The sequence below is a fragment of the Taudactylus pleione genome, unplaced genomic scaffold (genome assembly GCF_031769625.1).
Source record: "Taudactylus pleione unplaced genomic scaffold, aTauple2 ptg000483l, whole genome shotgun sequence".
In the NCBI taxonomy this organism is placed as follows: domain Eukaryota; kingdom Metazoa; phylum Chordata; class Amphibia; order Anura; family Myobatrachidae; genus Taudactylus; species Taudactylus pleione.
Genome location: NW_028284885.1, coordinates 2,184,383 through 2,256,471, shown reverse-complemented (window position 1 = coordinate 2,256,471; position 72,089 = coordinate 2,184,383). Strand labels below are relative to the sequence as shown.

General features: G+C 49.1%; 1 protein-coding gene across 1 annotated transcript; it reads left to right on the top strand.

The window, feature by feature from the left end:
• Positions 1–25,552: 25,552 nt before the first annotated feature.
• On the top strand, positions 25,553–33,679 carry SRP9 (signal recognition particle 9). Its single transcript, XM_088449360.1, has 3 exons — positions 25,553–25,737; positions 30,521–30,589; positions 33,113–33,679. The coding sequence occupies exons 1-3, from the start codon at positions 25,666–25,668 to the stop codon at positions 33,230–33,232; spliced, it is 261 nt and encodes an 86-aa protein (XP_088305486.1). The 5' UTR covers positions 25,553–25,665; the 3' UTR covers positions 33,233–33,679.
• Positions 33,680–72,089: the final 38,410 nt, after the last annotated feature.

The following is a 72,089-nucleotide window of genomic DNA, read 5'->3' as shown; positions in this document are numbered from 1 at the left end:
GGTTTAACACAGGCTTAGCCCGTGAAACCCTGCTGTGAGAACAGCACACTCCGGGTCACGATGACCTGTAGTGCGCTGCTAGCCGGCCGATTGGTCCGGCTTCAGTGGCGCTTGCAGATGACGTAATCTCCAAGCCACCACTTTCACTCCGCAAAAGCCGGGTCTATGCAGACCCGACTGCGGTGTGAGCGGCGCTGACTCGGGAATATCCCGAGTCGGCGCCGGCAAAATTCCGGGTCTGATCCGCATAGGAACTTTGTTCCAACTCCGGGTCAGACCCGGAATTTAGGTGGAAAAGGGGTATATCAGTGAAGCAAGCCATCATTAGGCTGAAAAATCAAAACACACCCATCAGAGAGATAGCAAAAACATTAGGTGTGGCCAAATCAACTGTTTGGAACATTCTTAAAAAGAAAGAACGCACCGGAGAGCTCAGCAACACCAAAAGACCCGGAAGACCACAGAAAACAACTGTGGTGGATGACAAAAGAATTATTTCCCTGGTGAAGAAAAATCCCTTCACAACAGTTGGCCAAATCAAGAATACTCTCCAGGAGGTAGGTGTATATGTGTCAAAGTCAACAATCAAGAGAAGATTTCACAAGAGTGAATATAGAGGGTTCACCACAAGATGTAAACCATTGGTGAGCCTCAAAAACAGGAAGACCAGATTAGAGTTTGCCAAACAACATCTAAAAAAGCCATTACAGTTCTGGAACAACATCCTATGGACAGATGAGACAAAGATCAACTTGTACCAGAGTGATGGGAAGAGAAGAATATGGAGAAGGAAAGGAACTGCTCATGATCCAAAACATACCACCTCACCAGTGAAGCATGGTGGTGGTAGTGTCATGGCGTGGGCATGTATGGTTGCCTATGGAACTGGTTGTATTTATTGATGATGTGACTGCTGACAAAAGCAGCAGAATGAATTCTGAAATGTTTCCGGCAATATTATATGCTCACATTCAGTCAAATGCTTCAGAACTAATTCGACGGCTCTTCACAGTGCAGATGGACAATGACCCGAAGCATACTGCAAAAGCAACCAAAGAGTTTTTTAAGGCTAAAAAGTGGAATGTTATGCAATGGCCAAGTCAATCCCCTGACCTGAATCCGATTGAACATGCATTTCACTTGATGAAGACAAAACTGAAGGGAAAATGCCCCAAGAACAAGCAGGAACTGAAGACATTTGCAGTAGAGACCTGGCAGAGCATCACCAGGGATGAAACCCAGCGTCTGGTGATTTCTATGCGTTCCAGACTTCAAGCTGTAAATGCCTGCAAAGGATTTGCAACAAAGTATTAAAAAGTGAAAGTTAGATTTAGGATTGTTTAGTTTGTCCCATTACTTTTGGCCCCTTAAAAAGTGGGAGGCACATATAGAAACCGTTGTAATTCCTACACCGTTCACCTGATTTGGATGTAATTACCCTCAAATTAAATCTGAAAGTCTGCAGTTAAAGCACATCTTGTTTGTTTCATTTTAAAGCCATTGTGGTGGTGAAAAGAGGCCAAAATATGAAAATTCTGACAATGTCCCAATATTGATGCACCTGACTGTATATACGTATACACTTATAGGGGTATATTTACTAAAGTGAGAGTTTTTAGAAGTGGAGATGTTGCCCATAGCAACCAATCAGAGTCTAGTTATTATCTTCTAGAACAGGGATGGGGAACCTTCAGCCCGCGGGCCGGATACGGCCCACAAGATCATTTAATCAGGCCCGGTTGGCTGTGGCTCTCTCCTCTTCAGTGGCAGCAGTGACAGCGCAGCAGGTGTCCCCCTCAGCTGCAGGCATAAGAACTTGTGGGGTGGTCCGAGTGCAGAACCCACCCCCCCTCCCTCTGCACCCAATGGCTTGTTTAGCGGCTGGTCCAATGAGCGCAGGAGCGGCAGAAGTGGCACCCCGCCAAGCCTATCGCGTGGTGGCGAGTGGGTGTGGCGGCTCATGTTTAGCCATGTTACGGACCGCTCAGTCCCGGCGGATTTCTGAAGATGGTGGCAGCTGCAGTGGTGGGAGGAAGGTCAGCTTATTACGGGACTAAGGGAGGCCGTGCCCCAAAGAAGATGAAGACGGACGGTAGCAATGACAACGCCCCAGCGGTAAGAGTGCAGCCCTGTGCCTGGGGGGTGGCGGCGATGTGTGGGCTGTATAGCAGCGTAGAGGAGCCTCCATTGTGTGTGACCGGCTGGGGCCTACCAGTCACTAACACTGCTCACTGGTATGCACAATCCGCAAAATAGGGATGCAGTGGGACGCTAGTATGGGTTTCTTTGCCCTATATACAGACATTTCCCAGAAGATACTGCGAGGAGAGCTGCTAAATGTAGCGCTTTTAGTGTAAGGGTCAGTATGGGGGGTAACAGCAGGGCTGCTGGGTGATACATCTCTTACATTGCTTGTCTGCAACACCAGAGATCCTATCCCGACTTTATTGGTGTATATTCCACACACTGTACATTTATAACTTTTAATAATATGGGATATATATCTCCAATTCTTATCTGCTCTGTATTAGCCTAAAGCTGCCCCCTTACATTATGAATGCACAGTTTTGTGTGTGGGTTGTCTCACCGAGAAGCAGTCGGGAAGCTGACGGATGGAATCCCGACCGTCAGCTTCCCGACTGTCATCCCGGCAAGGGGATAAATGACATATCATTTTACTTGCGTCGGGAGCCCGATCGAAGGTAAGCCGGGTGCGGACCGCCGCGCGTGCGGGGGGTTGTTAAGTTTAGGGTTCCCGGGGGGGTACTTAGGGTTAGGCACCCCCCTGGGAGTTTAGGGTTAGGCTAGGGGAAGGGAGGGTTAGGGTTAGGCACCCCCAGGGGGGAGGTTAGGGTTAGGCACCCCCCCGGGGGACTTAGGATGAGGCGGCGGGGAAGGGGGGGGTTAGGTTTAGGCACTTAGAGGGGGGATTAGGGTTAGGCACTTTGGGGGGAGGTTAGGGTTAGGCACCCCTAAGGTAGGGTTAGGGAGTAGAATAGGGTAGGAAATATTTACCTTGCAACGATCGGGATTTTCACTGCTGCCGGGATGCCGATGTCGGGATTTATATAATCAGTATGATTAACCGCCGGCCGCATGGCGATCTCACCTAAGTGGTCCCATTGTATGGCTGCTCTTAGCTTGTTCCCATTCACTATCGACCCCCCCACCCCCATCCTTCCATTGTAGTAAGGTAAATTTGGGGGATGGGGATTTAGGGGGGAGCACTTGTCATGCTGTATGTGGATGTCCCTTAAGCTGGGTACACCCTGTGTCAACACAGTCGATTCGCCGGCACAGCGGCTGGTATGGCCCCTGAATGATTTTATAAATATCCAAATGGCCCTTGGCAGAAAAATGGTTCCCCACCCCTGTTCCAGATGGTGCTAGTTAAATGTTAAGTAGAATCTGATTTGGATCTGGTTGCTATAGGCAACATCTCCACTTCTAAATACTCTAGCAACTATACCACATAATGTATCCAAAAAAATTAAGAAGAATTCATAGGGGTGGGAGGTTCCTTGTATGTGTGTATAGCACACACATACATTACATGGAACACATACATACATACACACTTACATTTAGTTTGGTAGCCTGAGATGCTGTAGGAAGTCATTGACGAGTTTGGGCATCTTGCATCATTAGACCACGCGCCCCCCCCCCCCCCCCCCCACGGCATAATGCTGCAACTCTCGTATCCATGAGGAAGGGGGGGGGGTGAATGAAACACAAATTATGCGTTTCTCATTTTAATCGTGTAAAACTGTCTCCATCCCCTCCCCACAGATCTACAAATCGCAACATGATGCTGCGAGGGGTCATGGCTACATTTGCGCGGGGAGGAGGGTTCTGAGTACTCGGTAACCCACACCTGTGTGCGCCACTGTTAGGGGCTGATTCTGAGGCAGGTGCCAAGTGCAGGGTGGGGGTTTCCAATCAGGATGATTACCCAAGACCCCCCCCTTCCCCCCAGTAAAACACACCCACCCTCTCTTTCGGGCTGCAGTGACCTCTCTCGCCTCCCCAGGGCCGAGCTCTCAGCACCTCCTTGGGTGCACCTCTGAAGGCCAATGATTGCTCCAGGGTTTATTCAGATGTACCCTAACAAAGATGGAGAAGGTTGTTTTTATGCTGTATTACTGAATATTTTTACTAGTTGTAATAATTAAGAAAAAGCGTTTGAGTTGTCTCTTACTTGACATTATAGAGTATTTTGTGTTGCAGAGGTACAAAAGCCTAGAACAAATCTATGATGTAAGACAATAAAATGTGAAATATGCCGAATGGGGGTGAAACCGCTGCACGGCCAGCAAGACGGATACACGGCCACCAAGACGGATAAACGGCCAACAAGACGGATAAACGGCCAACAAGACGGATACACGGCCAACAAGACGGATAAACGGCCAACAAGACGGATACACGGCCAACAAGACGGATACACGGCCAACAAGACGGATAATCGGCCAACAAGACGGATAAACGGCCAACAAGACGGATACACGGCCAACAAGACGGATACACGGCCAACAAGACGGATACACGGCCACCAAGACGGATACACGGCCACCAAGACGGATAAACGGCCAACAAGACGGATACACGGCCACCAAGACGGTTACACGGCCACCAAGACGCATACACGGCCACCAAGACGGATACACGGCCACCAAGACGGATAGACGGCCACCAAGACGGATACATGGCCACCAAGACGGATACAAATAGCAGCCAACATTTTAGATACAGGAGAAGCGCAATCTGTCAGACACCAGGGTGGTGCTGGGAAGATTAAGGGGCCCATTTATCAAAGATCATTTGAAGTAAATTCCCCAAAAACACCTGTTTTTGGGGGTTTACCTCAAATACTTAGTATCCCCCGAATGTATGAAGGAGGGACCGCAGCAGATATCTCCGATACCTGCTGCGATCCCTCCATTGCAGCTGGCAGCTGCCTCCCCCATAGGTTTCTATGGGGGATGCGATGCTGCCAAATGTATCAATATCGGGAATGCTTCGCATTCCCGATATTGACCCCAGCAGCTAACGCCATCTGCAGATAGCGTTAGCCGCTGTGTCCTATGGGCACTTACCGCATTTCAGCCGGCGGAGGGATCTCCCAGATCCCTCCGCCGGCAATGGGCGCCGCTCATGTGCAGTCCGCCGGACTGCGCATGCGGGGCAGCCCGGAATGCGCTCCGGCCACATCGCAGGGACGGGCTCTTTTCGGAGCCCGTCTCCGTGCATGTGCCGGGTCATACATTCGGCCGGTATAATTGCATTTTGCAATGCGATCATGGGCGGTACTGCATGCCCTGATCGCATTGCAAAATGCGATCCTTAATAAATGGGCCCCTAATACTTTCACAATGCATTAACAGAGAAAGGGTTCCTGCTGCATCTACCAGAGCAGGTCTCAGATGATCTCAGTGGGTGCCAACTGATGCTGAACTCTGTGATCCCCACTGCTGGATGACTCTGTGACATTTATCAGGAAAGACTGGTTTGTGGCATGGTGACTGTCTGTCCATGAGACATGGAGCAATGAGAATGTTTTTGTTTAGTACAACAAAGAACTTTTAGAACCTCAGCACCTCCTATAATGTTCCTTATTGGAGGAACGGAGGCAGAGTGGGCTGATTATAGTGGGAAACGGTCAGTAGATGTTATAAAAATGTGTAATGGGTCATAATTGAAATTATTTTGTGGATGGCCACCACACTCCACGCGGCGCCAAAAATCCATTCACAGAGCTAAGCTTGTCCCTTAGGCTTTCTCAGTGTTGCCTATCCTCTTTTGTGGCACGTTAACCACCACTTTAATACATGAGGCAATAGGATTATCTAATATGTAGCCAGAAGCCCTTAGAAATGATGAATGGCTAAACTAAGATCTAAGAGCCAGCAGTAATATCAGAATAAAATTGGGACAAGATTAGACTGATTAACTGTGAGTTCAGATTGAACATTAGTGTCCACCTTAAAAATAAATACAATTATATTGTGTACAGTGCATCCCGACATTTTATATTGCTCCATTTTTTATGACTGTGTTTGCATCATTGCCACCTGTATTACATCCAGCAGTGCCCAACTGTATTACGTCCAGCTGTGCACCCTATAATATGTTCTGGAGTGCCTTCCCCCTGTATTGTGTCCAGCAGTGTCTCCCGTATTATGTCCAGCAGCGCCTCCTGTATTATATCCAGCAGTGCCCCCTATACTATGCCCGCAGTGCCCCTGTATCATGTCCAGCAGTGCCCCCTGTATTATGTCCAGCAGTGCCCCCTGTATTATGTCCAGCAGTGCCTCCCTGTATTATGTCCAGCAGTGCCCCCTATATTATGTCCAGCAGTGGCCCCTGTATTATGTCCAGCAGTGCCTCCCTGTATTATGTCCAGCAGTGCCCCCTGTATTATGTTAAGTAGTGCCCCCTGTATTATGTCCAGCAGTGCCCCCAGTATTATGTCCAGCAGTGCCCCTTGTATTATGTCCAGCAGTGCCCCTAGTATTATGTCCAGCAGTTCCCCTTGTATTATGTCTAGCAGTGCCCCCTGTATTATGTCCAGCAGTGCCCCTTGTATTATGTCCAGCAGTGCCCCCTGTATTATGTCCAGCAGTGCCCCTTGTATTATGTCCAGCAGTGCCCTCTATGTCCTGCTATAGAAATAGATATGGTTAGACTGGGATAAATTTTAAATGCGAAACAATTGGTCATAGAATGTTTGGTCAAAACAAACAGGAACCTTATAATACAAGTGAAAGGGTTGTGAATTGATGGAAACAATCATTTTAGTAGACTCAGGGTAGGACTGGCCAACAGGGGTACAGGGAAAATCCCCGGTGGACCACACTGCCTGTGGGCCCCATCTCCTCTGCTAATGTCAGGTTACCTGGCAGAGCAGAAATATGAATGAATAGACCACTGTAGCACTGTAGTACCCATGTTGTCTGCATGTGATGTCCTATATAATAATAATATAATGGTTGGGCACGCCTCTGTGGTGGCTGGCCACACCCCTAAAGCATGGGCCTCTGCCACTACCTTCTTCCGGTGGGCCCGTCATACCCCAGTCTGACACTGAGTGGACTTATCTTATCCTGAATCAAGACTACAGGTTGCTTTATACGATTGAGCTGCTGAGAGGCTTACAGACAGGAAGTCTGCTGAACACAGGGAAAATCTTCTTCACCTTCAGAGTTGTATTTACTGTATCTTCCATGCTGACAAAGTTTTACAGACATATATTTGTAAATATTACTAGTAGGTATATATATATATATATATATATATAATGCAATTATTTGACTTCTATGGGGCATAATCAATTAGCCGCGGGGTTTACCCCGCGACCATTTGCCGGCCAAAATCCCCACGGCGCGGGAAAAGCTATTCAATAAAATAGCCTTTTTCCTGCGCCGAAAAAGCAGGACTCATGCGCGTAAACTGCAGAATCAATGTTTTTTTCCCAGCGCGCGAGCCCGATTTGGTGGCTTTTACGCAGATTTTACCTTGCACCTCCATGAGCTGCGAGGTAAAGTCTGACTGCGGGGACTCGCGCGCGGGGGTCTCAGGGACTCGCACGCGGGGTATCCTCCCCGCTAATTGAATAGGTCCGGCGTGGCAATTAGCCATGGGAAGGGTTCCCTACGTGGCCCTCTCCCGGTCATTTCTGAGTTCCGTAGCTCATAGGCTACAGCGGCGGTTTGTACATTAAGGTGCTTCAAATACACATGAGCCCAATGCAGGGGTGTGACAGTCGCCCTTCTGTGTATCAGTGACACAGGCTGGTGATAATGAGACAGGATGGGGCTGGCAGACGGAGAGAAGTAGTTAGCACAGACAAGACTACCTCCAAGGCACAACATGTTACCCTGCTGCACACCACACACTATCTCCTAATCTTCCTCCCCAAGGATCAGTACTGACAGCACAGGGAGAGGAGAGGGAAACTGATTTTCCATGCTAATTTGCACGGTAGGAGAGACAGATTATTACTAATACATGATATACAAGGAATGGAATTAAAACCAGCAGCCGGGCTAAAGAAGGAAACAGAAATGGATGACATTATCTGGGTTCCCTATAGGGTTTCCACCTGCCCTTCGCCTCACCCAGGCAGTGCGAGATTTGGGACATCTCATACGGATTCCTGATCACTGCTTGGACTTCAGAGCTGTTAATAATGTATAGTTTTGGGGTTCATGTATTTATCAGCGCTGAAAGGCCCTGTACCTGTGGTTTATAATCAGCTACCCTGATATCTGCTTTTTTCCCTCAGGGTCCTGCCAGCGACGGGACTCCTGTGAATTTGCAATGCATGGACAGCAGACTTCAGCATCATCCAGGGAGGGATCGTTCACACAGAGCTGCTGCGGTAAAAACGTGCCCTATACCTGCTATTCAGCCATTATTTTCTTTTAACATCTCTTGAATCCACTTTTGGCGTGTCGCGTTTTTCCGTGACACAACCTACTGTACGGGTAGCATGCATTACCGCAAGGGAAGTAGATCGTGCTGCACTTTAAATGCAAAGGTGGGTGTGAGCTCATAAGAAACCATTCATCCTCATTTAATCTGGCTTCCAGGTAATATTTAGACGTCAAAAAGCACATTGAGCATACCTCCCAGAGCGGTACAGTTGGAGGTTGGACAGATCTTACTTAACGAACGCAAAGAGTGAGTTTTAGCACACAGTGGACGTGCCAATAGTACTGATGACGGTTGTGGCTGAGGACGGAGAAAAACGGGTGGCGCAGTTTCCCGCTTGAAGCTACACAGATCTCCGCATTAGCCCCATGGAAACTGCCATTAGCATAAGGGAGCAATCTGGCTTCCACAGCATCACTCACAGCCACTCTGCGTCCGACTAAGGACAGTAATTAGCGGCGAAAAAGGTCTTTTCGGCAAAACTTTTTCGCTGATGACGTCATTTTCGCCGATTGCACTTATCCCCGTATACAATTTGTCTGACTTATTGCAAAAAAAGCTGGAAAATGCTATTCTTCACCACTTGCTCAGAGAAGCTAAATAGCTCCTATTGAGACCATTTAAAAACCCCAAATACCGATTGCTGAGCTATTTGGGGGCACCCATAGTGAACCCCCATGTCAGAGCAGCTTTAAGGGGGTCCGTAAGAGAGAGGGGGAGGGGAACATCCAGCGCATGTAACACCTAAGGTGATTATTGATATGATCGTAAAGGATTAAATTACTACAGTGTGTGGGCTCATATAGGGAAACCGCTATACAAATTATACGGATACTCAACTGCTTAAAATGCAATATAATAAGTAAATTAAATCAATGCAATGGTAACTCAAATAGAGGTAATTGTAAATAAAATACTGAGAAGGAATATTCCTATAAAAATCAGTGTTTATTGATAGGTACAATATACCATACTATATATCTGTATTAGTGTTAAAAGACAATACCGGTATACAACACAAATTAACCAACAATTGGACAGACACACAATACATACAGACCATTGAACATATATAATTGTGCGTGTACTCGGCAGAGTAATACACTATAGGCGTATTACTTACTCTGCACTCGTATTGGGTCCAGGGTGGACTGGACGCAATGAATTGTTATATTCAAAGGGAATAATAAATTCCCAGTAGCAGGAATAAGCCTGTAGGGCGCAGTGTGATATAGTACTGGTTTCCAGAGGGAATATTGAATTCCAAGTGGCAGGGTTAACCTGACATACATCAGATGCAAAAGGTGGTAAAGTCTTGAACACCTTATTAAGTTGATTATTAGGTTGATGATTACCTTCCTTCTGCAGTCTGAATGTGTAGAGGTGTAATCTTCCTCCAGATCAAGTCCTTATGGATCCCGTGGGGTCGATGTGTCTGCCGGCAGACTTCCTTGCTCCGCCGCGGTGAGTGCGTATCTGCTCGTGCGGCTTGCAGGGAGAATCAATTTTTCTGTGATCGACGTGTTTCGCCTGAAAGGCTTCCTCAGGACTTTTCGACAATTTCGTTTTCGACATGTCCCGTCGCCAATTTGGAATTGAATACGGGGATACGCGGGGACGTGCGCGTTAAGTTTTCGGCGGCAAAACCTCAGACGACGGCGAAAAGTCCAGCAACGGACTTTTCACTCCAAATTGAATATGGCCCTAAGTATCAGGTCTTAACAGCGGATAGGTGTAAACAAGCCAGCAGCCCTGATGTTTTGGGGGTAAAGCACTCAGAGCATGGCCAGAATCGTTTTGACTTGCCAGGAATCCTATGTTTGCATTGGCAGATTTGATTGGCACAACTTCTGTGAGGCCAGTTGCTGTAGAAGAACGGAGGATGATTTATAGCAACTGAATACTTGGATCGATTGTGTTAAATGTGATGGAGGTCACCCTTATTTGTCGTTCTCGGAGAACATATTTAGTTAAAATCTCCTCTAAAGGTGAATGTAGCAAGAAGAACAGACCTCAGTTTAGAAGTGCTATGAAGAGCAATTTGTCCAGATCCAGAGGCATAGCAAGACCTACAGTATGGATTCCCCATAGCAAAATTACATAATCTCAAAGCACCGGTGAGCCAGCTCTCCACACGATTGACCCAGGGCACCCGTTCGCATTACATGGTTACAGGGGTCATTCCCGTGTTAAACCCTGCTCATTACCCGGGTTGGATTTGCTGGGCCACTCCACCCAGAAATCCAGCTCTGGCCCCATTTACACTGAGCCGTGACCAGGGTTGACACAGCAATAATCCGGGTTATTTGGCCAACTGTAAAAGGGGTATCAGTGAGGGGAGGTGGAGCCAGCTGGGCTGGTGACAGCAGACTCCCGCAGCAGCACTCAGAGGCGTCCTGGGCCCCATAGCAACCCCATTCTCTGCACCTACTGTCTGAGATCTCCTGCAAAATTGGACAGGCGTGGAGACATATATTTGGTATTGAATCTCAGTCCAGATCTCCAGTAGGATTGTGTCAACTGTCTGGTCTGGAGTTGGATCCCCGGAAGCAGGGGCGTATTAAGAGAGGAGGGGGCCCGTGTTTATTGCCCATCCGGGGCCCCCTCCTCTCTCCCCGACGGCCGGCAGCAGACTGACACATCTGACCGCCGACCGCAGCATCAGTAGACTCTGTGCCCAGAGTCTACTGCGCATGCGAAGGTCGCTGGGGAAATGGTGTGGCCGCCATTTTCAGGGCGATTTCCTCACTGCGAATGCGCAAAACGCTGGAAAAATGACTGCGGCGGCCATTTCCCGGATTTTGTGCAGGGCTGAGACACCAGACACCATTACTAGATAATATGGGTGCAGGGTGTGCGGTGTGGGGGCCCCCTTAGACCCAGGGGCCCGTGTGCACCGTTCACCCTGCACCCATTAAAGATACACCCCTGAAAGAAAGACTGGACAAAAGTGTACCCATCTTAAGTCATGCAGCGTCATATCAGATGAATAATTTGCTTTAGCCATTGTTTCCAAATTAAAAACTGCAGATATAACGTAAGGAAGTGCCTGGTAATGGTGACAGGTCAAAACTTGTTATATAGTCCTTACATGAAGTTGGTTTTCAGATTATTTTTCTGAAGATGTTGCAGGGCAGGACCATATTAGAAGATCTAATCAAAAGTCCATATCAGTAGTCATTATCCAAAGTGCTTAAATAAAGCAGGAACTACTCAGAGTATCAATGTAGGACAAAATGTCACCACAAAATGGCTGCCAGTAGCTGGGCTTCCCTTATATAGGGCTGTGACCTGAAGTGTGACATCACTATACATACAGGCAGCAGCTAGTGATGGCTGTAGCCACAAAATGGCTGCCAGTATCTGGGCATCCTTTATATAGGGCTGTGACCTGCACTGTGACATCACAATACATACAGGCAGCAGCTAGTGATGGCTGTAGCCACAAAATGGCTGCCAGTAGCTGGGCTTCCCTTATATAGTGCTGTGACCTGCACTGTGACATCACAATACATACAGGCAGCAGCTAGAGATGGCTGTAGCCACAAAATGGCTGCCAGTAGCTGGGCATCCCTTATATAGTGCTGTGACCTGCACTGTGATATCACATTACATACAGGCAGCAGCTAGAGATGGCTGTAGCCACAAAATGGCTGCCAGTAGCTTGGCTTCCCTCATATAGGACTGTGACATCACAATACATGCAGGCGGCAGCTAGAGATGGCTGTCGCCACAAAATGGCTGCCAGTAGCTGGGCTTCCCTTATTTATTTATTATCAGTTATTTATAGCGCACACATATTCCGCAGCGCTTTACAGAGAATATTTGGCCATTTACATCAGTCCCTGCCCCAGTGGAGCTTACAATCTATGTTCCCTATCACATGTACACACACATACACACTAGGGTTAATTTGTGTTGGGAGCCAATTAACCTAGCAGTATATTTTTGGAGTGTGGGAGGAAACCGGAGCACCCGGAGGAAACCCACGCAAGCACAGGGCCGTGGCGGGAATTGAACCCATGACCTCAGTGCTGTGAGGCAGTAACGCTAACCATTACACCGTCTGTGCTGCCCGCATATAGGGCTGTGCCTTGCACTGTGACATCACAATGCATGCAGGCAGCAGCTAGAGACGGCTGTAGCCACAAAATGGCTGCCAGTAGCTGGGCTTCCCTTATATAGAACTGTGACCTGCACTGTGACATCACATTACATGCAGGCAGCAGCTAGAGATGGCTGTAGCTTAGATCAGCCCTGGGAACAGATGCCCTGCAGCAGCACTGTGGTGAGAATCGGAAAGCCGGGGCTCAGGAGATGTGCAGGGAGAGGGGCGGGCCCCAGAGGCAGCCGCACTCCCTGCACCTACTATCATTACACCCTTGTCCAGATTCCACTGTTTCTCTAAAATGTCCTTAACATCCTTCCTTCATATCTCATGTATCCAACATCCCAATAAGAAGGTCCCTGGATCTAACAATCGCCATGCATTACCGATAGTGCAAAGCCTGAGCACAGTTATTAGTTAATGCTGCATCTTCCTGTGGGGTACATTTAATGCAAACACAGAAAAGCACACAATGTTTTGGGGGAAGTTCCCTTTCAGATCTTTTAGGGAAAATCTGTTTTTGACAAGGACCAAACACAAGGACAGTTATGATTGCACTCTGATTGTGATTGCATATTTGAGATATTAAATGACTATAACTGTCAGGCCATATTATTCTAATTATTATTATTATTGTCATTCATTTGTAAGACGCCCTAGTGCTCCACAGCGCCTACAGGTGGGGAAAACAGGGCACACATGCTGCAGGGACACAACGTACACAAAATAAATGTAGATGTGAACACAGGAGGGGACCCCGTTCATGAAGAACTTACCACCTATCAGATAAAAGCAGAGCTGGGACAAAAGGAGGGAGCGTGACAGTAGGGAGGGTGGACCAGGGACATATAAGTGGGGATACATTAAGCTACAATAGAGAAGTTGGGTTCCAGATAGTATTTGTAGCAGTGGAGGATGGGGGAGAGTCTGATTGGGCTGATAGGAAATCCCACGGGGAAAGGTACTAGTCTGGTACAGATCAGTAATAGCATGGGGCAGAATATTTTGAGAAAAAGTTTGAGATGTTTAACAAAATGCGCACAGCATCCATTCAGACTCCGGGGACCTCCCGATTTGACCACCCGCGGGCCACTCCGGCTCATGGGTGGAACAGCGGGACAGTACTGTTGGGGAGGGGTGCACCCCTGTGCAACCGCACTGGTCGAAAAACCCCTCGAGCCGGCCCTGCAGCTGGGTCACAGGGGACACCAAGACATTGGGTCTGTTTTGGTTATGTTGAGCTTTAGAAAATGTTGGAACGTCCATGCTGAAATAATGGAGAGATAGTTGGTTGTCTGAGATAATAGAGAAAGGGATATATCAGGGAAGAATAGGTAGATTTGGAAGCCACCTGCAAGGAGGTGGTGCTTGAGGCCACATTAGTTCACCTAGAGGTGGTGAGAAGAGAGAAGAGAAGAGCAGAGGCTTGTGGGACCCTAACAGATGGGCATGCGCCAGTGGAGTAAGAAGAAGGGAGCTAGAGAAAGCTTGCTGTGGGGAGAGGGAGTGGAGAAATTGGGTTGGAATTAGATGAAGGTGGCATGTTGTCCCCATCCACTTTCATGGGGTTCTTGTTAGAGAAAATATGGAAATTCAGGCAATCCTCAGTGAAAAAAAAAAGTCTCCAGTATGAAGATAACGACAAAACCAGTTTCATAAGACCTTGAATACTTCTTTGTGTTTGTGCTTTTAATGTTTTTTAGAGGAGAGGAGCAATGTTGAAAATAAACTGTATATGTTGCCTGGCCCAAGGACGAAAAGACTTGTAGGCAAATTCTGGTCCAAATGCTGGATTATTCCAAATTGGGATTAAGGTTTTGTGCTCTGAGAAGGGTCCATATGATCTGGAGCTACAGGCCCTGATTCAGAGCCGGACGCTCTGACAGAGCGCTCGCTCTGAATCAGGGCCGTCCTTCCTGATTTTAGAGCGGCCTCCTGGTCGCTCGCATAGCTGTAGGTAACCACCCACAGCTATAGCGAGCGGCCAGGAAGATGGTTGCGATGGTCAAGACCATCGCGACCATCAGGCTTGCGACGAGACCCTTGTGGTAGGGTCTCGTTGCCGCAAGCCCCGAAGTGGTCTGAATTAGGCCCACAGTCCCAGGTTGTTTGGTTAAAGTTAAGCGGGGGGGGGGGAGGGGGTAATAAAAGTTGAAGGGTTTACGTTGAAATCATATCTATAAGGTTGGCATTTATTCTTGCCCAGAGTTTAGAATTATAATTTGCAAAAAAAAAAAACCGATTGTGTTAAAGGCAATGGAAAATAATAATTTTGTATAGCGGAGAGTCCAAGGGCCTGATTCAGTAAATATCGCTATTGCGTATGCAGCTGCGAATTCGTACGTATCACAGCTGCTAAAGTATGCGAATGCCCGCAACAGCTCAGCCGGCATAGAGACGCCCACTGCTGCTTTCTCACATTCGTACAACCTGGCACTCCTGCGTATACATCGGTACCATCGACGCACATCGGCCCGTCACGCACATTTACACCAGCTCTGACCAGCCGCAGAAACTGCAAGTCTCGTCGCACGCAGTGAGTACACAAGCTACGTATGCCATCGCAGTGGCTAATTTAAGCACGCCTAGGAAACGGCGTTGAAACAGACACGCCTGAGATTTTCCAGCCACTCCCCCGTCACCGCCCCCAAACGCTCAGAGCCTGTCACTCACTCTGCGATGGATTCCTCAGTGCGTCCGTAATCGCAGTGCGAACGCAGTGCACATGCAGTGTGGTGCATGCGCAATGGCAAACAATCGATCGCTCTGCGTATGTAATTGTAGTTGCGAACGCTGCTGAATCAGGCCCCAAGTCCGCCGTCTCGGCTGCATTTTTGCACTATGCGGCGACGGAATCTGGTTTCTTTCTAGACCATATCAATTTTGAATATTTTTTTAAAATATGCTTTAACTTTAGGTTTCTTAGAACACTTATTTTAGTTTTGATTCCCGCCACCCATGACACTATTTCTTCAAAGTGTAAGTCATATTTTGTTATATAGTCTTCAACAGAAGTTCCAAACTTGCAATTAGCCGATTTCAGGAGATGCCGTCTCTAAGCAAAACGATCAGCTAATTCGTGCTAACAATGGGCCTGATTCAGAGCCACTCGTAAGCGGCCGCTCGTTCGCTCCGAGCGATGTTTGCCCAACTGCGCATGCGTAAACCAGTCAGTGTGGCCGAAAATCGTTTGTTCGCTAAATTGCGAATGCCTGCTATTTTGAGTGACAGAATGAGGCGTATGTGGGTGGTAACAGGGGAAGGTGCTTGAAAACGGGGAGTGGAGATCAGAACGCAGGCGTGCTTAAAGGTCAAAACGGGCGTTTTATGGGTGTGCATAATTAATACAGCAGCGTCACTGACCACGTCACTGGGTTATTTTATAGTCAGAACTGCTCGCAAGATTGTGGTAGGAAAAACCAACCACAAGAATAGCGAGCAGTTCATACGCTGGTCGATGTACTCGATTAATCTAATAAATAGCGGACATGACGTAGGATGCAAGCGGCCAGGGGGCGTATTTTTTAAAAAAACGACCGCAAGTTTTGTTCGCTGGTTCAGACATAGAGGCGTGAACAGACCGCAAGGAGCGAACGGTTCATTTGAATAGCCACCCCTTTTTTCTGAACGAGCGAGCGCTAATAGCGTCCGGCTCTGAATCAGGCCCAATATCCTTTGTTTCGCAGCAAAGTTACAATGATAAAACAGTAAAACTTCGGCTTATGCCCCTCCAACTGTGCAACATTGTGGTGGCCCAAACTTCCCAGCATGACCAAGTCCCCACGTCCTCTTGTGTCAAGGTCTGAGTTTTCTCGTGGTGGGTCAGTAACTAAGAGCCATATTCAATTAGAGGCGAAAAGTCAGAGGCCGGACTTTTCGCCGTCATCGCAGGTTTTCTTGGGGATAAAGTATCGGGCGCGTGCCCGCGTATCCCCGTAGGCGAAGACTGGACCCGGCGGAAAGGTAAGTAGCGAAAAGTCCTGTCACTTTTTGGTGAAATCAGCCTGTCACCCCCCAAAAGGTGTGCTAACATGGGGGATCACTATGGGTACCCCCGAAAAGCCCTGCTAAAGGTATTTAGGGTTTATAAACGGTCTCTGCAGGTGCTTTAATGCGTCTTTAACAAAGTGGTGAAGAATAGCATTTGGCAACATTTTTTTTAAAAAATAACTAGTCCCATCAAATTTGGGGTATATGAAAATGGGGGAACTTTTAAAAATCATTAAAAATCCACCTGCCGCAACCAACCGCATTCTAAAAAAAACCAGCCGCATACTTGGGGACCCCATAAGTCCATTTCGCTAGTTTATAAGTTTGTCCCCCCACTTTTTTTTCGCCCCCCCCAAAACGAAAGTAACATTTTTGGGGTATCCTGTTGAACTTTTTAATATTTTTTCTGAAACAGCATTCCTTTAGGGGACAATGCAAGGGGTGCAGGGTACTTTTTTTTACTTTGTACCCCAAAACACCAATTCTGCACTTTTTATCGCTATCTAATCATAGGTGAAAAGTTATCCAGAGTTTTTGACACAGACTTTTCACTCCTTGAGTCGATTTTGCTAGTTTATAAGTTTGTCCTCCAACTTTTTTTCACCCCCAAAACGAAAGTAACATTTTTGGGGTATCCTGTTGAACTTTTTATTATTTTTTTTGACACAGAATACCTTTAGCGGAAATTGCAAGGGGTGCATAGTACTTTTTTTATACTTTGTACCCCAAAACATCAATTCTGCATTTTTTATCGCCACCTAATCATAGGTGAAAAGTTATCCCCAGTTTTTGCCAAAAACTTTTCGCACCTGCAAAAAGTCTTTGCAATTGAATATGGGGAAAAGTAAAAACGGCAAAAGATGATAACAGCTTTTCGCAGCATAATTGAATAAGGCCCTAACCCTAAGAGGTGACACTATTACACAGATACCATTCTTTTAAATGGCAACCAGAGAGCAACAGGGGGGTAATTTGGGGGGGGGGGGGGGTAGTTGTTCAAATATTATAAACAATGTAAATAGCAAAAAGAATATTTCCCCATGTGACAGACGTGTCGTTTATGTGCAGATCGCGCAGGACAGATGCATTAACCCTTTGTCAGATCTATTACGATGCTTTCCGTTTGGAGTAGAGAAGAAGCCCGATTCGCCGGGTACTGCGCCCCTGGCTTTGGACTCCTGAAGTTGGCTCGTTTCCCAGAATTCTTACTTTCCAACATGAGGGGACTCAGGAATTCTCAGCTTGCAGAAACTAATCTGAAACAACAGCTCCCTTTGTGAATCGGCTCCGAGGCTCCTGAGCGGTTTAGGAGCGTCCCCTTAGGTAGCTATTTCCAAACTGGTGATTGCTTGGCCTTTGTTCCTGTGCAATCCCCCAACAAAGCCGCAGTGAATGAGCGCTGGAGAAGTAGCATTTGGCATCTTCTTGATGTGGTACATGAGGGTTAGTGAAGAAAAGACTGTGGAGGCTGGCGACGAAAATAACTACACCATTTGTTTCCTAGAGGGGGACCCGATTTAGGAGCAAAGCTCACTTATTAGAACTATGCGTTACAACAAAATAAAGCTCGGCCTGTGTCGGACAACTCTTAAAGGGAATTTCCGCTCCTTGTACATTTCTGCATAAGCATTTGCCACCCCAGCCAAACTACATTTCTAGCGCCATGCTATGTTCAGAGGATCACTGTGTTGTGCTGTCTGTGGTTTCTGTCCTGTCTACGGCCTATTACATCTCCCAACTCAAATGCCTCTGGCTGCTTCCACTATGCTGCGCTGCCCCCTGTCTTACAGTGTTGCAATTACCTCATAGTGTCAAACAGGTGGGACAGGTAATAGTAATTAAACAGGGAGGTGAGTGGGAATGTCTCTTTGGCTACCTACGGCGCTCCAGCAGACAGTTGTGGTACTACAAGTTCCATCATGCCGCGACCTGAATCTACATGCCACACCCATTAGTGTCTACCGTGTTGCTGATCTACAAAAACAATTCAATATATATATATATATCAGTAGATATAGGGGTTTGATAATGACACAAATGTGTTGTTTTACCTCCAGGTAGAATAAAACAGGTGTTTGTATTTAATTCAAATTGATCAGCACTTGCATCTGCTTTAATATACTACTGTTCTCTCCTGGTGTAACCCAGGCACATACACTGCTGTTCTCTCCCGGTGTAACCCAGGCACATATACTACTGTTCTCTCCCGGTGTAACCCAGGCACATACACTGCTGTTCTCTCCCGGTGTAACCCAGGCACATACACTGCTGTTCTCTCCCGGTGTAACCCAGGCACATACACTGCTGTTCTCTCCCGGTGTAACCCAGGCACATACACTGCTGTTCTCTCCCGGTGTAACCCAGGCACATATACTACTGTTCTCTCCCGATGTAACCCAGGCACATATACTACTGTTCTCTCCTGGTGTAACCCAGGCACATATACTACTGTTCTCTCCTGGTGTAACCCAGGCACATACACTGCTGTTCTCTCCCGGTGTAGCCCAGGCACATATACTACCGTTCTCTCCCGGCGTAACCCAGGCACATATACTACCGTTCTCTCCCGGCGTAACCCAGGCACATACACTACCGTTCTCTCCCGGCGTAACCCAGGCACATACACTACCGTTCTCTCCCGGCGTAACCCAGGCGCATATACTACCGTTCTCTCCCGGCGTAACCCAGGCGCATATACTACCGTTCTCTCCCGGCGTAACCCAGGCGCATATACTACCGTTCTCTCCCGGCGTAACCCAGGCGCATATACTACCGTTCTCTCCCGGCGTAACCCAGGCGCATATACTACCGTTCTCTCCCGGCGTAACCCAGGCGCATATACTACCGTTCTCTCCCGGCGTAACCCAGGCGCATATACTACCGTTCTCTCCCGGCGTAACCCAGGCGCATATACTACCGTTCTCTCCCGGCGTAACCCAGGCGCATATACTACCGTTCTCTCCCGGCGTAACCCAGGCCCATATACTACCGTTCTCTCCCGGCGTAACCCAGGCGCATATACTACCGTTCTCTCCCGGCGTAACCCAGGCCCATATACTACCGTTCTCTCCCGGCGTAACCCAGGCCCATATACTACCGTTCTCTCCCGGCGTAACCCAGGCCCATATACTACCGTACTCTCCCGGCGTAACCCAGGCGCATATACTACCGTTCTCTCCCGGCGTAACCCAGGCGCATATACTACCGTACTCTCCCGGCGTAACCCAGGCGCATATACTACCGTTCTCTCCCGGCGTAACCCAGGCGCATAAACTACTGTTCTCTCCCGGCGTAACCCAGGCGCATATACTACTGTTCTCTCCCGGCGTAACCCAGGCGCATATACTACTGCTCTCTCCCGGCGTAACCCAGGCGCATATACTACTGCTCTCTCCCGGCGTAACCCAGGCGCATATACTACTGCTCTCTCCCGGCGTAACCCAGGCGCATAGACTACTGTTCTCTCCCGGCGTAACCCAGGCGCATATACTACTGTTCTCTCCCGGCGTAACCCAGGCGCATAGACTACTGTTCTCTCCCGGCGTAACCCAGGCCCATATACTACTGTTCTCTCCCGGCGTAACCCAGGCACATATACTACTGTTCTCTCCCGGTGTAACCCAGGCGCATATACTACTGTTCTCTCCCGGTGTAACCCAGGCCCATATACTACTGTTCTCTCCTGGTGTAACCCAGGCGCATATACTACTGTTCTCTCCGGGTGTAACCCAGGCGCATATACTACTGTTCTCTCCCGATGTAACCCAGGCGCATATACTACTGTTCTCTCCCGGTGTAACCCAGGCGCATATACTACTGTTCTCTCCCGGTGTAACCCAGGCGCATATACTACTGTTCTCTCCCGCTGTAACCCAGGCGCATATACTACTGTTCTCTCCTGGTGTAACCCAGGAGCATATGCTACTGTTCTCTCCCAGGCACATATACTACTGTTCTCTCCTGGTGTAACCCAGGCGCATATACTACTGTTCTCTTCCAGGCACATATACTACTGTTCTCTCCTGGTGTAACCCAGGAGCATATGCTACTGTTCTCTCCCAGGCACATATACTACTGTTCTCTCCTGGTGTAACCCAGGCGCATATACTACTGTTCTCTCCCGGTGTAACCCAGGCGCATATACTACTGTTCTCTCCCGATGTAACCCAGGCGCATATACTACTGTTCTCTCCCGGTGTAACCCAGGCGCATATACTACTGTTCTCTCCCGGTGTAACCCAGGCGCATATACTACTGTTCTCTCCCGGTGTAACCCAGGCGCATACACTACTGTTCTCTCCCGGTGTAACCCAGGCGCATATACTACTGTTCTCTCCCGGTGTATCCCAGGCGCATACACTACTGTTCTCTCCCGGTAGAACCCAGGCGCATACACTACTGTTCTCTCCTGGTGTAACCCAGGCACATATACTACTGTTCTCTCCTGGTGTATCCCAGGCACATACACTACTGTTCTCTCCCGGTGGAACCCAGGCGCATATACTACTGTTCTCTCCTGGTGTAACCCAGGCGCATATACTACTGTTCTCTCCTGGTGTAACCCAGGCACATATACTACTGTTCTCTCCTGGTGTATCCCAGGCACATATACTACTGTACTCTCCTGGTGTAACCAGCCACATATACTACTGTTTTCTCCTGGTGTAACCCGCCACATATACTACTGTTCTCTCCCGGTGTAACCCAGCCCCATATACTGCTGTTCTCTCCCGGTGTAACCCAGGCACATATACTACTGTTCTCTCCTGGTGTAACCCAGGCACATATACTACTGTTCTCTCCTGGTGTAACCCAGGTACATATACTACTGTTCTCTCCTGGTGTAACCCAGGCACATATACTACTGTTCTCTCCTGGTGTAACCCAGGCGCATATACTACTGTTATCTCCTGGTGTAACCCAGGCGCATATACTACTGTTCTCTCCTGGTGTAACCCAGGCGCATACACTACTGTTCTCTCCTGGTGTAACCCAGGCGCATATACTACTGTTCTCTCCTGGTGTAACCAAGGCGTATATACTACTTTTAAATTTTTTTAAAAAGATCACGTTGCAGTGCTGTTCTCTCAGGACAGAACCATTTGGCTTGGAAGCTATGAGAAACACACCACATCCTGAGAGACCAGGTCGTATGAAGCTGAAGTTGATGGGTTGGAGAAGGTGGTATCATAGAGGTGAAGATTATAGGTTGGAGAGTGTGGAATCATGTGGGATAGAGCTGAAGGTGATGAGCAACAAACTAAACTTTTTAATGGACCAATAAGGAAAACACAAGTCCAAACTTTGCTCATGAAATGCTTGAAAGGAGTGAGGGCTTTATAGAGACTGCAGATAGGCGAGTCTCAGTGCTGAGTTTGTACTAAGACTCAGGCATCCACTTGATGGAAGGCACCAGGGTAAAGTTGCGTGTGGTGAGCCTTACTTTGCGAGGGGAAGATGACATGATGTGGCTAGTAGTAGACAGGAGATGGCAATGACACTAGGGGGGGTATTCAATTTGGAGCGAAAAATCCATGCTGGACTTTTCGCTCCACATCGGAGGTTTGACGGGGATAAAGTATCGGGCACGTGCCCGCATTATCCCCGCATTCATTTAGGAATCAGCGAAAACGGGAGCTGGCGGAAAGGTAAGTATCGCAAAAAAACGGGAATTTTCGGGAATTGTTCCTGGGACCCCCCTAAAAGATGTCTAGACATGGGGGATCACTATGGGTACCCCCATTTTTGCCTGATTTAGGTAGTCTGGGTTTGTAATAGCCGCGGCAGGTGCATAAATGCGCCTGTGAAGAAGGGGTGAAGAATAGCACTTAGATTTGTTTGTTTTTTTAAACTATTTCCATAAAATTTGGGGTACATGAAAATGGGTGCAAGCATATTTTTAAGTCCCTAGAGTTATTTTTAAAAATTCTTCAAAAATGCACCTGCCGCTACTACCTGCATTCTGTGAAACACCTGCCGCATACTTGGGACCCCCTCTGGAATTAAGGGCCTGATTCAGAGCCGGACGCTCTTTGAGAGCACTTGCTCTGAATCAGGACGTCCCTGCTTTTTTTTAAAGACGGCCTCCGGGCCACTCGCTAAGCTGTGGGTGACCACCCACAGCTTTAGCGAGCGGCCAGATGATGGTCGTGATGGTCACGGCCATCGGGGCTTGTGACGAGATCCTAGTGGTATGGTCTCGTTTCCGCAAGACCCAGTGAGCTTTCGGCTCTAATAGAGCGAGTGATGTCAGTGGGGCCGCCCCCAAACGGCTGGCGTTCCTTTGGGAATGCCTCCGTTTGGCCAGCCACCCCCCTGCCCGCCTCCAAAACGGGGCAAGCTGTCAATCACAAGCGACAGCTGCCTCGCTTTGGTGCGAGACCCGTAGCGATGGAGCGCCCATCGCTGGCCGGGTCTCACGCATGCGGAGTGGGGGACCATCGACCCGCTTGCAAGTGCTGTGCACTCGCGAGCTGGTCTAAATCAGGCCCTAATTTCGGTAGTTTAGAAGTTTGTCCCCCATTTTTTTTTTACCCCAAAATGAAACTTAATTGCTGGGGGTGTACCGATTTTTTTTTAACCTTTTGTTTTAACACCAATCTTTTTTAGGGGACATTCCCAGGGGTGCAGGCTAATTTTTTTGAAGCCTGCACCCCTTAACCCCAATTCTGCACTTCTTTTTCCATGGGTAAGACATGGTGAAAAGTTATCCCTGTTTTTTTACAAAGACTTTTCGCACCGGCGGAAAGTCTTTGAAATTGAATACGGGGATAATTAAAATAGGCGAAAATGACGTAATCGGCGATAAATTAACGGCTTTTCGCAGCCAAATTGAATACTGCCCTATAAGACAAGTGGAAAATGGTCTGGGGTAATGACATGATGTAGCTGGCGGAAAATGATAACATGATGTAGCGAGCTACTTACTCAGAATTCCTGACAGCATCACGAGATTGCTCACTGATGAAGTCACAGAGAGTGAGGAAAGTAATGCGATTGGGATCTTAATATTATTTGTGAAAACCACGGAGGCTTGGAGAGACCGTCAGCTGAAGAAGCGTTTCCAAAATCAATCATCGCCTGAATACGCAGGTAGCGACAGATTGGCCATGTTCGGGGATGAGGGAGGGTACCTGCACTGAAGGACATATCATTCAGTGTCTAGGCACTATAGGGGATGAGGAACAACTGTACGATTACGATGTTGTAATCGTACTGTCGTTTACCCCATCGCCTAGTGGATACGCACCTTTACAGGGGTGCCGCAGTTGGGAGGTCCAGCCCAGCTCCAAATCAAATTATTAGGGCCGGCAAGTTATTAGGCCTTGCCAGGGGCGTATCTTCCTATTGGCCTAGATGGCCCTCGCCAGGGGCGCCGGCAGAGGGGGGGGCGCCGTTGCCGACATTAGCAAATGTGTACGCACTCGATACCTGTGGTATCCAATTTAAAAAAATTGGTTTCAGGGTTTTTGTACGGCCGAAACCCGCGGAGGAGAAAAATATCTCACCTGTCCCAGACCCTCCTCTGTCTGCTGTGCCCGGCTGCTGCACTCCCATTGAAGAAGCTGGAGCCGCCCGAACTGAGGTAAGTGACTGCACACTACCAAAGGGTTACACAAGGGGTAACACACACTGACAGGTGGGGGGGGTCACACGCAGTGATGGGGGGGGTCGCACACACTAATGGGGTGACAGTGGTCTCACACGCACTGATCTCCCGCACAGAAATCTCGCCGTGCGCTGTGGAAGACGTCTGTGCAAGACTGAGCCACTTCCGAATGTCGGGGATGCTCCCACGGATGACAGCGCTGCCAGAAGTTAAGTCATTATTGGACTATTTAAGCTAATTGGAAACTTCCAATTGCTTAATTAATCATTAGGGGCGTGTCCAAGGGCTTCAGAAGCAAGTCCATACAATTTTTTTCTAAAAACAACGATTTTAGGAAAAATTAGCTCTGAAGCTGCGAGAAAACAAGCGCTCTAAAAATAAATAAATAAATCTCTCACCCAATTGAATATAAAAATATCGTGCCTGCTGGAAAACCCAGCAGGTGCAAGATTTTTGGTAAATTCGCATATAATTGAATACGCCCCTTCAACTTACCCTCCAACATGACCCCTTCCATCAGGTACTAAATGCTTTGGAAAAACGGGAGGGGGGATTTTGGAAGGGTAGAGCTTATTTCCCCTTCTTGCTAGGGACCTGGAAGTGACGTGAGTGAGGGCGGAAGGCCAGCTAAACAAGTAAGGTGTACCCACTTAAACAAGAAAGGTGTCCCCTCGCGGGCTCGCTGGGCTCTCCACGCTTCAGGCTCGGTGGCTCGCTATATGGTTATATTCCATATGACCACTTGGATGGTATGGAATGACGCTGGACACTGGCTGGGTCCTCTCCGTGAAGGGGATTTAGACACTACCAGTATAGTGTCTAAATCCCCTTCACGGAGAGGACCCTGACGTCATCAGCCAGTGTTCAGCGTCATTCCTTACCATCCAAGTGGGCATAGAGGGGGAATATAACCATGTGACTAGCGTAGCGAGCCACCGATCCCGCGAGGGGACAAGTATTTTTTTAAAGTGGGGACAATGTACTTGTTTAGCTGGTCTTCATGGTCCCTAGCAAGAAGGGGAAATACAGCCAACCCTTCCAAAATAGTACCACAGACGGCCATTTTCCCGGTGTTTTGCACATGTCTCCAATAAAGTGGCATGGGCGCCATGTTCCCGTAGACCTGCGCATTCGCAGACTGCGCTGCCAGAGAGAAGGGTGCCCGCACGGAGTCTGCACTGCCCACCCCTGCAGAAATGTGTGAGTTATATTAATAAGAATAGGCGGTGATTTTTTTTCTGATACCTTCAAGTTTTATCAGTCACTAAGCGAAGATGCACCGTTCTACCACTAGAGGGCGTGCGACATCCTCATCATAGAGACGCGAGGGAAAGAAAGAGCGCCCCGACCGCCTGGTACCAGAGAGTTTCCACGCCCCGGAAGTGTTCTCTTCCTGGGACCTGGGTTATTTGATGATTGGCTGGAGGTCAGCGCGGCAGCCAATAGGAGAGCGGGACGGAACGCTGATGTGTGATCCCGGCTGATCCCAGTCACACACGTACAGCAGCGGCGCCGCGGCCTGACCATGCCCTATCACCGCACCTGGGAGGAGTTCGCCCGGGCCGCCGAAAAACTCTACCAGGGTGACCCTATGAAGGTAAGGCCCGGGCCGCCGTCTGGGACATAAAAAGATGGAGGAGGGATTCGCTTTCTAGTTAAAGGAGGAAGGGGGGTATACTTTCTGGGGAGAGGTGGAGTAGGGGGGTATACTTTCTGGGGAGAGGTGGAGTAGGGGGGTATATGCTTTCTGGGGGGAGGGGGGGTATACGCTTTCCGGGGGGAGGAGGGGGGTATACGCTTTCTGGGGGGAGGAGGGGGGGTATACGCTCTCGGTGGAGGAGGGGGGGTATACGCTCTCGGAGGAGGAGGGGGGGGGTATATGCTCTCGGATATACGCTCTCGGTGGAGGAGGGGGGGGGTATACGCTCTCGGAGGAGCAGCTGGGGGGTATACGCTCTCGGAGGAGCAGCTGGGGGGTATACGCTCTCGGAGGAGCAGCTGGGGGGTATACGCTCTCGGAGGAGCAGCTGGGGGGTATACGCCCTCGGAGGAGCAGCTGGGGGGTATACGCCCTCGGAGGAGCAGCTGGGGGGTATACGCCCTCGGAGGAGCAGCTGGGGGGTATACGCCCTCGGAGGAGCAGCTGGGGGGTATACGCCCTCGGAGGAGCAGCTGGGGGGTATACGCCCTCGGAGGAGCAGCTGGGGGGTATACGCCCTCGGAGGAGCAGCTGGGGGGTATACGCTCTCGGCTTTCTGGCCCAGAGGCTGTGGCACCTGTGGTTCCTAGTTGGTGGTAGTTCTTATTTCTGGGGAGGACTTTGCACTTCCTTGGGAAGGGGGGGCTGCAGCAGTGACGGGGGTAGGCTTATTGTGCCGGGTGAATCTTCTGGGAGCATTTTTTCTTTGAGCGGAGATAATTAATGGGCGCTTGTCTGTGTAATATGATTGTTTTTAATTATCGAGCTTTTCTCGCACCGTAGTATCGGGCTTGGCTGCATAAAGTGGCTAAACCCATCTAAAGTCCAAAACACGGACTCATTTCTTCTTGCCACCTTAGGTTGCTGCAAGCAGAAATGTCAGCACTTGCGTCCGATCGGAGCAACAATTGAATTGCTCCATCAGATCGGCCATTACCAAGCAGCGAGCAAAAGACAATTGAATCCCCACCTCTAAGATGGTCTGTGTGGCATCTACACTGTGGCTGCCATTAAACTTCCTGATACTTTTGCATATTACTACATTAGCGCCCACAAGAAGGGTTGTAATGTGTCCGAAACCTGACCCACTGGTTTTAAATGTTATCTTTTATTTATTAATGATATAAGCCAGAGTACACTGTGTAAATACAGCTCACAATAGTGACCGCACAAATACAAGCAAGGCACAAGATAACGAATGGTAGGGGATAAAAGACAAGGAGCTCCGATAGTGAGGAGGTGGAGGGAAGAACAAGAGATAAGAGGACCTTGCCCCAGAGCTTACGTTCTTCTTTTTTTTTTTTGGAGGGGGGGGGGGGGGGATAGAACGAAGATCTATTTAAAACTTGTCTACCACAATTTTATTATTAAAATTATTTAGAATAAAAAAGGGGGCTAGATGGCATAGGAGGCTAGAAAGGAGAGAGTTGCAGTAGTCAAGGTGGGAGATGATGAGAGAATGGATAATGGTTTTAGTAGAGTCTTGGGTGATGGAAAGCCAAATCCTAGAGATATTACAGAGAAGAAAGCAGCAGGGCTGAGAGATGACTGGGGGGAGAGAGCGGGGTGAAGGAATCCTGGAAATGTCATTTGACATGTTCCTAAAACCGTGATATGGGCCTCCACGTATTACACTATATTATATTCTGACCGCTCCTCTGCTGCCACCCCGATGCTACACAGCATGCCCCAACAGCAAAACAGGGCATGCTGGGAAGTATAGTGCCGCAGCAGCTGGAGTGCCACGCTTTGCCTACCTATAGATTACAGCACAGGTTCTCAAACTCTGTCCTCAGGACCCCAAACAGTGCATGTTTTCCAGGTCTCCTCACAGAATCACAAGTGAAATAATTAGCCCTACCTGTGGAACTTTTAAAATGTGTCGGTGAGTAATGAAAACAGCTTTGCACCTATGTGGGGTCCTGAGGACCAAGTTTGAGAACCACTGGAGTAGAGTATGGAGATGCTCCAGCTTTTTTGCACTTGTCTCCTGCCCTGGCGCATAGCCTGTTGCACTAACATGCAGTGTATGGCCTTAGAAATGGCCCTTAATGAGACCTAGCAATACATTATTCTGACGTAAAAGCTGATCTATCCTGGCAGCAAATCATAGCATTACTTCTCTTACAGATCCCCCTGACTATCTCCCAGGGGATGAGCTGGCCATCTAGGCAATAGAGGGCCTGATTCAGAGAAGAACTCTATTTGCGTTGTGCTGCAGCGACGCGAAAATACGTGGACAGAAGATACCCACTGCCGGCATCGCAGATCCGAGTGCTGAGTCCGAAAACACAGCAATGGATCACCAGAGCGACCAATGGTCGTGGCTTCGCCCATCTGAATGAGCCTAAGGCTACTCTGAATGGGTTTCTGAGCTCCGTAGCAGAGACCACTAAATATGCATCGGAAGATGCTGGCCTGGCCACTCCCAGAAAACTGTACTCGAGCCCTCATTTTTGGGAAAGCTGGCCAGCGATGGCCGTTCCCCCTCCCCCAAAGGGCCGCAGCATGTAAATCATGCAGTCGCAGAAAGAGACCTTTGAGCAGATCTACCATCGGAGGTGTACGTACACCATCGGGTACTTCTCTGAATCTGGCCCAGACTTGTTGTTGTACCTAGCTTTGTAACCTGGCTAATATTATCATGAAGTAGGATTGGTCTCCAGCCAGCGGGACTGGTGGGGTGAAGCCATGAGATCACCTGGGCAGTAAGGCCTCAGCGGGCTGTATGTGAAGTCGGATGTTCTCTCTTAGTGCTGGTGAGGTTCTGCCCGTTTCTCCATATTGCAGCTCAGTGCTAGGGTTTGTGCACCAGAAAAGGCGGAATAATGGTACATTTACATATAGACGTTCCGCTATAAGTAGAACCATATGGGATGTACGTATGTAGCTATTTAGCGGGTGAGCCGGCTGAATGAACCTCTGTGTCCCTGTGTGGTGATCATTACTACCTGGCCCAATCGCCTAAGCTAATTGTCCTTTTGTAATCGCAGCGTTCGGTGGCGCTATAAAGTGATAGATAAACTACGTCTCCGATTATCATAGGATATTTGGGTCTTAAGCCTAATTTTTGGTTAAGGGAGGTAAAAAAGCCAGACACGTCTCCTTTTTAAATTTAGTTCTACATTCAAACATCTCTTCTATTATCTTCGGTAATTAATTTGTATTTCACGCTGTACCCTACAATAACAATTTTGACTTGTTCTTTTAATCCCTGTAGAACTAAATTTTGTTGTGCTGATTTGTTATGACTGTGTGACTTTGAGATATAACTTTTAATTATCTTTGTTTTTGCTGCATTTATTCCCCACATTTATGTTGATCTGCTGCGGACCTTAAATCTTCCAGAGGGTCAATGGAAACTGTCCCCTAACCTCAGACAAGGGCTGTAGGGAGGCTTTCTGGCCTCCTGCCGCTGGTAACCAGCTCCCGGCCTGGCGTCTGCTGTGCAGGGATGGGATTTAAAAGGCCGATGTAGGGTAGGCAGCGGAACGCAGGGCTAATCTCTCACTGTATATTATTTTTAGACTGATTAAAATGATCTAGTTACCATGGAGACCAATCATGCCTGAACAGTGGATTACTGTAAAACCTTAGCTCTCTGCAACTACTGAGTTAAAACGTCTCGTTTTTAGTTCAGAACCTGAGATTATTTATAGGACTGTATGAAAATGTAATCATACCTGCTTGCCCAGTGACATACCTGTTCTATGGTCAGCTCAGATCATTGTAGTCCACAGCGCTGTCTGTCCTAGATCGTCACTTCCCGCTTTGTGCGTGGGATAGCTGCTGTTCTGGCGCCGATATACTTAGTTTGTTACATGAATACGGTAGTTAAATAGTTTATTCTTAACTTAAACCCACTTTTGAAACTGCACCGCACCTCTTCGCTGTCCTGGTTCCTAACGTGCTCACGTTCTGTTATACAAAGTGCTTGCTCGAGTGATATGGTAACACGGGGAGTGCGGTTCTGCGGCACACCCGCCTTATCCGGCCAAAGCCGTTACCGTGTCCATACATTACAAGTCACTGGCGATGGGTCTGACTGGTCATCTTAGGTTGCTGTCATGTGCGCGCATATTTCAAGTTGAGTACTTCATAACGTGTTTGGGTTTTTTTTTTATAAGCAATTTTATAAAACTGCACTTTGCCACTTCACGCCATTGTAGCTTTCTCTATAGTTACATCACCCTGACCCTTTGTTTTCTCCCCTCTACTCCGTTTGTAAGTTATTTGTTAAATGGCATAAATGTAAATTCATAGAAGTCAGTTACTCCACTATATCGACATAATACCTCTTTATAAATGCAGATTGTCCTGTTACCAGCCATCCTAAACTTTAAAAGGGTTTCATCCTAATGCACAGGTTCTCAAACTTGGTCCTCAGGACCCCAAACGGTGCATTTTCCAGGTCTCCTCACAGAATCACAAGTGAAATAATTAGCTCCACCTGTGGGTCTTTTAAAATGTGTCAGTGAGTGATCGACACACCTTGTCACCTTCTGGGTGACCTGGAAAACATGACCTGTGTGGGGGGTCCTGCGGTCTGGGTTTGAGAACCACTGTCCTAATGGTCTGAGCATACCATAGCATGCAGGTAAAACTCAGCTCCTCGTGTCTTGCATAGATCCACATTCAGCATAAGAATGTTCTAACGCGTCTTCCTAAATTCCTTCCATAGGTTCGGGTGATGCTGAAATACAGACACTGCGACGGGAGCTTGCGCATTAAAGTCACAGACGATGTAGTGGTAAGCGGTGCTGTTACTGTGTACTCTGCTGGTCGTGTACTGACGGCAACAGCTGACATGAATGATAGAGATTACACACCATCTCACCTGCTGCTAGAAATTATATGGATATTACAGGTCCAAGGCCACAGTGGTCTCCGGAGAACAAGTTGTAACTTATACATCATACCCCATCTCGTGCGTTGTCGCAGATCTACTTTTTAAAACACAAGCCCCATGCTCATTTCTACATCCTAAATGGTTACACTCCAGTTAGGCTTAAGGGGCCTATCCTTTACACCACTTTGTGAACGATCCGACCAAAACCAGGAGGTGTAATGGATAGTCGGCAAAGACCAGCGATGCGCGTGCACGCTGGGTCCTTGCCGAACATGCCCGTCCGCCTGATGACGCTCGTCAGGTTCCACATGTTAGCAGATAGGAGGTCGGGATCCTGCACCTGAATGACGTTCAGTGCGGGCACCGCTCCCGGCGACCTGAAGGCGTAAAACGTTCAGGTTTTCAGGACGTGTAACGGATAGGCCCCTTTAGAATAGATGTGAGACATTTGATCGATCTACACATTCAGAAAGGTCAGGTATATTGTGATCACTTTCATTTCTACAGATGTACATGAGATTTAAAGGATTTCTCACCTCCAGCTGACTTATTTTCGATTACGTGGTTTGCTGCAAATGTTTCTAAGTGTGCTGCTTTATCTTACTGGCTTTCTTCTAAGTGTTGACATCATTGGGCAGAGTTGCTGTCTGTATCTCCCCTGCACGGGGCTAGAGCAGCTCATTCTCATGTCTCCGTGTAGTGGAAATAATGACTGTAAATACTTGTCAGTAGGAAGGCAAAAAGAAAAGGGGCGAGTAATGGAAAAGGAGCAGTAGCAAACAAATGGGTCATATGGAGGCTGGAGACCTTTTATATTTTAAGTTGCGCATCTCAGGATGCGTATACAGTGCCGGTAACATGATGTCGTAACGAGCAGGTAAACGCCAGGTTCTACAGCAGATCGTTGCGAGTAATGCTGGGTACACCCTTAAATGATGATCGGGCTGCAGAGCGATGCGCCGATAAGATAATATAACCGCGCTGTTAATGCTTATTAATGCAAAGGCGCTGCATTAAGCTTAACTTATAAATACAGAGCGCTGTAAGTGTAAAAATAGTAAGTGCAATACCAATTATTACAAACAAAAACTGTTTGTTTATAGTCTCTTGCGATTTTGCAGTTCCGGTGTTTTCTTAGACAAGGATCCCTATTTATGCCAAATGCAGAGGTGCGTCCATAGTGGACTGAACAAACTGTCCCTGTACTCCTACCTCTGTGTGTCTTGTCGCTTTGCGGCTAGTCTCCCTCGTGGCTAGTCTGCTTCCCAACTTCCGATTCCCGCTGACGCAAACAAACACGTTTCATGCATGCGCACTTTGTCAAGGATCCAACCAATTCGCCGTCCAAGAGGCAGATTTGTAAGCTATACACAAACACTTACAAATCCGCTGCTTGCTATGTCTGGCCTGACATCACAACTAGGTGGGCATTTACATTTGCCCGTCCAGTTTTGATATGTGTCGGCGGGTCTTGCGGCCAGTGTTCGGGTGATCAGTGGGTCGCCCGTACACACACAGATCTTTCAGATCTATTGGCTGTGCTGCAGGGCTGACCTGATATGTCTGTGAACTAAGGCCCTGATTCAGAGCCGGATGCTCTGACCAGAGCGCTCGCTCTGAATCAGGGCCCACCTCCATTAATATGGAGCGTCCTCCTGGACGCTCGTATAGCTGTGGGTCACCACCCACAGCATATACGAGCGTGCAGAATGATGGTCGCGATGGTCTCGACCATCGGAACTGCGAGTAAAAGCCTGCGGTTGGGTTTTTCAACCGCAAGGCCAGGAGTGATTTTGGCTCTCAGAGCCAAAATCCCTCCCACTGACATCACTAGTGATGTCAGTGGGGCCGGCTTCAGACGGTAGGCGTTCCCTTGGGAACGCCTCCGTCTGGCAGGCACGCCCACCAAAGGGGGCGTGCTGTCAGTCACCATCGACAGCACGCCCCCTTTGATGAGACACTCCGAGCGAAGGAAAGTCCTTCGCTCGTCGGGTCTCGCGCATGCGCACGACGGAGCTCCCTCCGTCGTGCGCATGCGCAGTGGGGACCATCGACCCACTTGCGAGCGGACAGCCGCTCGCGAGTGGGTCTGAATGACCCCCTAAGTCTTTCACAGACATATCTAGTATACACACCCGTCCATTCACTTGCAATATATTGTACATCGATTGTGCGATCCCAACGACAAGCGTGTACCCAGCTGTAAGCATCGGTTTGCTAATACGGTAATTTAGAGAGATTGATTAGTCAGGGTTGGGTTGTGCATTTCAGAAGATAAATATCTCTGCACCATTTTCAAACTCTCACAGTGAGATTGTAGCAACCTGGCCCCTGTCTTAGTCAGCCGCGCAGTTCCGCAGACGCATCTCGCAGTGACCGGGAGTATAAATGGGCGGTGGTGTGACCTTGTTCCGTCTCTTCCAGTGTTTGCTGTACAGCACGGACCAGGCTCAGGATGTCAAGAAGATCGAGAAATTCCACAGTCAGCTGATGCGACTAATGGTGGCCAAGGAATCGCGCAGCGTTGCCATGGAAACAGACTGAGTACCGGACTCCCAGGAAAGTGAAGCCCGCGGTCCAATCTACATCTTCTTCTTTTTTTTTTTTTTTTATGTCCATCAGAAAACCGAAAGTGACTTTGCTAGAATGTGAAACAAGATGGAAGCTCGACGCAAAGAAATACGAGTTCTTTCACGTGTATCCACAGTGTTGGAGAGTTCGGAAAGTCCTATGCTTTCATTTGAAAGCCTCTATTTATTTTTGGAAAAGGCGCAAAATGTTTGAATTCTCCTGTGGACCCCCCTTCCCCCCCCAAAAAAAAATAAATCTGTGGTTAGGTCAGCAATGTAAATATAATTAGGAGGAGGATTTATTTTTTTTTCCTTTTTGTTTTTTAAACTATATACAGATAAAAGAAGCGCAAGAAATACTGTTGCAGAAGACCTGCCTTATGGATTTGTTTTTCCAATACATTAAACGGTATATAAAATATAGAGGACTATTGCACACTTCATTACAATTCTACATTGTATATTCAGTCTGTCATCTCGGTGAGCTGTGTTTTATATGCATGAACTCTCGGGCATTCCTTTGTGCCCAAAGGGTCTCATTCAGACCCGCTCGCGAGCGCAGGACGCTCGCAAGCGGGTCGATGGTACCCAAATGTGCATGCGCACGACTGAGGGAGCTCTGTCGTGCGCCTGCGCGAGACCCGGGTAGCGACAACTAAGCCGTCGTTAAGGGTCTCGCACGAAAGGGGGCGTGCTGTCGATGGTGAGTGACAGCACGCCCCCTTTGGTGGGCGTGGCTGCCAGACAGAGGCGTTCCCATGGGAACGCCTACCATCTGGGGCCGGCCCGGCTGACATCACTAGTGATGTCAGTGGGAGTGATTTTGGCTCTGATAGAGCCCAAATCACTCCAAGGCTTGCGGCAGCGAGACCCTACCGCAGGGTCTCGTCGCAAGCCCGATGGTCGCGATGGTCTTGACCATCGTGACCATCATCATGGACTTTCGCATAAGCTGTGGGTGGTAACCCACAGCTATGCGAGCGTCCAGGAGGACACTCAAAAAAAAAAAAAAACCTGCCCTGATTCAGAGCGGGCGCTCGTTCAGAGCGTCCGGCTCTGAATCAGGCCCAAAGTGTGTAACTACATGTCATACAATCAGGGGGATGTCTTGTAAACATCGTGTAAGTGTAGATGTAGTAGAAGCAATGAGATGAAATGATAAGGCCTGGCCCCTTTCTGAGCAAGTAGCTGCAGGACTCTTAAGTCATCCTGAACAGCTGGCAACACTAATATCGTTGCCCTTCCTGCCGACTACGCCATCGTAGAATTTATCCAGGGCATCGACATGTCCACTACCACCTGGAGCTTTATAGCTCCTATGCTGGCGGGCAGGGGGGGTGGGGTTGTGCAGGGCAGGGTGTTTGCTTCCTGGATGCTCAGAAATATGGGTAGTGAAATTAACCCATGGTTATCTGTTGTCCACCGGCTTAGTCCATTCCAGTGTCTTCGGGTCCGGCAGAGGAAAGGAAGTGTTGCCCTGACGATGCTCTAGTTAGTGTCACATGAGTGGGACCTGTGCCTCGTAATGTTTAGTGTGAGTGGCCGTATGCAGCAAAGCCTTCCCCCTGGATATCGGCCGGGTGAGGACAGTGGGAAAAAAACGTCCAATGGACGACGTCCATATTCTCTTGGTAGACCTGTCCATTCAGGTAGTACAGCCAGTGACAACAGCATTTCCGCCATCAGCAGACATCTATTTGTCACCTTTCTGGGGCACGTAGTGACATTTTGTGGCTATGGCAGACTCCACGGCTGCACACCAGGGAAGGGCTTCTATCGGCATTTGCATTAAGTCGCAGACGTGTGACCGGTCAAATACACAAACACTTCAATTCCCCTTTAGTGTGCTCCAAATATGAGGCCAATCGTCTTCCAATGACAATTTCTAGTTATTATATGGAGTTTAATAAGATCATTATCTGGTACCAGCCATTCGGGTCTGCACGGTATGTCAGCGGTGTTATGGGCTGTTTCAGACAACAGTTTTGTCCGGACTGGAAAATAAAAAAAAGCAGTTTCTACTTCAGGGTCCATAGGGGGTCCACAGGGTTGACCTTGGGGTATAGCTGGATCTGGATCCACGGGCACCACGCAGTTAAAGCTTTGCTGCTCCCAGGATGCACTTGGGTCCATCCTCTACCCCGGCCACAGGCACCTCAGTTTTAGTTGGTGCCCGGCCGGAGTCGGGTCACCCTGCGCTTTATTTATTATTTTTAAAAAAGATGATTTTATTATTTTATTTTTACTATCTTCAGAGCGGCAGCATCAGACTGTCCATCTGGACGTTTACGCTGCCGCTCCAACAGCCCCGCTGGCGCTGCGACGCCGGTACTGATCCGGGGATCGCAGCGGGACCCCGGAGTCAGTACTAGCGTGGCTCCGGGACCTCCCAAGGACTGCTGCCGGACTGAAGGGGCCAGGTAAGCCGCGCGCAGCGCTGCACGCGGGGATAATGCAGTCTTCATGCCGCCAGTCTCTGGGGACAGACCGGCGGCACTAGTAGCGGCGGCGGGCTCCCCCATGATGTGGAATACCCCGCGTGTCTGCTGACCTCCAGGGTGTAAGACCGGCGGGGAACCGGCTTCCCTGGGGGTTTTCATACTAGCAGGGGAGGCAGCCTTCCCTGCTTCAGTGCTCCTCCCCTCAGCCCAGCGCGCCTTCTCTCATGTGTGCTGGCGTCGCTGGGCTGTAATCTCCTGGCCACTCCTCCTCAGTGCTCTCCGGCGGCCATCTTCAGGCAGCATCGCAGAGCTCCCAGGCAGGCTTACAGTGGACCAGTCCCCCTGCGTACCTCTCCCCTGATCAGGACGGTGTTCGCAGCGCTATAGCCCTCCCAGATACTGAATCTGTGAGGTTGATTGTAGCGGAAGGTGCAGTGAGTAATACTTCTCTGCATGGTATGTGACTTTTGCTAGTGCTGCTGTCTGTGCTTATTTTCTACTTACTGTCAGCTTTTTACCTATCCCTTTCCTTCTCCTACGGCCCGCAGGTGTTCTTTCTGTGTACCTCACTTATATAAATCTACGTATTGGTGAGGTCCGTCACATACTGCGGTGTGCTCCTCAGTACCATATTGTGGGCTGTTTGGGTTGCATACTTGGGAGTGCGTGGGTGTTATACGCCTTGCCTCATTTCGGTGAGACACTTTTATTGCAAAAAAGTTTGTGTCATGTCTGATGAGGGGAATGAGCGCTCCGAGGCTCCTGTGTTGTTTTCCTGCCGACGCTGTTCGGCAGGGGTTGACGGGGCAGATTTGTCTCAGGACGGTCTGTGCGGGCGGTGCCAGTTGGTACCTGGACCCTCTAAACCCCCGGTGGCGCAGGATCCTCCGTGGGCAATGTTTACGCAAGTGCTGGAGTCAATCGCGGACCGACTTGCGGTCCCGACTGCGGCCCCTTCTAGGGCGTTGCCCCAGCCTACCATCCCCCGTTCCCCGGGTGTGACTCGTCTGGTGCAGTCTCCTCCCGGGTCTCAGACTGTGGGTCCTTATGCGGGTTTGCTAGTATACGTGCAATCCCCCACGGTGCCGCAGCAGTCGATGGTACCTTTTCAGGGGTATCCTCAGGCAGTACCCCCACCTTGGGTGGACGTCCTCTCCAGCTCTGTTCAGAGTCTGGTGGCTTCGTCATCGGCTTTTCAAAATATGTTGCACAGTGATTTGCCCCCACGGGCGTCCAAGCGTTCCGTTCCGGCTTCACTGGCGGCTCAGTTCACGGCCACGGACGTGTCTTCGGATGACGGGGAGATCCATGAAGACTCTGACTCGGATGCCGGGAGATGGAGGCTAAGTCTTCCATTAATGTGCCGGCATTGGTTAGGGCGGTGCGGGCCATCCTTCACATTGAGGAGGATGTGCCCGCCCCCAGGTCAAAATACCCAAATTTTAAAAAGGCCAAGGTAGCTTCGACGGTTTTTCACCTGTCCGATCAATTGACGGATCATATGGCAGGGGCCTGGCAGTTGCCCAGCAAGAGGTTCCAACCGCAGAAGCGGTTGGCTTCGAACTATCCGTTTCCGGAGGCTCATTGCTACAAGTGGGAAACTCCTCCAGCGGTGGATTCCCACGTTACCCGCTTAATTAAAAGAGCTACGCTGCCTTTGCCGTCGATCTCCTCCCTGAAAGATCCCACGGACAGGAAGGTGGAGACTTGTTTGAAGTCTATCTACTCTCTCTCGGGGGCGGTGGCCCGTCCGTCCATGGCCATCTCTTGGGTGGCTAAGGCCATCGAGAGCTGGGCCAATGCTTTGGAGGATACCTTTCCGGAAGATGCTCCGGAGATCCAGAGAGCGTTGATAGGTCAAATGAGGGATGCGGCTTCCTACATTGGGGAAGCATCGTTAGATGCAAGCCTGCTAACCTCTCGGGTGTCGGCTGCAGCTGTGTCGGCGCGTCGGTCCTTGTGGCTGAGGTCCTGGAGAGCTGACGCTGACTCCAAAAAGGGGCTGGAGGTCTTACCTTTTAATGGGGAGTTGCTTTTTGGTCCAGACTTGGACAAAATTGTGGACACTCTGGCTAAGTCTAAATCAGCCTTCCTCCCTTCGGCTTCTGCTCCTACCAAGGTACGGAGCTCTGCTTTTCGGTCCTTTCGGGTTCAGGGCAAGGCCAAAGGTCAGTCCTTCCCGAGGCAGTCGATGACCAAGGCCACTTCTAAGCCCAAGAAGCAGGCCTGGAGTGCCAGGCGCCCTTCTTCCAAGCAGGAAGATAAACCTTCTGCCTGATGGGATGGGCCTCCCTCTGGGGGACCCCAAAGTGGGAGGCCGACTTCTATTTGCCCAGTGCTGGCACAATACCACCACGGATGCCTGGGTTCGAGAAGTGGTCTCCCAGGGGTACACCCTGTCTTTTCGGCACAGACCGCCCCACCAGTTTTTCTGCACGAGTCCTTCTCAGGATACGACCAAGTCTTTACAGATTCAGGAAGCTATAGAGTCCTTGCTGACAGCAGGGGTCATTGTTCCCGTTCCTCAATTACAACGAGGGACGGGGTACTATTCTTCTCTGTTTCTGGTGCGGAAACCCAATGATTCTCATCGCCCTATCCTCAACTTGAAGTCTCTGAACAAATTCCTCAGAGTTCCCAAGTTCAGGATGGAAACGTTACATTCCATCATTCTGGCGATGGAACCGGGGGATTACATGGTGTCCCTGGATATCCAGGACGCCTACCTCCCATGTTCCGATAGCACCTTCGCACCAGCGGTATCTGAGGTTCGCTATCCTTCAACACCATTACCAGTTCCGGGCGCTACCCTTTGGTCTCTCCACGGCACCGAGGGTGTTCACGAAGATTATGGCGGTCATGGCCGCACATCTTCGGAACCAGAATGTACGGCTACTACCGTATCTGGACGACCTCCTGTTGCTGGCGAGTTCCCCGGAGGTACTGCTTCAACATCTCCACTTGACGGTCGCTTGCCTGCAAGCGCACGGGTGGCTGATAAATTGGAAAAAGTCCTCCCTGATTCCATCTCAGCGGATGGTTCATTTGGGAGCCCTGCTGGATTCTCGTCAGCAAAGGATCTTCCTGACCCCGGTCTCCTCCCTGCAGCTGAGGATACACAGTTGCCTGAGCAGTTGCCGCTTGTCGGTCCATTCGGCTATGAGGGTTTTGGGCTCCATGGTGTGAACATTCGACATGGTGGAATTTGCCCAGTTCCATTATCGGCCCCTGCAGGGGCTGATTCTATCGGAATGGAACGGGTTACCTCACCGGATCCGCTCTCAGTTGCTGGTGTTGTCCCCGGAGGTTCGGCAGTCTTTGGCTTGGTGGCTTCAGACAGCTCATCTGGTCGAGAGGCACCCCTTTTGGATCCCGGACTGGGTCCTGCTCACGACGGATGCCAGTCTTCGGGGTTGGGGGGCAGTGACCGGCTCATTGTCACTTCAGGGTCGTTGGTCTGCGGAAGAAGCTCTTCTTCCCATCAACATTCTGGAACTGCGGGCAGTTTATCGGGCCCTGCAGTCGTCCGGTCCCGCTCTTCACGGAAGGGCGGTTCAGGTGCAGTCCGACAACGCCACCACGGTGGCGTATATCAACCACCAAGGCGGAACTCGCAGTCGGGCAGCGATGTCGGAGGTGTCTCGCATCCTTGCTTGGGCGGAGTGTCACATTCCAGCGATCTCTGCAGTCTTCATTCCCGGAGTCCTCAATTGGGAGGCGGACTTCCTCAGCCGTCACAACGTGCATCCCGGGGAATGGTCGCTTCACCCAGAGGTGTTTCAGCTACTCGTGGACAGGTGGGGGCTGCCGGAGCTGGACTTGATGGCCTCCCGTCACAATCACAAGTTGCCCGTTTACGGGTCAAGGACAAGAGACGCAGGCGCCAGTCTGGCAGACGCGCTGTCGGTGAAATTGGACGTTTCACCTGGCGTATCTGTTTCCTCCGATATCCTTACTTCCTCGGGTTCTGCGGAAATTCAAGCAGGACGGCGGCACGCTCGTGCTGGTTGCTCCGGCGTGGCCCAGACGTCCTTGGTACTCCGATCTGAGGTGTCTCTCCATCGACGCTCCGTACCTTCTTCCTCAGCGTCGGGACCTGTTGTCTCAAGGGCCCTGCCTTTACCCGGATCTGGGTCGGCTGTCTTTGACGGCGTGGGTCTTGACAGCCGTCTTGAGGTCTAGGGGTTTCTCCAGTTCGGTCATTGGTACCATGCTTAGGGCACGCAAGCCTGCCTCCGCACGGATTTACCACAGGGTGTGGTGCACTTACTTTCAGTGGTGTGAATCCAGCAACTATGATCCTCAGGTGTTCCGGGTTTCCAGGATCTTGGAGTTCCTTCAATCAGGTTTGGACCTCTGCTTACGCCTGGCCTCTCTGAAGGTTCATGTGTCTGCTTTGTCCGTGTGGTTTCAGCGACGGATTGCTACACTACCGGATGTTCACACCTTTTTCCAGGGTGTTCTCAGGATACAGCCTCCCTTCGTGCCTCCTGTGGCTCCTTGGGACTTGGCGGTGGTGCTACGGGTCTTGCAGGGTCCTCCTTTTGAGCCTCTTGAAGTGGTGGACCTCAAGTGGCTGACGTTCAAGACCGTTTTTCTCCTAGCAATTGCTTCTGCCAGGAGGGTGTCAGAGTTGGGGGCGCTTTCCTGTCGCCCCCCTTTTCTGATTTTTCATCAGGACAGAGCGGTGCTCCGCACTCGTCCTGAGTTTTTGCCCAAAGTGGTCTCAAAGTTCCACATTAATCAGGAACTTGTTGTGCCAGCTTTTCAGTCACCTGATCTTTCAGCTAGTGAGGCTTCCTTAGATGTAGTCCGGGCACTTAGAATCTATGTGGATCGAACTGCTTCGGTTAGGAAGTCGGATTCTTTGTTTGTCCTCTTCGGTTTTCACAAGAGGGGTTGGCCTGCCAACAAGCAAACGTTAGCCCGTTGGCTTTGTTCCGTTATTTGTGAGGCTTATGCTTAGGAGGGTTTACCTGTGCCAGCCTCTGTTAAGGCTCATTCCACTCGTTCTGTGGGTCCCTCTTGGGCTGCTAGACGTGGCGCCTCCGCTGTTCAGCTGTGTAAGGCGGCCACTTGGTCTTCAATTCAAACATTTTTGAGGTTCTATGCGTTTGACACCTTCGCCTCTCAGGATGCATCCTTTGGGCGCCGGGTACTCCTTTCAGCACAGGAGCGTCCCCGCCCTTAGTTGAACTGCTTTGGGACATCCCCAAGGTCAACCCTGTGGACCCCCTATGGACCCTGAAGTAGAAAACAAGAGATATGGTAAGAACTTACCTTTGTTATCTCTGTTTCTACGAAGTCCATAGGGTCCACAGGGCGCCCGCCCTGACGCACCTGGCTTCAAACGGGCTGTGTGGCTGGTTACCGGTTTTCCGTCTCCCATTTCTGTGAGTATGGTTTCTTGTGTGTTCCAGTCTTCCTTCTCTCTGTTTAGTCTCCTCCTCCGGCCTTGGCTGCTTACCAACTGAGGTGCTGTGGCCGGGGGCGGGGTATAGAGGAGGATGGACCCAAGTGCATCCTGGGAGCAGCAAAGCTTTAACTGCGTGGTGCCCGTGGATCCAGATCCAGCTATACCCCAAGGTCAACCCTGTGGACCCTATGGACTTCGTAGAAACAGAGATAACAAAGGTAAGTTCTTACCATATCTCTTGTTTTTTATCCGTATTGTGTTTTTAGTCAAACGAAAAAAAATGCATGCTTTCGGACTACGCCAATACGGGACGGTCGCCATGTTACAGCCGTGAATAACCACTTACAAGGACTGCTGCCGTGCCGTCACTTTAGGAGAGTGAAGTACATGATTGTATGCGTGCTTTCACACCCCACGGTATGAGATATGGTAAATAGATATTGCGCACTGGATTCAGAGTGAACGCTAAAGGTGAGCTGCACTTTTAGGACGGGTGTCTGGCCTCCTGAGTTAAATACAAATACCTAATCTATAATAATAGATAAAAAATTGCGCTCAGAACCTGTAGCAAAATAGTATGCGTTGTTTGTAGGTGTATGGAATAGTGATGAGTACAGAGTGAATCTAGTATTTGTAAAGCTTTATTTTTGCAGAAATAAGTGGTAATAGGCTAAAAATTGCTGGTTATACCACTGACTAAGTCAATGGCAGTCAGCCTTTAGGAAATATGCCGTGTTAATAGGGAAGCAGGAACCGAAGACCATGGAGCTCACATAGTAAAGCGGCAGATCTATAGATTTGAGTCAGTGTTGGTGCGGCGTCCCGCACTTAGAATGCTGATCAGGCTGCTGGTAAATATGGATAGCTGGTGGTGTTGCTTGCGTGTTCCCGGGGTAAGTAGTACGGACACTTGCCCAAGTATGTGGAGGTGTATGTCCAAACCCCTGTGTGACCACGGAGCACGTCCGCAGACCACCCGCCAGTGCTAGGTAGTCTACGGCGCATCCCGCTGGCCCGCAACCTGGTATACAGCAGGAGGGGGAGAAACGGTTTTGGTGCTGTGTACCAGACACCGTACTCCCTGCCTCCACTGTGGACTCGTATATTGAGACAGGGATCTGATAGACTGACAGCTTATCTAACCTATGGACTCCTAAGGCTCATTACCCCTAAGACACACCCCACCTCTTGAAAACCAATCGGGTATGAGGTACACCCAGAATTTGCGGATTTAAACAAACCAGAGACACAAACAAGCAATCACGCCCAGAGGAAGACCCCACGTGGGTCGAAACGCGTTGGCCACACATCCCCACTGAGTAAGGAACCGGACACCGCAGTCATCCATTACCTAACCACACGGCGCCCGACGAGTATTCAAGAAGCGGCTGCAACTGACAAGAGACACCGGAGGAAGGGAGGACGTGACTACAACACGCCGGCAAGGGGAAGAGCGGACTCTGCTGAGTCCCTGAGAGGTGAGTCCACAGTGGAGGCAGGGAGTACGGTGTCTGGTACACAGCACCAAAACCGTTTCTCCCCCTCCTGCTGTATACCAGGTTACAAGTGTCTATTGGCGGTCGTCCATCTGCGACTTTATGAAAATGCTGCTATAAATCCCTTCCCCTGTGTACATCCATTCAGCTGAATGTGCTGAGACGCCCACTTTTAGCGCCTGTGCACGCTATAATACCGATTGTTGTGCTTCCTTATAGGCCACGATTGAAACTTCCATTTTTCTGTCTGACCACGGCCTCCTATGCCTGCAACTGTGTGTCTGGGAACGCAGTTGTTTGCATTGACACGCCCACTGAAAGGCCCGTTATTGCGTGCACTACTAGACACCGCCCAGGAGCCCCCATCACTTGTATGACGCATTTCTGATGTCTGAATCGATTGCAGCAGCACCTTTGTGCATTCACTCTAACAGATGTGCTGTAATATTATTGTATACATTTTTTGTCTACGCTATATTATTATCTGAGAGTACAATTGAATTGAATCACCCAATCATCTCCACGCACGCAGAGAGCCCTCATGCTATGTATGCAATCGCAGTGGCTAATTTGTGTGTGCCCATGAAATGGCGATCAAATAGACAGACATGTCTGTGTTTTTCTGACCAGCCCCCCCGTCACCAGCCCCAAACATCAACAGCCTGTAACGCCGCTTTTTCTACATCAGGGTCCATAGGGTATCCACAGGATACCTTGGGGTATAGGTGATGACGTCAGGCATCGGGCACCATAGAGGTTTCAGCCTCCCAGGATGCACTAGGGTCCCCCTCCTATACCCCGTCCCTGAGCCAAGGCATCTCAGTTTCGTTGGTGCCCGGCTCGGAGTCGGAGCACATGTTTAGAGGGGGGCTACGAATAGCCCCTGAAGTTTTTATAAAAACAGCTGTGGCTGCACATCTGGGAGTACAGCATGGACTGTCACTACTGACGTCCATGCTGTCTTCCCCACACCCCCGACAGTACCAGAACGCTGGTACTGATCCGGGGATGCTGGTAAGTATCTGGGGTCACGGCTAGCGGTGACCCCAGATGTTTCGGACCATGGCCGGATTCAAGGGGAGCAGGTAAGCAGCGGGGGTCCCGCGGTGGGTCCCTGCTGAGAACATGGTCCTCAGTCCCCAGGCAGGGGGCTCCCTGGGGACTGGCTGCAGCGTGGAGCCAGGTACTAACCTGCGCTTCCACTATCCCCCTGGGACAGCGGGCCGCAGCTGAGCGGCAAGCGCTGCGGCGTCCCAGGGGTTAATTGCATGCCAGGGGAGCGCGCCTTCCCTGTATACAGCCGGCGCCTCCCCCACTGCACACAGCCCTCTCTGTGCTGCTGATTGGTCCTGTGGCAGCGCTCCTCCCCCAGGACGGCCTCCTCTCTGCTCCTCGGTGGCCATCTTTGTATGGTGAACGCTGCTGGAAGCTGCTGATCGGTGGCATTGCGGTCTGGGTCCCCTGGCATACCTCTCCTCCATTAACTACAGGTCTGTGTATGCAGTGTATGCGTAGTTGAGGATCAGCGCTGATAGTGCAGGAATTAATTTCTTTGCATTGTATGTGACTTCTGCTAGCGTCTGCTGCCTGTACTTTCACTTTCTACTGTCAGCCATTTTACTGTCCCTGCTCTTACTCTGCTAAAGCCCTTGCGGTGTGGTGATTGCAGGGTGGTTCTCCCACTATACTAACGAGTATCAGTGAGAGGGGTCACATACTTAACCATCATGTCTGAGAGTAATTTTCCTCTCCAGCTTATGTGTACTAAGTGTAATGTACCAATAGCGGAGGCGGAGGGGCTATGTCGGCAGTGTTATTTATTGGCGCGGCCAATTACTGTCACGGCTCCGGTACAGGAACCCCCCTGGGCTTGTTTCGCTAAAGCGCTTACAACCCTAGTGGGCCAGTTAGCTCCGCCACCTGCGTTTTCCCAGATGGGATTGTCCCAGCAGTCAGTGGTGTCATCACCCATGCAGGGTTTCCTGAGACTACTCGTGGTACCCCACAGTCTCCCTATTTCCCCTCCCCAGGTTTCACAGGAGCCTGCGTGGGTTAATTCACTGACAAATTCAGTACAGCATTTGTCGGAAGTGTTACAAGGGGAATCTGTGTTGCGGCCACATAAGAGGCCGGTGGCATCTCTGTCCGCTCCTTATGAGGATGACGACGTGACGTCCGATGATGGGGAGATTCTGGATCTATCTGACCAAGAACCTCTCTGTACTAAAGAGTCGGACGCGAAGTCAAAGGTTTATATTCCTGGCCTTATTCGGGCAGTCCGCACGGCTTTAGTTATTGAGGATGATGATCCTCCGGTGTCCAAGTCCAAATATGCCTTTTTCAAGGATATTAAGGGTGACGCCACAGTGTTTCCTCTTTTGGGTCAGTTAGTAGACCATTTAGAGGAGGCGTGGAAACATCCAGGCAAACGGTATCAGCCTCAAAGGTGCTTGTTGACAATTATTTTTCTAAGTGGGAATCCCCTCCACAGGTGGATTCTCATGTGACACGCCTAGTCCGAAGTGCCACTTTGCCCATGCCTTCCATATCCTCCGTGAAGGATGCTACGGACCGCAAGGTGGAAATCTGCCTAAAGTCCATTTATTCCCTTGCGGGGGGGGGGGGGCATCCAGACCGGCTATGGCCGTGTGTTGGGTAGCCCGAGCTATGGAGCGCTGGCCTGATAGTTTGGAGGCGTCTTTGGACTCTGACTGTTCGGCTGAACAGGCCAAGTTGGTGGGCAATCTCCGGGATTCGGCCACTTACATCAATGAAGCGGCCATGGATATCAGTATTCTCACCTCTAGGATTTCTTCTGCAGCTGTTGCTGCTCGTCGCACCTTATGGTTGCGATCTTGGAAAGCGGACGCTGATTCCAAAAAGGGCTTAGAAGCTTTGCCTTTAATGGAGAAGTCCTATTTGGTCCGGATCTGGACAAAATTGTAGCTACGCTGGCAGCAGCCAAATCTGCATGTCTCCCGTCTGCTGCGGTACCTTCAAGTTCTGGTATGTCGTCCTTTCGGCCTTACAGGGCCCAGGGTAGGCCTAAAGCACAGTCTTTTCCCCGTCAGGCTGGGCCCAAGAAATCGGCCAAGCCTAGGAAACAGGCCTGGAGTACCAGACGTCCGGCCCCTAAGTCAGATGACAAACCTGCGGCCTGACGGTCTGGGCCTCCCTTTGGGGGATCTCAAAGTGGGAGGCCGCCTGCTTCAGTTCGCCCAGTGTTGGTCGATAACCACGACAGACAATTGGGTTCACGAGGTGGTTTCTCACAGGGATGCCCTCTCCTTTTGGCACAGGCCCCCGTCCCGGTTCTTCACCACAGGTCTTCCATTAGATCGGAACAAAGCCTTGGAACTGCGGAAGGTTTTGCACACTATGCTCCAGGCTGGAGTTATAGTGTCTGTTCCATTCTCCCAGAGGGGCCAGGGTTTCTATTCCAATCTATTTTTGGTGCAGAAACCCAATGGGTCGTACCGTCCTATACTCAACCTCAAGGCCCTCAACAAGTCCTTGAGGGTGCCTCGGTTTCGGATGGAGACCCTACGATCCATCATTCTGGCGCTGGAACCTGGGGATTACATGGTGTCATTGGACATCCAGGACGCTTACCTGCATGTCCCTATTCTTTTGCGCCATCAGCAGTTCCTCAGGTTTGCAATCCGCAATGATCACTTCCAGTTCCGGGTGCTACCTTTTGGCCTGGCGACGGCACCACGAGTGTTTACCAAGGTCATGGCGGCTCACCTGCGGATGCAGGTAGTCCGCATGTTACCGTATCTGGACGACCTTCTGTTGGTGGCAGGATCTCCAGAGCTCCTTCTACGCCATTTGGACCTGACGATTGCAGTGCTGCAACGTCACGGCTGGTTGATAAACTGGCAAAAGTCCACCCTGATCCCATCTCAGAGGATTCTGCACCTCGGGGCCTTGTTGGATCCAGCGGATCTTTGTGCCGGTGGAAGAGATCTCTGCTTTGCAGTTGAGGGTGCGCAGTTGTCTACAGTGACGCCGAGTGTGTCTGCACTCGGCGATGAGGTTGCTGGGCTCCATGGTGTCAGTATTCGCCATGGTGGAATATGCCCAGTTTCACTCCAGACCTCTGCAGCAATTGATCCTGTCCAAATGGAATGGACTGCCTCAGAGTCTAAAGTCCCAGAAGATGGTGCTCACTCCGAACGTTCGCCTGTCTCTAGCCTGGTGGTTGCAGACGACCCACCTCAACAAGGGTCGCCCATTTTGGGTGGTGAACTGGGTTCTGTTAACAACGGACGCCAGTCTTCGCGGCTGGGGAGCTGTCACGGGTCCACACTTGTTCCAGAGCAGGTGCACTCAGGCAGAAAAGGAGCTTCCAATAAACATCTTGGAACTCCGCGCAGTTTTCAATGCTCTCCAGCAGGCACTGGTTCTCCAAGGTCACCCCGTGCAGGTCCAGTCGGATAACGCCACCAACGTGGCCTACATAAATTGACAAGGAGGAACCCGAAGTCGGGCAGCACTCGCAGAGGTGTCCCACATCCTGGTCTGGGTGGAGCGCAATCTCCCGGCTATATCAGCAGTATTCATCCCGGGAGTCCTCAACTGGGAAGCGGATTTTCTCAGTCGGCAGGACGTACATCCGGGAGAATGGCCTTGCCACCAGGACGTCTTTCAACTTATGGTGGACAGGTGGGGTCTTCCAGAGAGAGACCTCATGGCGTCACGGCACAACAACAAGTTGCCGGTGTACGGGTCTCGAACAAGAGACGAAAAGGCGTCTCTGGTGGATGCTCTGTCCGTCTAGTGGATGTTCCAGTTTGCCTATCTCTTTCCTCCGTTTTCCCTTCTTCCGCGGGTAATCCGGAAATTCAAACAGGAAGGGGGTACACTCCTGTTGATGGCTCCCGAGTGGCCCAGGTGGCACTGGTTCTCGGACCTCCAGAGTCTGTCCGTGCACATTCCTCTGCGGTTGCCGCTGCGACCGGACCTGCTATCACAGGGTCCTTGTTTTCACCCGGACCTGGCTCGGCTGTCTTTGACGGCGTGGCTGTTGAGACGGCCATGTTAAGGTCCAGGGCGTTTTCCAGCTCTGTGTTGCAAACAATGCTCAGAGCTCGGAAGCCATCCTCTGCAAGGATATACCATCGTGTGTGGCATACTTTCTTCCAGTGGTGTCGACCGAGAGGTTATGCCCCTCGGGAGTTCTGTCTGTCTAGAATGTTGGCTTTCCTACAGGCGGGGCTAGACCATGGGCTTCGCCTTGCTTCCCTGAAAGTGCAGGTGTCTGCCCTGTCAGTCTGGTTCCATCGTAGGATTGCTGCGCTCCCTGATGTGCGCACCTTTATGCAAGGTGTTCTTCGCATTCAGCCACCTTTTGTTCCAGCGGTGGCTCCTTGGGATTTGGCTGTGGTCCTGAGAGCTCTCCAGGGACCGCCGTTTGAACCACTGGGCTCAGTGGACCTTAAATGGCTTACAGCTAAAGCAATATTCCTTCTGGCCATTGCTTCGGTCAGACGTGTTTCTGACTTAGGGGCTCTCTCCTGTAGACCCCCTTTTCTCATTTTTCATAGGAACAGGGCGGTGCTGTGCACTCGCCCTGGATTCCTTCTGAAAGTTGTTTCAAGTTCCACATCAACGAGGAAATCGTTGTGCCGGCTTTTAACTCACCTGATCTTTCAGTGGGTGAGGCCACTTTGGACGTGGTGCTGGCCTTAAGGATTTATGTTGACCACACTTCTTCTTTTAGGAAGTCTGACGCCTTGTTTGTCCTCTATGGCTTCCGTAAGAAGGGTTGGCCTGTTTCAAAGCAAACTGTGGCAGGTTGGATTCGTATGGCTATTTCAGAAGCTTATCTTCATGAAGGCCTTCCGGTTCCTTCCTCTGTGAGGGCACATTCCACTAGGTCTGTGGGTCCTTAGTGGGCGGCTCGACGTGGTGCATCTGCAGTCCAGATCTGCAAGGCTGCCACGTGGTCCTCTGTCCATACCTTTGTGAGGTATTACGCTTTTGACACCTTTGCCTCTCAGGATGCTTCCTTCGGGCGGCGGATTCTCCTTTCAGCACAGGAGCGTCCCCACCCTTAAAGGATACTGCTTTGGGACATCCCCAAGGTATCCTGTGGATACCCTATGGACCCTGATGTAGAAAATATGAGATATGGTAAGAACTTACCTTTTGTTATCTCTATTTCAACGAAGTCCATAGGGTTCCACAGTACTCCCGCCCTGTCGCACCTGTGCTGCAGATGGGCTTTGCTCTGGTCACCGGTTTTTTTCCGTCTCCCTCTGGTGAGAATTGATTCTTGTGTGTATCCAGATCTTTCTTCTCTCTCTTCCTTCTCCTCCTTCGGCCTATGGCTTGGTACTTAACTGAGATACCTTGGCTCGGGGGTGGGGGTATAGGAGGGGGACCCTAGTGCATCCTGGGAGGCTGAAAACTTAACTCTGTGGTGCCCGATGCCTGACATCATCACTTATACCCCAAGGTATCCTGTGGAATAGAGATAACAAAGGTAAATTCTTACCATATCTCATATTTTTGATGGATTCCTCTGTGCGTCTGTGATCGCTGCGCGCATGTGCGATGGCAAACAATTGCTCAATCTGCATCCGTAATCACCACTGCGTACACTACTGTATCAGGCCCAGTGTATATACTGCGCACAGATCTATTGTAATCGCCACAATACAATGGGGCCAAATTATCAAAGGGAATTTGCGGGATATCCCCCGAAGAACAACCATTTTCGGGTAATAGCTGCAAATGTCACGTATCCCCCTGTAAGTATCTATATCTGCTTTTCTGTGCAATAGCAGCTTTCTATGGGGCCGCTACCATGAGATGTGCATTGTGGAGCTTGGCCCCAGTAGATAACGCCAAGGTTACCGGTGTGCGTGTTACCATATCATTGACCAGAGCCGTAGCTAGGGTAGTGTGGCCGGTGCCATCGCACAGGGCACCACAGGTCAGGGGGCGCTGTTTGGGCCTGTCAAATTTCTGTTTATTATTATTCTCACTTGGAGCTTCCTCTTATTTCAACCTCAGCTTCTCCTGGCCTCCCCTATCTCTTCCCTGGTCCTTCCCCATGAGGCCATTCCCCTTTTTTGGGTGCATTATGTCCCTTTGAAAAATGAGGGGGGCGCCAATGCTCTTTCTGGCACAGGGCGCCAAAAAGTCTAGTTACGGCTCTGTCATTGACGTACCCAGTGGCCCATTTACGCTGTGTGATAACATCCTGCTCCTTCTGCACATTTCTATTTTTGAAACATTTTTGATTGGAATGCAGAAGAAATGAACCAAATGTATCCAATGAGAAAAGTATCTGAAATACAAGAGATAGACAGTAAGTACATAATGTCCGCAACGGAATAGCTCCATAGAAGCAACAAGAAGAAAATAAGAAAAAGACTTACTGGGTTTATTTTGTAAAAACTTGAGTTAAATTATAATTTTTTTAAAAATAACATCTAATAAATATTTAAATAAAATAACAAAGAATGATTCATTCAGCTCAGTAATTGCTAATGAAGAATAAGTGAGTGGGGGGAGCATAAAATTATCAACCTGCGCATATGGGTCATTTAGACAACTCCGTATAGCTGATAAGAGAGGAATCTCTACATGTATGTATTAAAATATCTGAATACTACATACTAAATAAAATGAGCAACTAAATTTAGATCACTATTCTGAATGCTAAGCACTAGCACACGGTGCTATAAATAACAGGGACGATTATGGACCTTATCAGACAAAGGAATGTTATTTTCTCAGCAGTATAGAGCGGCCTTAGGACAATGCTGGGTACGCCCAGCCATGATCCAGGATAGGAGGAAACAGCGTCTGGCAGGGACGATATGGGCAGCAGAGTCTCTGTTACACAAACAATAGCCAAGCAGAAATCTCTCTCTATCTGCCAGTATCCTGAGAGCTAAGGAGAGTGTGACCAAGCCCTGGCCCGTGTGCTGTGCATTAATATTATTACACGTTATTTATAGGGCGCCAAACATGGTCCGCAGCGCTGTATACTGGACAAAACAAGAAGACTGTACAGGGTAATACAACACAAGACATTAGATAACAATGTAGCTGGTGTGCAATGAGAACAGAAGGGTCCTGCTCATGTAACTGATAAGGTGCATACACACACAACAATTTTTTTTGAACAATTATCGATAACTATATAGTTTATCGTTCAAAAAATCGTTTACTTTCTGAATTACAACGATTAACGATTATCGTTCATGCGCGTTCACATTTGTAGTTCAGTCAGACTGACCAACTCAACGATTATCAGTAAGGGAATATGCAAAAATCGTTTGTAGTTCAAAATAATAGTTCATTACATTTAGTAAATGAACGATTTTAGTAAACTATTTTTGTCAATTTTTCTCTTGAAAAAATTACCGAAAATCGTTTACTAAAAGCGTTCATTTACTAAATCGTTGTGTGTGTGTGCAGCTTTACCCCTTTTACACCAGAGCTAAAACCTGGGTTATTGCAGGGTTAACCCAGGTAGCTCCTTGGTGTAAAAGGGGACAGGGTTGGATTCCTGGGTGGAGTGAACCGGAAATCCAACCCATGTAACTTGCAGGGTTTAACATGGGAATGACCCGTGTAACCCTGCAGTGTAAACAGCACGATCCGGGTCCCGATGACCTGGATCGTGCCGCATTCCTGCCGATTGGCCGGCTTCAGCGGCGCTTGGAGATGACGTCCTCTCCAAGCGTCCACTTCAAGGCCGGAAAAGCCTGATTACTGCAGACCCGGCTCCAGTGTGAACGGCGGCGACTCGGGAATATCCTGGGTCGGCGCCAGCAAAATTCCGGGTCTGATCCGGTTTGGAACCCTGTTCCAACCTCCGGGTCAGACCCGGAATTTAGGTATAAAAGCAGTATGACAGTCTAAAGCAGTGATTCCCAACCTCAGTCCTCAAGGCACAGTCCTGGTTTTAGGGATATCCGTGCTTAAGCACATATGGTTAAATCAAAATAAGTAAGGTACTAATTAAGTCACCTGTGCTCAACTATGGCTATCCTTAAAACCTGGACTGTTAGTGTGCCTTGAGGACCGTGATTGGGAACCCCTGGTCTAAAGGGAAGGGGAAACAAATGGAAGACATAAGGGGCATATAAATTTGGGGGCAAGGTTTAGCAATGATTACCGCGGATATGCGCACCTCCGCTACAGGCATTATCCAATATAAAAAAAGGGGTCAGCTCTGAAAAACGCTGCGGCGCGTGAGAAAAACGCAAAACTTACCTGCCCAAGGGACTCCAGTGGTCTCCCCTCCATCGTGTCACTGGGGAGGGGGCTGCTGAGAGATGTAGTTCTCTCAGGGGACTCACACAAACAATCACTCACACATACTTACATACTCTGACATAACATACTTACACAGACCGCTGCTGCAGCAGACGGGTCCCGACACTGGAAACAGAAGACAGCTCTTCGGATGGTGAGTATCACTGGCTAATTAAGCTAAATGGAAACTTCCAATTGCTTAATTAGTAATTAGGAGGGACACCGCCAGGTCCCAGAGCGGGATGTAGTCTGGAAGCCGACGGTCTAAATGCCGACCGCCGGCTTCCAGACTACTTAATCTCGGCGAGGGTTGAATGACAGGCGTCCAAATCTAGACGCCTGTCAGCTGACCGACGCCGGGAGACCGGCGCTGGCATCCCGATCAAAGTGATGCCGCAGCGGACAGCCGCAGGTGGGGGAGGATTACGTTTAGGGCTCCCGGGGGGGACAGGGTTAGGCACCTCCCCGGGAGGTTAGGGTTAGGCTAGGGGGAGGGAGGGATAAGCCCGGGGGAGGATAGGGTTAGGTATCCCGCCGGGGGACTTAGGTTTAGGTAGCGGGAAAGGGGGGGTTATGGTTAGGCACAGGGGGGAGGTTAGGGGGTAGAATTAGATTAGTTTATACTTACCTTTAGGACGATCAGGATTTCCTCCTTTGTCGGGCAGTCGTTTTCGGGATTTGAACCATGCGGCCGGCGGTAATACATATCACACCCCCCAGAGCATTTCCCAACCATTTTTCCTAAAATTATGGATTTTGGGAAAAATCAGACTTGCTCTGGAGGTGCGCAAAAAAAAAAAAAACTCCCAGCGCTCAAAAAAGCAAAACCCTGCATCTTATTGAATAGCAAAAATCTTGCAACTTCAGGAAAAACTACACAGGTGCAGGATTTTTGCTATTCTCTCCCCCAAATGAATATGCCCCTAGGGTGAGGTAGACTGTAGTGACCAGGCTAAGGGGCGGACGTATATGCTTTTATAAACAGGTGGGTTTTCAGCGCCCGCTTGAAGCAAGGCATTCTGTGGGATGGCCTGATGGAACAAGGGAGAATGTTCTAATGGTGAGGGCATGTAGTGAGATGTGGTTATGGAGGAAAGGCGGCGATCATTGGCTGACCGGAGAGGACGGCAGGGTGTAAAGCGATGAGGCTGGAGATGTAGAGGGCCTTGAACAGTGGCGTAACTAGGGCAGGGCGAGCGGGGTTCGTGCCCTGGGCGCCGTTGGACCGGCGGCGCGGGGGGGTGCCGCAGGCCACGGTACCGGCCCGCCCACCCTAGATAGCCAGTGTAGCGCCGACCGCAATGAGTGCGGTCAGCGCTACACATTTGCACAGGACCGGCGCTAGGCTTCCAGCGCCGGTCCTGTGCTGCACGCCTGAGCCCGTTCCCTCCCCCTGAGCGCTTGCCCAATAGCGCCAGGAGGCGGGCTCAGGCTGTGCATAACACACGCATCGCCGCCAGCGATGCGTGTGTTAAACAGCAGCCAATGAGAGTCAGATAGACTCTCATTGACTGCTGCAGCAGCCACTACAAGAGGCGGACGGAGTGGGTAATGGGACAGACGTCATGACGTCAGTCCCATAATGCTGAGCGCGCCAGCCCGGGCGGACTGGAGGGCGGGAGCGGCATCGGCATCGCGGACAGGAGCAGCGTGGAATCAGGTAAGTATATTTTTATATATATTTATTTATTTTTAAACCTATCTGCACAACGGGGCAGGGGTTGGCTACTACTGGGGGGGACATCTACTGGGGGTGCCATTGGGAGGACCTCTACTGGGGGGGGGGGGGGCTACTCTACTGGGGACTACTACTTGGGGGGGGACTACCATTGGGGGCATTCTAAAAGGGGCCTAGTATTACTAGAGGCACTGCACTCGGGGGACCACTAATGGGGGCAATAATAGGAAGGGCCACTACAGGGACCACTGGATAGGGGGGGGGGGGTCACTACTGGGAGCCTGCATCAGGGGGACCACTACTGGGGGCACTGCATGGGAGGGGGGGACACTACTGCTGGGGGCACTATATAAGGGGCTTACTGCTAGGGGCACTGCGGGGACCACTACAGGGGGCACTAGATAGGGGGGATCACTACTGGGAAAACTGCATGGGGGGGACTACTGTTGGGGGCACTATATAAAAGGGCACTGCATAAGGGGATACCGCTACTGGGCGCACTGCATTGTGGGGACTGCTACTGGGGGCACTGCATAAGGGGGAACACTACGTGGGGCACTGCATTTGGGGGGGCCACTACTGGGGGCACTGAGTAAGGGGAACTAATTGGGGGCTGTATAAGAGGGACCACTACTGGGGATACTGTATAAGGGGCACTACTATGGGCCTGCATGAGAGGGACCACAACTGCATACTGGGGGTACTACTGGGGTTAAGGTGCATATGGATAGGAATGTTCAGTTTGAAAATAAAGGGGTGTGTCATGTTGACACGCCCCATTTTTAAGTGACCACGCCCATTTTTTTGACGCGCACGCACATGGAGCGGATGGGGGCTCCCTTTTCAAATTTGCCCTGGGCTCCAAATACCCTAGTAACGCCACTGGCCTTGAACGTAATGGTTAGGAGTTTGAAAAGGATTCTGTAATATGAGCGATATCATCCGTATAGTGCAGATACAGTTGGGGATGTACAGTAGTACAGATACAGTAGGGGATGTATAGTAGTACAGATACAGTAGGGGATGTAGTACGGATACAGTAGGGGGATATAGTACAGATAAAGTAGGGGGTGTAGTACAGATACAGTAGGGGAATATAGTACAGATGCAGTAGGGGATGTAGTGCAGATACAGTAGGGGATGTAGTAGAGCAACAGAAGGGGGATGTAGTACAGATGCAGTAGGGGATGTAGTACAGATACAGTACGGGGATGTAGTGCGGATGTAGAACATATACAGTAGGGGATGTACAGTAGTATAGATGCAGTAGGGGATGTAGTACAGATATAGTTGGGGATGTACAGTAGTACAGATACAATAGGGGATATAGTATGAATACAGTAGGGGATGTACAGTAGTACAGATACAGTAGGAGATGTGGTACAGATACAGTAGGGGATGTACAGTAGTACAGATACAGTAGGGGATGTAGAACAGATGCAGTAGGGGATGTGGTACAGATACAGTAGGGGATGTAGTACAGATACAGTAGGGGATGTACAGTAGTGCAGATACAGTAGGGGATGTAGAACAGATGCAGTAGGGGATGTGGTACGGATACAGTAGGGGATGTGGTACGGATGCAGTAGGGGATGTGGTACAGATGCAGTAGGGAATGTGGTACGGATGCAGTAGGGGATGTGGTACAGATACAGTAGGGGATGTAGAACAGATGCAGTAGGGGATGTGGTACAGATACAGTAGGGGATGTACAGTAGTGCAGATACAGTAGGGGATGTAGTACAGATACAGTAGGGGATGTACAGTAGTACAGATACAGTAAGGGATGTAGTGCAGATACAGTAGGGGATGTATTACAGATACAGTAGGGGATGTGGTACAGATACAGTGGGGGATGTAGTACAGATACAGTAGGGGATGTAGTGCAGATACAATAGGGCATGTGGTACGGATACAGTAGGGGATGTGGTACAGATGCAGTAGGGAATGTGGTACGGATGCAGTAGGGGATGTGGTACGGATACTGTAGGGGATGTGGTACGGATACAGTAGGGGGATATATTACAGATACTGTAGGGGATGTGGTACGGATACTGTAGGGGATGTGGTACGGATGCAGTAGGGGATGTAGTGCAGATACAATAGGGCATGTGGTACGGATACAGTAGGGGATGTGGTACGGATGCAGTAGGGGATGTGGTACGGATGCAGTAGGGGATGTGGTAAGGATGCAGTAGGGGATGTGGTACGGATGCAGTAGGGGATGTGGTACGGATGCAGTAGGGGATGTGGTACGGATGCAGTAGGGGATGTGGTACGGATGCAGTAGGGGATGTGGTACGGATGCAGTAGGGAATGTGGTACGGATGCAGTAGGGGATATATTACGGATACAAAGAGGATATAGGCTCTCATTCAGACCCACTCGCGAGCGGCTGTCTGCTCGCAACTGGGTCGATGGTCCCCACTGCGCATGCGCACGACGGAGGGAGCTCCGTTGTGCGCATGCGCGAGACCCGACGAGTGAAGGACTTTCCTTCGCTCGGAGTGTCTCATCAAAGGGGGCGTGCTGTCGATGGTGACTGACAGCACGCCCCCTTTGGTGGGCGTGCCGGGGGCGTGCCTGCCAGACGCAGGCGTTCCCAAGGGAACGCCTACCGTCTGAAGCCTGCCCCACTGACATCACTAGTGATGTCAGTGGGAGTGATTTTGGCTCTGATAGAGCCAAAATCACTCCTGGCCTTGCGGTTGAAAAACCCAACCGCAGGCTTTTGCTCACAGTTTCGATGGTCGCGATGGTCAAGACCATCGCGACCATCATCCTGCACGCTCGTATATGCTGTGGGTGGTGACCCATAGCTATACGAGCGTCCAGGAGGACGCTCCATATTAATGGAGGTGGGCCCTGATTCAGAGCGAGCGCTCTGGTCAGAGCGTCCGGCTCTGAATCAGGGCCATAGTGCAGATACAGTAGGGGATGTACAGTAGTATAGATACAGTAGGGGATGTAGTACAGATGCAGTAGGGGATGTACAGTAGTACAGATACAGTAGGGGATGTAGTGCAGATACAGTAGGGGATGTGGTGCAGATACAGTAGGGGATGTGGTGCAGATACAGTAGGGGGATGTGGTACAGATACAGTAGGGGGATGTAGTACAGATACAATAGGGGGATGTAGTAAAGATACAGTATGGGATGTAGTACGGATACAGTTGGGGATGTACAGATACAGTATGGGATGTAGTACAGATACAATAGGGGATATAGTACAGATACAGTAGAGGATGAAGTACAGATGCAGTAGGGGATGTAGTACACATGCATTAGGGGATGTAGTACAGATGCAGTAGGGGATGTATTACAGATGCAGTAGGGGATGTACAGTAGTACAGATGTAGTAGGGGAAGTAGTGCAGATACAGTAGGGCATGTGGTACGGATACAGTTGGAGATGTGGTACGGATACAGTTGGAGATGTGGTACGGATAGAGTAAGGAATGAGGTACAGATGCAGTAGGGGATGTGGTACAGATGCAGTAGGGGATTTGGTACAGATGCAGTAGGGGATGTGGTACAGATGCAGTAGGGGATGTGGTACAGATACAGTAGGGCATGTAGTACAGATGCAGTAGGGGATGTAGTACAGATACAGTAGGGGGATGTAGTACAGATACAGTGGGGGATGTGGTACGGATGTAGTGGGGGATGTGGTGCAGATACAGAGGGGGATGTACAGTAGTACAGATACAGTAGGGGATGTAGTTCAGATAAAGTGGTGGATGTAGTACAGATGCAGTAGGTGATGTACAGTAGTACTGATGCAGTAGTGGATATAGTACAGATACAGGAGGGGATGTAGTACAGATACATTAGGGGGGTGTAGTACGGATATAGTACAGATAAAGTAGGGGATGTAGTACAGATACAGTAGGGAATGTGGTACAGATGCAGTAGGGGATGTACAGTAGTACAGATACAGTAGGGGATATAGTGCAGATACAGTAGAGGATATAGTGCAGATACAGTAGAGGATATAGTACAGATACAGTAGGGGATGTAGTACATATGCAGTAGGGGATGTAGTGCAGATACAGTAGAGCATGTGGTACGGATACAGTAGGGGATGTGGTACGGATACAGTAGGGAATGTGGTACGGATGCAGTAGGTGATGTGGTACAGATACAGTAGGGGATATAGTGCAGATACAGTAGGGGATGTGGTACAGATACAGTAGGGGACATAGTGCAGATACAGTAGGGGGATGTAGTACAGATACAGTAGGGGGATATAGTACAGATAAAGTAGGGGATGTAGTACAGATGCAGTAGGGGATGTACAGTAGTACAGATACAGTAGGGGATGTAGTGCAGAAACAGTAGGGGATGTGGTGCAGATACAGTAGGGGATGTGGTGCAGATACAGTAGGGGATGTGGTGCAGATACAGTAGGGGATGTGGTACAGATACAGTAGGGGGATATAGTACAGATGCAGTAGGGGATGTAGTACAGATGCAGTAGGGGATGTAGTACGGATACAGTAGGGGGATATAGTACAGATGCAGTAGGGGATGTAGTACGGATACAGTAGGGGGATGTAGTACAGATGCAGCAGGGGATGTAGTACAGATGCAGTAGGGGATGTAGTACAGATGCATTAGGGGATGATGTACAGTAGTACAGGTGCAGTAGGGGATGTACAGTAGTACAGATGCATTAGGGGATGTAGTACAGATGCAGTAGGGGATGTACTGTAGTACAGATACAGTAGGGGATGTGGTACAGATACAGTAGGAGATGTGGTACAGATACAGTAGGGCATGTGGTACAGATGTAGTACAGATACAGTAGGGGGATGTAGTACAGATACAGTAGGGGGATGTAGTATAGATACAGTAGGGGATGTAGTACAGATGCAGTAGGGGATGTACAGTAGTACAGATACAGTAGGGGATGTAGTGCAGATACAGTAGGGGATGTGGTGCAGATACAGTAGGGGATGTGGTGCAGATACAGTAGGGGGATGTGGTACAGATACAGTAGGGGGATGTGGTACAGATACAGTAGGGGGATGTAGTACAGATACAATAGGGGGATGTAGTAAAGATACAGTATGGGATGTAGTACGGATACAGTTGGGGATGTACAGATACAGTATGGGATGTAGTACAGATACAATAGGGGATATAGTACAGATACAGTAGAGGATGAAGTACAGATGCAGTAGGGGATGTAGTACACATGCATTAGGGGATGTAGTACAGATGCAGTAGGGGATGTATTACAGATGCAGTAGGGGATGTACAGTAGTACAGATGTAGTAGGGGAAGTAGTGCAGATACAGTAGGGCATGTGGTACGGATACAGTTGGAGATGTGGTACGGATACAGTTGGAGATGTGGTACGGATAGAGTAAGGAATGAGGTACAGATGCAGTAGGGGATGTGGTACAGATGCAGTAGGGGATTTGGTACAGATGCAGTAGGGGATGTGGTACAGATGCAGTAGGGGATGTGGTACAGATACAGTAGGGCATGTAGTACAGATGCAGTAGGGGATGTAGTACAGATACAGTAGGGGGATGTGGTACGGATGTAGTGGGGGATGTGGTGCAGATACAGAGGGGGATGTACAGTAGTACAGATACAGTAGGGGATGTAGTTCAGATAAAGTGGTGGATGTAGTACAGATGCAGTAGGTGATGTACAGTAGTACTGATGCAGTAGTGGATATAGTACAGATACAGGAGGGGATGTAGTACAGATACATTAGGGGGGTGTAGTACGGATATAGTACAGATAAAGTAGGGGATGTAGTACAGATACAGTAGGGAATGTGGTACAGATGCAGTAGGGGATGTACAGTAGTACAGATACAGTAGGGGATATAGTGCAGATACAGTAGAGGATATAGTGCAGATACAGTAGAGGATATAGTACAGATACAGTAGGGGATGTAGTACATATGCAGTAGGGGATGTAGTGCAGATACAGTAGAGCATGTGGTACGGATACAGTAGGGGATGTGGTACGGATACAGTAGGGGATGTGGTACGGATACAGTAGGGAATGTGGTACGGATACAGTAGGGGATATAGTGCAGATACAGTAGGGGATGTGGTACAGATACAGTAGGGGACATAGTGCAGATACAGTAGGGGATGTGGTACAGATACAGTAGGGGACATAGTGCAGATACAGTAGGGGGATGTAGTACAGATACAGTAGGGCGATATAGTACAGATAAAGTAGGGGATGTAGTACAGATGCAGTAGGGGATGTACAGTAGTACAGATACAGTAGGGGATGTAGTGCAGAAACAGTAGGGGATGTGGTGCAGATACAGTAGGGGATGTGGTGCAGATACAGTAGGGGATATAGTGCAGATACAGTAGGGGATGTGGTGCAGATACAGTAGGGGATGTGGTACAGATGCAGTAGGGGGATATAGTACAGATGCAGTAGGGGATGTGGTACAGATGCAGTAGGGGATGTGGTACAGATGCAGTAGGGGATGTGGTACAGATACAGTAGGGCATGTAGTACAGATGCAGTAGGGGATGTAGTACAGATACAGTAGGGGGATGTAGTACAGATACAGTGGGGGATGTGGTACGGATGTAGTGGGGGATGTGGTGCAGATACAGAGGGGGATGTACAGTAGTACAGATACAGTAGGGGATGTAGTTCAGATAAAGTGGTGGATGTAGTACAGATGCAGTAGGTGATGTACAGTAGTACAGATGCAGTAGGGGATGTAGTACAGATACAGTATGGGATGTAGTACGGATACAGTTGGGGATGTACAGATACAGTATGGGATGTAGTACAGATTCAATAGGGGATATAGTACAGATACAGTATGGGATGTAGTACAGATACAGTAGGGGATGTACAGTAGTACTGATGCAGTAGTGGATATAGTACAGATACATTAGGGGATGTAGTACAGATACACTAGGGGGATGTAGTACGGATATAGTACAGATACAGTAGGGGATGTAGTACAGATACAGTAGGGGATGTGGTACAGATACAGTAGGGGATATAGTATAGATACAGTAGGGGATGTACAGTAGTACAGATGCAGTAGGGGACGTAGTGCAGATACAGTAGGGGATGTGGTACAGATACAGTAGGGGATATAGTGCAGACACAGTAGAGGATATAGTGCAGATACAGTAGGGGATGTAGTACACATACAGTAGGGGATGTAGAACGGATACAGAAGGGGGATGCAGTAGGGGATGTAGTACAGATGCAGTAGGGGATGTAGTGCAGATACAGTAGAGCATGTGGTACGTATACAGTAGGGGATGTGGTACGTATACAGTAGGGAATGTGGTACGGATACAGTAGGGAATGTGGTACAGATACAGTAGGGGATGTAGTACAGATGCAGTAGGGGGATGTAGTACAGATACAGTATGGGATGTACAGATACAGTATGGGATGTAGTACAGATACAATAGGGGATATAGTACAGATACAGTATGGGATGTAGTACAGATACAGTAGGGGATGTACGGTAGTACAGATACAGTAGGGGATGTGGTACAGTGAAGTAGGGGATGTAGTACAGATACAGTAGGGGATGTAGTACAGATACACTAGGGGGATGTAGTACGGATATAGTACAGATAAAGTAGGGGATGTGGTACAGATACAGTAGGGGATGTGGTACAGATACAGTAGGGGATGTGGTACAGATACAGTAGGGGATGTGGTACAGATGCAGTAGGGGATGTGGTACAGATGCAGTAGGGGATGTGGTACAGATACAGTAGGGGATACAGTGCAGATACAGTAGGGGATGTACAGTAGTACAGATGCAGTAGGGGATGTAGTACAGATACAGTAGGGGGATGTAGTACAGATGCAGTAGGGGATGTAGTACAGATGCAGTAGGGGATGTAGTACAGATACAGTAGGGGATGTAGTACAGATATAGTAGGGGATGTAGTACAGATGCAGTAGGGGATGTACAGTAGTACAGATGCAGTAGGGGATGTAGTACAGATGCAGTAGGGGATGTAGTACAGATGCAGTAGGGGATGTAGTACAGATGCAGTAGGGGATGTACAGTAGTACAGATGCATTAGGGGATGTAGTACAGATATAGTAGGGGATGTAGTGCAGATACAGTAGGGGATGTAGTGCAGATACAGTAGGGCATGTGGTACGGATACAGTTGGAGATGTGGTACAGATACAGTAGGGGAAGTGGTACAGATACAGTATGGGATGTAGTACGGATACAGTTGGGGATGTAGTACAGATACAGTAGGGGGATGTAGTACAGATGCAGTAGGGGATGTAGTACAGATGCAGTAGGGGATGTAGTACAGATACAGTAGGGGATGTAGTACAGATGCAGTAGGGGATGTACAGTAGTACAGATGAAGTAGGGGATGTAGTACAGATGCAGTAGGGGATGTAGTACAGATGCAGGAGGGGATGTAGTACAGATGCAGTAGGGGATGTACAGTAGTACAGATGCATTACGGGATGTAGTACAGATATAGTAGGGGATGTAGTGCAGATACAGTAGGGGATGTAGTGCAGATACAGTAGGGCATGTGGTACGGATACAGTTGGAGATGTGGTACAGATACAGTAGGGGAAGTGGTCAGATACAGTATGGGATGTAGTACGGATACAGTTGGGGATGTACAGATACAGTATGGGATGTAGTACAGATACAATAGGGGATATAGTACAGATACAGTATGGGATGTAGTACAGATACAGTAGGGGATGTACAGTAGTACTGATGCAGTAGTGGATATAGTACAGATACAGGAGGGGATGTAGTACAGATACATTAGGGGATTTAGTACGGATATAGTACAGATACAGTAGGGGATGTGGTACAGATACAGTAGAGGATGTGGTACAGATACAGTAGGGGATATAGTATAGATACAGCAGGGGATGTGGTACAGATGCAGTAGGGGATGTAGTACGGATATAGTACAGATACAGTAGGGGATGTGGTACAGATACAGTAGGGGATGTGGTACAGATACAGTAGGGGATGTGGTACAGATACAGTAGGGGATATAGTGCAGATACAGTAGAGGATATAGTGCAGATACAGTAGGAGATGTACAGTAGTACAGATACAGTAGGGGATGTAGAACGGATACAGTAGGGGGATATAGTACAGATAAAGTAGGGGATGTAGTGCAGATATAGTAGGGGATGTGGTACGGATACAGTAGGGAATGTGGTATAGATACAGTAGGGGATGTGGTGCAGATACAGTAGGGGATGTGGTACAGATACAGTAGGGGATATAGTGCAGATACAGTAGGGGGATGTAGTACAGATACAGTAGGGGATGTAGTACAGATACAGTAGGGGGATATAGTACAGATGCAGTAGGGGATGTAGTACAGATACAGTAGGGGATGTAGTACAGATGCAGTAGGGGATGTACAGTAGTACAGATGCAGTAGGGGATGTAGTACAGATGCAGGAGGGGATGTAGTACAGATGCAGTAGGGGATGTACAGTAGTGCAGATACAGTAGGGGATGTAGTGCAGATACAGTAGGGCATGTGGTACGGATACAGTTGGAGATGTGGTACAGATACAGTATGGGATGTAGTACAGATACAATAGGGGATATAGTACAGATACAGTATGGGATGTAGTACAGATACAGTATGGGATGTACAGTAGTACTGATGCAGTAGTGGATATAGTACAGATGCAGTAGGGGATGTAGTACAGATACATTAGGGGATGTAGTACGGATATAGTACAGATACAGTAGGGGATGTGGTACAGATACAGTAGGGGATGTGGTACAGATACAGTAGGGGATGTGGTACAGATACAGTAGGGGATGTGGTACAGATACAGTAGGGGATGTGGTACAGATACAGTAGGGGATGTGGTACAGATACAGTAGGGGATATAGTGCAGATACAGTAGAGGATATAGTGCAGATACAGTAGAGGATATAGTGCAGATACAGTAGGGGATGTACAGTAGTACAGATACAGTAGGGGATGTAGACCTGATACAGTAGGGGGATATAGTACAGATAAAGTAGGGGATGTAGTGCAGATATAGTAGGGGATGTGGTACGGATACAGTAGGGAATGTGGTACGGATGCAGTAGGGGATGTGGTACAGAGACAGTAGGGGGATGTAGTGCAGATACAGTAGGGGATGTAGTGCAGATACAGTAGGGGATGTAGTGCAGATACAGTAGGGGATGTGGTACAGATACAGTAGGGGATATAGTGCAGATACAGTAGGGGGATGTAGTATAGATACAGTAGGGGAAGTAGTACGGATACAGTAGGGGGATATAGTACGGATACAGTAGGGGGATATAGTACAGATGCAGTAGGGGATGTACAGTAGTACAGATACAGTAGGGGATGTGGGCAGATACAGTAGGGGATGTGGTGCAGATACAGTCGGGGATGTGGTGCAGATACAGTAGGGGATGTGGTACAGATGCAGTAGGGGATGTGGTACAGATGCAGTAGGGGATGTGGTACAGATGCAGTAGGGGATGTGGTACAGATGCAGTAGGGGATGTACAGTAGTCCAGATGCAGTAGGGGATGTAGTCCAGATGTCCAGATGCAGTAGGGGATGTAGTACAGATGCAGTAGGGGATGTGATACAGATACAGTAAGGGATGTAGTACAGATACAGTAGGGCATGAAGTACAGATACAGTAGGGCATGTAGTACAGATGCATTAGGGGATGTAGTACAGATACAGTAGGGCATGTGGTACGGATACAGTTGGAGATGTGGTACGGATAGAGTAAGGAATGTGGTACGGATGCAGTAGGGGATGTGGTACGGATGCAGTAGGGGATGTGGTACGGATGCAGTAGGGGATGTGGTACGGATACAGTAGGGGATGTAGTACGGATACAGTAGGGCATGTAGTACAGATACAGTAGGACATGTAGTACAGATGCAGTAGGGCATGTAGTACAGATACAGTAGGACATGTAGTACAGATGCAGTAGGGGATGTGGTACAGATACAGTAGGGGATGGAGTACAGATGCAGTAGGGGGATGTAGTATAGATACAGTAGGGGATATAGTACGGATACAGTAAGGGGATATAGTACAGATAAAGTAGGGGATGTAGTACAGATGCAGTAGGGGATATACAGTGTACTACATCCCCTACTGCATCTGTACTAGATACAGTAGGGGATGTACAGTAGTACTGATGCAGTAGGGGATATAGTACAGATAAAATAGGGGATATTGTACAGATACAGTAGGGGATGTAGTACAGATACAGTAGGGGATATAGTATAGATACAGTAGGGGATGTAGTGCAGATACAGTAGGGGATGTGGTAGAGATACAGTAGGGGATGTGTTACGGATACAGTTGGGGATGTAGTACAGATACAGAAGGGGATGTGGTACGGATACAGTAGGGGACGTGGTACGGATGCAGTAGGGGATGTGGTATGGATGCAGTAGGGGATGTACAGTAGTACAGATACAGAAGGGGATGTACAGTAGTACAGATACAGTATGGGATGTGGTACGGATACAGTAGGGGATGTACAGTAGTACAGATACAGAAGGGGATGTGGTACGGATACAGTAGGGGATGTACAGTAGTACAGATACAGTAGGGGATGTGGTACGGATACAGTAGGGGATGTGGTACGGATACAGTAGGGGATGTGGTACGGATACAGTAGGGGATATATTAAAGATACAGTAGGGGATGTAGTACAGATACAGTAGGGGATGTACAGTAGTGCAGATACAGTAGGGGATGTGGTACGGACACAGTAGGGGATGTGGTACAGACACAGTAGGGGATGTGGTACAGACACAGTAGGGGATGTGGTACAGGTACAGTAGGGGATGTAGTACAGATGCAGTAGGGGATGTACAGTAGAACAGATGCAGTAGGGGATGTAGTACAGATACAGTAGGGGATGTACAGTAGTACTGATGCAGTAGGGGATATAGTACAGATACAGTAGGGGATGTAGTACAGATACACTAGGGGGATGTAGTACGGATATAGTACAGATAAAATAGGGGATGTAGTACAGATACAGTAGGGGATATAGTATAGATACAGTATGGGATGTACAGTAGTACAGATAGAGTAGGGGATGTAGTGCAGATACAGTAGGGGATGTGGTAGAGATACAGTAGGGGATGTACAGTAGTACAGATACAGTAGGGGATGTGGTACGGATACAGTATGGGATGTACAGTAGTACAGATACAGTAGGGGATGTGGTACGGATACAGAAGAGGATGTGGTACGGATACAGAAGGGGATGTGGTACGGATACAGTAGGGGATGTACAGTAGTACAGATACAGAAGGGGATGTGGTACGTATACAGTAGGGGATGTACAGTAGTACAGATACAGTAGGGGATGTGGTACGGATGTAGTAGGGTATGTGGTACGGATGCAGTAGGGGATGTGGTACAGATACAGTAGGGGATGTAGTACAGATGCAGTAGTAATGTACAGTAGTACAGATGCAGTAGGGGATGTAGTACAGATACAGTAGGGGATGTGGTACAGATGCAGTAGGGGGATATAGTACAGATACAGTAGGGGATGTACAGTAGTACAGATACAGTAGGGGATGTGGTACAGATACAGTAGGGGATGTGGTACAGACACAGTAGGGGATGTGGTGCAGATACAGTAGGGGATGTGGTACAGATGCAGTAGGGGATGTGGTACAGATGCAGTAGGGGATGTGGTACAGATGCAGTAGGGGATGTGGTACAGATGCAGTAGGGGATGTACAGTAGTCCAGATGCAGTAGGGGATGTAGTCCAGATGTCCAGATGCAGTAGGGGATGTAGTACAGATGCAGTAGGGGATGTGATACAGATACAGTAAGGGATGTAGTACAGATACAGTAGGGCATGAAGTACAGATACAGTAGGGCATGTAGTACAGATGCATTAGGGGATGTAGTACAGATACAGTAGGGCATGTGGTACGGATACAGTTGGAGATGTGGTACGGATAGAGTAAGGAATGTGGTACGGATGCAGTAGGGGATGTGGTACGGATGCAGTAGGGGATGTGGTACGGATACAGTAGGGGATGTGGTACGGATACAGTAGGGGATGTAGTACGGATACAGTAGGGCATGTAGTACAGATACAGTAGGACATGTAGTACAGATGCAGTAGGGCATGTAGTACAGATACAGTAGGACATGTAGTACAGATGCAGTAGGGGATGTGGTACAGATACAGTAGGGGATGGAGTACAGATGCAGTAGGGGGATGTAGTATAGATACAGTAGGGGATATAGTACGGATACAGTAAGGGGATATAGTACAGATAAAGTAGGGGATGTAGTACAGATGCAGTAGGGGATATACAGTGTACTACATCCCCTACTGCATCTGTACTAGATACAGTAGGGGATGTACAGTAGTACTGATGCAGTAGGGGATATAGTACAGATAAAATAGGGGATATTGTACAGATACAGTAGGGGATGTAGTACAGATACAGTAGGGGATATAGTATAGATACAGTAGGGGATGTAGTGCAGATACAGTAGGGGATGTGGTAGAGATACAGTAGGGGATGTGTTACGGATACAGTTGGGGATGTAGTACAGATACAGAAGGGGATGTGGTACGGATACAGTAGGGGACGTGGTACGGATGCAGTAGGGGATGTGGTATGGATGCAGTAGGGGATGTACAGTAGTACAGATACAGAAGGGGATGTACAGTAGTACAGATACAGTATGGGATGTGGTACGGATACAGTAGGGGATGTACAGTAGTACAGATACAGAAGGGGATGTGGTACGGATACAGTAGGGGATGTACAGTAGTACAGATACAGTAGGGGATGTGGTACGGATACAGTAGGGGATGTGGTACGGATACAGTAGGGGATGTGGTACGGATACAGTAGGGGATATATTAAAGATACAGTAGGGGATGTAGTACAGATACAGTAGGGGATGTACAGTAGTGCAGATACAGTAGGGGATGTGGTACGGACACAGTAGGGGATGTGGTACAGACACAGTAGGGGATGTGGTACAGACACAGTAGGGGATGTGGTACAGGTACAGTAGGGGATGTAGTACAGATGCAGTAGGGGATGTACAGTAGAACAGATGCAGTAGGGGATGTAGTACAGATACAGTAGGGGATGTACAGTAGTACTGATGCAGTAGGGGATATAGTACAGATACAGTAGGGGATGTAGTACAGATACACTAGGGGGATGTAGTACGGATATAGTACAGATAAAATAGGGGATGTAGTACAGATACAGTAGGGGATATAGTATAGATACAGTATGGGATGTACAGTAGTACAGATAGAGTAGGGGATGTAGTGCAGATACAGTAGGGGATGTGGTAGAGATACAGTAGGGGATGTACAGTAGTACAGATACAGTAGGGGATGTGGTACGGATACAGTATGGGATGTACAGTAGTACAGATACAGTAGGGGATGTGGTACGGATACAGAAGAGGATGTGGTACGGATACAGAAGGGGATGTGGTACGGATACAGTAGGGGATGTACAGTAGTACAGATACAGAAGGGGATGTGGTACGTATACAGTAGGGGATGTACAGTAGTACAGATACAGTAGGGGATGTGGTACGGATGTAGTAGGGTATGTGGTACGGATGCAGTAGGGGATGTGGTACAGATACAGTAGGGGATGTAGTACAGATGCAGTAGTAATGTACAGTAGTACAGATGCAGTAGGGGATGTAGTACAGATACAGTAGGGGATGTGGTACAGATGCAGTAGGGGGATATAGTACAGATACAGTAGGGGATGTACAGTAGTACAGATACAGTAGGGGATGTGGTACAGATACAGTAGGGGATGTGGTACAGACACAGTAGGGATTATATTAAAGATACAGTAGGGGATGTAGTACAGATACAGTAGGGGATGTAGTACAGATACAGTAGGAGATGTAGTGCAGGTACAGTAGAGGATGTAGTACAGCTACAGTAGGGGGATGTAGTACAGCTACAGTGGGGGATGTAGTGCAGATACAGTAGGAGATGTATTACAGATACGGTAGGAGATGTAGTACAGATACGGTAGGGGATGTAGTACAGATACGGTAGGGGATGTAGTACAGATACGGTAGGGGGATGTAGTACGGATACAGTAGGGGGATATAGTACAGATAAAGTAGGGGATGTAGTACAGATGCAGTAGGGGATGTACAGTAGTACAGATACAGTAGGGGATGTAGTACAGATACACTAGGGGGATATAGTACGGATATAGTACAGATAAAATAGGGGATGTAGTACAGATACAGTAGGGGATGTGGTACAGATACAGTAGGGGATATAGTATAGATACAGTAGGGGATGTACAGTAGTGCAGATACAGTAGAGGATGTAGTACAGATACAGTAGGGGATGTGGTAGAGATACAGTAGGGGATGTAGTGCAGATACAATAGGGCATGTGGTACGGATACAGTAGGGGATGTGGTACGGATGCAGTAGGGGATGTGGTACAGATGCAGTAGGGAATGTGGTACGGATGCAGTAGGGGATGTGGTACAGATACAGTAGGGGATGTGGTACAGATACAGTAGGGGATGTACAGTAGTGCAGATACAGTAGGGGATGTAGTACAGATACAGTAGGGGATGTACAGTAGTACAGATACAGTAAGGGATGTAGTGCAGATACAGTAGGGGATGTATTACAGATACAGTAGGGGATGTGGTACAGATACAGTGGGGGATGTAGTACAGATACAGTAGGGGATGTAGTGCAGATACAATAGGGCATGTGGTACGGATACAGTAGGGGATGTGGTACAGATGCAGTAGGGAATGTGGTACGGATGCAGTAGGGGATGTGGTACGGATACTGTAGGGGATGTGGTACAGATACAGTAGGGGGATATATTACAGATACTGTAGGGGATGTGGTACGGATACTGTAGGGGATGTGGTACGGATGCAGTAGGGGATGTAGTGCAGATACAATAGGGCATGTGGTACGGATACAGTAGGGGATGTGGTACGGATACAGTAGGGGATGTGGTAAGGATGCAGTAGGGGATGTGGTACGGATGCAGTAGGGGATGTGGTACGGATGCAGTAGGGGATGTGGTACGGATGCAGTAGGGAATGTGGTACGGATGCAGTAGGGGATGTGGTACGGATGCAGTAGGGGATATATTACGGATACAAAGAGGATATAGGCTCTCATTCAGACCCACTCGCGAGCGGCTGTCTGCTCGCAAGTGGGTCGATGGTCCCCACTGCGCATGTGCACGACGGAGGGAGCTCCGTTGTGCGCATGCGCGAGACCCGACGAGTGAAGGACTTTCCTTCGCTCGGAGTGTCTCATCAAAGGGGGCGTGCTGTCGATGGTGACTGACAGCACGCCCCCTTTGGTGGGCGTGCCGGGGGCGTGCCTGCCAGACGCAGGCGTTCCCAAGGGAACGCCTACCGTCTGAAGCCTGCCCCACTGACATCACTAGTGATGTCAGTGGGAGTGATTTTGGCTCTGATAGAGCCAAAATCACTCCTGGCCTTGCGGTTGAAAAACCCAACCGCAGGCTTTTGCTCACAGTTTCGATGGTCGCGATGGTCAAGACCATCGCGACCATCATCCTGCACGCTCGTATATGCTGTGGGTGGTGACCCATAGCTATACGAGCGTCCAGGAGGACGCTCCATATTAATGGAGGTGGGCCCTGATTCAGAGCGAGCGCTCTGGTCAGAGCGTCCGGCTCTGAATCAGGGCCATAGTGCAGATACAGTAGGGGATGTACAGTAGCATAGATGCAGTAGGGGATGTAGTACAGATAAAGTAGGGGATGTAGTACAGATGCAGTAGGGGATGTACAGTAGTACAGATGCAGTAGGGGATGTAGTACGGATACAGTTGGGGATGTACAGATACAGTATGGGATGTAGTACAGATACAATAGGGGATATAGTACAGATACAGTATGGGATGTAGTACAGATACAGTAGGGGATGTACAGTAGTACTGATGCAGTAGTGGATATAGTACAGATACAGGAGGGGATGTAGTACAGATACATTAGGGGGATGTAGTACGGATATAGTACAGATAAAGTAGGGGATGTAGTACAGATACAGTAGGGAATGTGGTACAGATACAGTAGGGGATATAGTGCAGATACAGTAGAGGATATAGTACAGATACAGTAGGGGATGTAGTGCAGATACAGTAGAGCATGTGGTACGGATACAGTAGGGGATGTGGTACGGATACAGTAGGGGATGTGGTAAGGATACAGTAGGGAATGTGGTGCAGATACAGTAGGGGATGTGGTACAGATACAGTAGGGGACATAGTGCAGATACAGTAGGGGGATGTAGTACAGATACAGTAGGGGGATATAGTACAGATAAAGTAGGGGATGTAGTACAGATGCAGTAGGGGATGTACAGTAGTACAGATACAGTAGGGGATGTAGTGCAGAAACAGTAGGGGATGTAGTGCAGATACAGTAGGGGATGTGGTGCAGATACAGTAGGGGATATAGTGCAGATACAGTAGGGGATGTGGTGCAGATACAGTAGGGGATGTGGTACAGATACAGTAGGGGGATATAGTACAGATGCAGTAGGGGATGTAGTACAGATGCAGTAGGGGATGTAGTACAGATACAGTAGGGGATGTAGTACGGATACAGTAGGGGGATATAGTACAGATGCAGTAGGGGATGTAGTACAGATGCAGTAGGGGATGTAGTACGGATACAGTAGGGGGATGTAGTACAGATGCAGCAGGGGATGTAGTACAGATGCAGTAGGGGATGTAGAACAGATGCAGTAGGGGATGTAGTACAGATGCATTAGGGGATGATGTACAGTAGTACAGATGCAGTAGGGGATGTACAGTAGTACAGATGCATTAGGGGATGTAGTACAGATGCAATAGGGGATGTACTGTAGTACAGATACAGTAGGGGATGTGGTACAGATACAGTAGGAGATGTGGTACAGATACAGTAGGGCATGTGGTACAGATGCAGTAGGGGATGTAGTACAGATACAGTAGGGGGATGTAGTACAGATACAGTAGGGGGATGTAGTATAGATACAGTAGGGGATGTAGTACAGATGCAGTAGGGGATGTACAGTAGTACAGATACAGTAGGGGATATAGTGCAGATACAGTAGAGGATATAGTGCAGATACAGTAGGGGATGTAGAACGGATACAGAAGGGGGATGCAGTAGGGGATGTAGTACAGATGCAGTAGGGGATGTAGTGCAGATACAGTAGAGCATGTGGTATGGATACAGTAGGGAATGTGGTACGGATACAGTAGGGAATGTGGTACGGATGCAGTAGGGGATGTGGTACAGATACAGTAGGGGGATGTAGTACAGATAAAGTAGGGGATGTAGTACAGATGCAGTAGGGGATGTAGTACAGATGCAGTAGGGGGATGTAGTACAGATACAGTATGGGATGTACAGATACAGTATGGGATGTAGTACAGATACAATAGGGGATATAGTACAGATACAGTATGGGATGTAGTACAGATACAGTAGGGGA

Bases quoted from the DNA above. Each gene is read 5' to 3' on its own strand.
- SRP9 (XM_088449360.1), top strand. From the start codon at position 25,666: ATGCCCTATCACCGCACCTGGGAGGAGTTCGCCCGGGCCGCCGAAAAA. The intron at 25,738-30,520 runs GTAAGGCCCGGG...TTCCTTCCATAG, and splicing joins ACCAGGGTGACCCTATGAAG to GTTCGGGTGATGCTGAAATA. The intron at 30,590-33,112 runs GTAAGCGGTGCT...CGTCTCTTCCAG, and splicing joins AAGTCACAGACGATGTAGTG to TGTTTGCTGTACAGCACGGA.